The 51,645-nt window shown below is 65.4% G+C and overlaps 1 protein-coding gene and 1 long non-coding RNA gene across 2 annotated transcripts; one reads left to right on the forward strand and one right to left on the reverse strand.

Moving 5' to 3' along the window:
- Nucleotides 1-15,040: 15,040 nt before the first annotated feature.
- On the reverse strand, nt 15,041-16,038 carry LOC129146570 (uncharacterized). The gene is made up of 3 exons (XR_008553436.1): nt 15,977-16,038; nt 15,571-15,666; nt 15,041-15,410 (listed from the first exon to the last, which is right to left on the reverse strand). It is a non-coding gene; the product is annotated as an uncharacterized LOC129146570 (long non-coding RNA).
- A 6,921-nt stretch (nt 16,039-22,959) lies between these two features.
- On the forward strand, nt 22,960-45,477 carry UBE2F (ubiquitin conjugating enzyme E2 F (putative)). The gene is made up of 10 exons (XM_037524273.2): nt 22,960-23,007; nt 26,082-26,214; nt 30,304-30,333; nt 33,580-33,645; nt 36,243-36,310; nt 38,825-38,895; nt 39,357-39,414; nt 40,678-40,710; nt 41,532-41,594; nt 44,609-45,477. The coding sequence occupies exons 2-10, from the start codon at nt 26,097-26,099 to the stop codon at nt 44,657-44,659; spliced, it is 558 nt and encodes a 185-aa protein (XP_037380170.1). The 5' UTR covers nt 22,960-23,007; nt 26,082-26,096; the 3' UTR covers nt 44,660-45,477.
- Nucleotides 45,478-51,645: the final 6,168 nt, after the last annotated feature.

A 51,645-nucleotide genomic window follows, 5' to 3' on the forward strand; every position in this document is an offset into this window, starting at 1 on the left:
CGAGCCCCGACAGGGCGAGCCCCCACAGGGCGAGCCCCGACAGGGCGAGCCCGGACAGGGCGAGGAGCCCAGGGGCGCGGGCGGGAGCCTGGGGGGCGGCGCGGGCCGGGGCCGGGGCGGGGGAGGGGCGGGGCGAGCCGGGGGCGGGTCCAGGGCAGGAGCAGGGGCGGGCCGGGGGCGGGGCGGGGGACCCTGGGGGCGGGGCGGGGCGGGGGGCGGGTCCAGGGCACGAGCAGGGGCGGGCCGGGGGCGGGGCGGGGGACCCTAGGGGCGGGGCGGGGGCCGGGTCCAGGGCAGGAGCAGGGGCGGGCCGGGGCGGGGCAGGGGCGAGGCGGGGCGGGCCGGGGTGGGCGGGGGCGGGGCCGGGGGCGGGGCGGGGGAACCCGGGGAGGGCGCCCTCTGGCGGCCGTGCGCGGAGCCGGGCGCCGGCTGGAGCTGGGGCGACGCCTGGAGCCCCTAAGGGTGAACCGTCTTCAGAGCCGCTCGTTCGCCCCCAGTTTCCAGAAAACCTGTTCAACCGACAGCACCCCGCACCCCCGCGCCGCGCACCCCCGCACATCGCCTGACCTCGCAGCGGCTCCCGGCCGGCCCCACCTGGGTCTCGCCCACCTTCCCGCTGGCTGCAGCACCGGGGGCTCCCCCCCCCACGCCGGCAGGTGACGCAGCTGGAAGCCCCCCTTGCCCCTGGAGGCCCGTGCAGAGACACCCACCCAACCCGGAGCGGTTCCCCCGCGCCCCGAGGGCTTGGACGCACGGCCTGGTCCTCTTGCTCACGTCTGTGCACTCGAATGGCAGCTTTGTGGGCCCGGCCTCGGGGTCCGGGAGGAGGCGAGGGGATCCCCTCCCGGGCCGCCTGCGGAGCCCTGGCCTCTCCTGGCCCTCCCGCGGCCCTGTGCTCAGGCCCGCGCCCCTCACCGAGCGTCAGGAGACAAGGCCCAAGAGCAGGCGGCCCCCAGGGCACAGCCATAAGCAACCATGAACTGCGGCGCCATGGAGAGCCTTGACGGGGCCCTGGTGTTCGGGAACATTCTGCGCAGGGCTCACGCGGGGTCCAGAACAGGGACCCCCACTCAAGCAGGGTCCCTGGCCCGGAGGGTGCCCCTGAAGGTGTGGGCCCTGGTCCTGCTGCCCCTGGAGCGGGAGGAGGCGGCTGGGGGAGGCCTGCGCTCAGGCCCGCAGACACGCTCACGCCCGCCCGCCCGCCCGCTGCTCTGGGAGCTGTTGCTCGCCCCAGCGGCCATCTGTAAATAGGCAGGACCCAGTGGGCAGCGACCGCACGAGCTGTTTTTGGCGGGGGTGGACGGGGCTGGACGGAGAAGTCTGGGGAAGAGGCCTGAGCCCAGAATGGCGGCTAGTCGGCCCCAGGCTCAGCCTGTGCCCAGCGGGGTGGGAGCGGGGCTTCCTGGGCCCCGGGGCTCCTCCCCACCCAGGGCAGCCCGAGGTGGCGCCGCCCCGCCCAGGGGGACTCCCCAGCCCCACCCACAGCCGAGGACGGGCCAGCAGGAGGGTCCGCGTGTCCTGGGACAACCCCCGCGGCGCGGAGCCTGGGCACTGGCCGCACCGGACATGGCACTCACCTGGTGCCCAGCAGGCGCCAGCAGTTTGGGTCCCTTCCCGTGACTCCCGCCCGTGTGGTGCCCGCGGGTCTCCCCACCTGGGGGCGTCTGGGGGGCGTGACCCGCGCTCTCAGGGGCTGAAAGGGTCGCTGTCGTCTCTGCTTTGCAAGGAAGAGGGGAACAAGCTCCTGCTTCTTGCCGCGTGCCAGGCCCTCAGCGAGGCCCTGCCCGGGGGCAGCAGCCGGGAAAGGCAGTGAGGGCGTGGCTGCATGGCACCCCAGCCCCGTGTGGCGCCCCCCAACCCCACCAGGGGTCCGGCCCGGTCGCTCTGTCTGGTCACCCTTGTCGCCGCGCGCGTCCCTCCCTCGGGGCTGATGCATGACTGTCCCGGGCCCCCGGGACAGGAGGTGACCGCGCGGGGGCCGTGTCCCTTCAGCTCACATGGAGCCCTGTGCCTCGCGTGGGGCTCGCAGCGTGTGTGGTTTCGGCGCCCCCTGGGGCCCTGCGCTGCCCCCCATGAGCGAGGGAGGCGCGCCCTGTCGAAGGGTGACGGGTGCCCAGGGCCGCCGGTGGGGGGGGCGGAGCTCAAGGCCCGGCCCTTGGGTGGGGTGGGGAGGCTGGGGGACCTTCAGGCTGAGGGCACGGGTGGGGTGATGGGGCAGCAAGAGGCTGCGGATCGCCTGCCCCCGCTGTGCCGCCCCCGCTGCGCTCTGGCGCCTGCTGCCCCCTCCAGATCTGCCGGGCGGGGGGCACCCTGGGATCCCGGCGCAGGCTCAGCCCATGCCCGGCTCACCCTCCGGGCCCAGGGCACGTGCAGGACTCGGCACCCCCACGCGGGACCTTCATCTCCTGGACGCAGGGTGCCCGGGGGTGCTCGCCACTGTGGGGGCGGGAGACACCCCCCCCGGCCGCCCAGGCCCACGACCTGCCGTCTCCCGCAGGAGCTACGGGGAGCTCACGGCCTGCACCCGGCAGCTGGCGGACAAGCTGCACTGCAGCTGGCCCGGCGCCGCCCTGGACCGCTTCTTCCTGGCCGTGCACCGGCGCTACTTCAAGGCCTGCCCCGTGTCCGGCCGCGCCCTGCGGGACCCGCCCGGCAGCGTCCTCTGCCCCTTCATCGCGGTGCCCGTCCTGGTGACGCTGCTGGTGACGGGGCTGGTGGTCTGGAGGAGCAAGCGCGCCGAGGGCGTGGTGTAGCCCCGAAGCTCCCCGGTCCCCGGGTGGCGGGTGGACCCCGACTGAGGCGGACGCGCCCTGGGAGGGGGGCCGGGGTCCGCAGGGTGCACGGTGCAGCTGTCGCCTCTGGGGTGTCCAGCTCTGTCCCCGCGTTGTGAGCCTCTGCGCCCCTCCCCCGCTGGCCAGACCGCGGGGTCTGCTTGTGATTAAAAGGCCGTCCTGGGATTCGGGGCGCGTGCTGTTTCTGGGCGCGCTCGCGGGATGCAAGGGTGAGATGCTAGGGGGAGGGGGCAGTGGGGTGGGAGCCCCCAGGCGGCAGGTGCTCCCCGTGACCCCCCATAGATTCTAGAACCAGGGCTCAGAGGACTTGCGGCCACGAGTGAGGCAGGGCAGGTTGGCCCACGCTGGACTGGCCCCGCCCGAAGCAGCCGCGACAGGCCTGGCCCCCGCACACCTCCATTCTGCCCCCCAGCGTCGCTCTGGCTCTTTCTACTATGCCTCAGCTCACCCCCAACGCCTGCCCCCTCCCCATAACCAGGCTTCCAGAAGGTTCTGGGTCCCCTGCATTGACCCTCCAGGATGTCCCATGAGCTCAGATCTCTGAGGCCCCTGCAGCCCCAGCCTGCTCTGCCCTGACCCAAGCAAGGGACAGCTCTGGAACGCGGGGGGCAATTCCAGGACCTTCCAGACTGATCCGCCTCAGCACACCACAGCCACGGGCGCCCCCCCATGGCCCCGCTGGGCCACCAGACCCCACCTGCCCCCATGAGGGGGGCTCCCCCAGCTCTTCCCAAGGACCCCCTGTCCTTCAAGGGCACTGTCACCAGCAGGCCCTGTGACCAGCCCGAAGAGACCAGGATTCCCAAGGGGCTTCTGGGGCCACTCTGATGGCCGGTGGGTGCGCTGGCCACACAGTGGACTGCACTTTACAGGGGAGGAAGCCAGCAGGTGTGCTGGTCCCTCCAGGGCCACAGCACCCAAGCACCTGGCCTCAGGGACAACAGGGACCCTGGTGTCCACCCCTCAGGGGCCATGGGGACCCCAGTGTCCGCCCCACAGGGCCCATGAGACCCTGGTGTCCACCCCTCAGGCACCACGGGGGCCCGGTGACCACCCCTCGGGGCCCATGAGACCCTGGTATCCACCCCTCAGGGATCATGGGGGCCCCAGTGTCTGCCCCTTGGGGGCAGGAGTGGGGTGGCCTCATGGCCTCCCTAAGTGGGGCTCGCGCCCCCGGTCCTGCTGACCACAGATTACTGAGACTCCGCTTTGGACGAGGAAAGCCCCTTGCCCCGGACGCCAGCCTCCCCTGCGGGCCCGCGAGCCTCGGGGCTCCCCGTTCTGGCCGGGCGGGCCTCGGTGATGGGCAGCATCCGCCAGGACGAGGCAAGGCTCTGCCCCCCCCCCCCCGGGGCTTCCGACCAGCCGACCAGGGGCTTCATGAGGATGAACCGGCCCCAGCGGAGTCCGGCTCTGCGCGTGCGGCCGGACTGAGAGCACCGGACTGAAACCAGCCGCCTCAGGCCCCGCTCACCTCGCCGCCCGCCGGGCCGGAGCGCGGGGCGCCGGGGGGCCCTCCACCTGGGGCCCGCTGCCTTCCTGCCTGTGGCTGCACCCCCAAGGCCATCCCCCTCTCTCGGTGGTGCCCCCTCTTCTTGTGGGGACAGAGTCAGGGACTCGGGGCCCACCCTGACCCAGAGGGACTCATTTTAGCTCAGACGGTTACATCTGCAAAGGTCTAGGTCCAGGTAGGGTCACATCTAAGTTCCGGGTGGACATGGAATTGGGGGGCACCTTTCACCTCATACACTCAGCAAGCTCAAGACCGGGGGATGTCTCAGTGCCCCCTGCGTGGACCATGAGAGGGGACAGCTGTGAGCCGTGGACAAGCTGCCCTAAGCTGTTCCACAGCCGACGTGCATGTAACGGCGAGGCCGGCGTCCGGCTCCTGAGGAGACACCGGTTCCCAGGGACCTGGAGGCCGGGGCGCCCGGGTGCCCTCGGAGCTGGGAGAGCCGCCCGCCCAGAGCTTGGTCATGGAGATCCAGAGAAAATGTCACTTAGAAGTCAAAGAACAGGCCTCCCTGGTGGCGCAGCCTCTGCAGCGCGGGTTCGATCCTGGCCGGCCGGGGAGATTCCCACACGGCGTGACAGACCCCTCCTGCCGCCCGCGGCGCCCCTCAGCTGTGTTTTTGGCCCGTCTGCCTGCTCTGCTCCCCGCTCTGTCTCCGGTGAGTCCTCTCACCCTCCCGCGCCTCTGGCCTGCACCCCAGTGCTCGTATAAAAATAAATCTTAAAAAAAGAAGCCAAAGAATTTCGCCCCAAAGCCAAACAAACAAAAAGCAAGCGAGGGGGAGGACTCGGTCTGGGCTGTCCCCAGAGTCCTGAGAACCAGCCCCCAGGATGTATCCCTCGGGAGACGGGGCTTCCCGGACAGAGACACCCCGCGGGGGGGGCAGCCCGGGCCGGGGCCGGAGCCCGCTGGGCCTGCACGCGGCAGCCCCGCAGGAGGAAGTCCCGGTCCCTGAGATCGTCCCTCTTGCTCATCAAAACCACCGCGGCTGCCTCCCTGGAGGGCGGGTGAGGACACGCCCCGTCTGACGTGTGTCCCCGGGGCCCCCCTAGGGACGCAGCCCGGGACAGGCTGGTGCCCACAGGCCTTCCCAGGCCGCTGTGTGGGCCCTGGGCAGCGTTTAGAGGACTGTCCGGCTCGATGAAACCCGCATGGCGGGAAGAAGCTTCAGGAATAAGCGCAGGGGGCGTTTTCTCGCGGGACGAGCTCACTGGGAAAGGCGGCGTCAAAGCAGGAGGGAGCGTGAGCTGGGGTGGGGGGAGGGGGGAGGGCGTGTAGGGAGAATGTGCGTGTGGAGTGGGAGTGTGTGCGGGTGAGTGAGTGTGGGGTGTGATATAGGGTGGGGGTGTGCGTGGGAGGGTGTGCGTGTGTGTAAACGTTCCCTGGCATTCAGAGGGGGCGCTCGGACATGGCCCCCTGCAGCTTGGTGGGGCGCGTGTCCCACGGCAGGGAGGGCCCCGCCTGGGCTGTGTCCTGGGCTCTGACGCTGGAGACCCGCCGGCGGGGGCGCCGAGGCCCGAAGAGCCGGTACTGGAGGGGGAGCCTCTGCCTGGGGGCGGGTGGGGGGCTGCGGCGGGTGGGCTTTGGGAGGACGAGGACGGAGGTTTGAGGAGAAGTTCTCCCCGCATGGACGTAGCTGCCCTCCGGGTCTCCCGGAGCAGACCAGGGCACACCCACAGGGCACCGCGAGGTGCCGGCCTGAGTCGGACTTGGCTCTTCCTCGCAGGCCGCGCGAGGTGGCCCTGGGCACCCGTCCCTGGCGCGGCTCCATGGGTGAGGGCAGCCCGAGGAGGGCCCAGGCTACCCCCGCCGGCCCTGGGCCACACAGGGACCCCGCTCGGACCCCCAGCACCCCTCTTACTGTTAGGGGAAAGGAATGTCCTGAGCTAATTCCACACAGGCTTTGTGGACGCCACCCCCGCTCCATCAAGACTCTAGAACTACAAATCCCAGGATCCCCAGAGGGAGGCTGCGCGGACCTAAGGGCGGAGGGAAGCAGCCATTTTCTCGGCGTGTGGCTATAACCGGCCGTGTGAGTGGGTCTCCCTCTCGGCTCATGCTCTTGGCCAGGCAGGTTTGGTCCCAGCGGGTCGCTTGGGATTCCAGGTAGGACGCATGTAAGAATTCATCGCCCTCTTTTCTCCCTGAGTTGTTCGTTCCCTCCCTTCCCTTCCTTTGTAAATAAACCTTTGTTAACCTTTTGCGTGTGCCTGCAGCGTCAGTCCCCGGGGGTGAGGACCACAGGCAACCCGTGTCAGAGCTGGGTTGCCCTGTAACAGCTTTGCCCTGTAACATTACGAGAAGCCCCTCCCTGCATGGCAAGAAGCCAGCTGTGGGCAGAGGCCTGTGCTTGGGGCCCTGGGTTGCGGCCTACCCGTGCCCACCACAGGAGCGTCTGCGGGCACGGGTGGGTGGGCAGACACGGTGAGGATGGGCCGAGTGCGGCCGCAGTGAGCTGGACACGGTGAGCCGGGCGGGAATTCCAGAGACTGGAGGACCGCAGGGCTCTCTAGAGGTGAGCTGCAGGGCTCCACCCACTGAAGGCCAGCCATATAGTTGCAGGCTGGGGACACAGACCAGGCAGCAGCCCCAGGCCCCTCTTTGCGGGTTAAACAGGTAAAAAGGCAGGCTAGTCTCCACTCAGGTCCGCTTTATGCAAATGAGGCTTTCAGTCAGCATATTTCCCGTTAATCATGTGGTGATGGTTGAACTTCACTCCTGGCCAGGCTGACCTGTGTGGAGTCATCTCTGCTGAGCCACAGACATGTCTGTGCGGGCCCGGCGGCCCCAGCAGGCCCCAGCAGGCCCCAGCAGGCCTGGGCACTGCACCGCCTGGGACCCCACAGTCCACAGCCTCCCAGCGCTGTCTGTGCCAAAGTTGGGGTGGCGCCATGTTTGCGTTTCTGTCTGGTGCGTGTCACCCCAGAAGCAGGCGTGAGCCAGGGAAGCCAGTGCCCATCTCAGGAAGCCCAGGCAGGCCTCACCCACAGGAGGCCGCCTTCTCAGTTCTGGGAGCTGCAGTCCGAGCTCAGGGTCTACAGACTCAGGTGTCCCGAGTCCCCCCCCTTGGCTGGCCCTCTGCGCCGAGTCCTCTGTGTGTCCCCCAGCGCATGTCCGTCTCTCCATATAAGGCCCCCACGGGCGGAGAGGGCCTCCCGTCGCCCCAGCCAACCTCAAACACCTTCTCAAGACCCTGCTTCCATGTGCAGCCACGTGCTGAGAACGGGCTCTCGCTCCATGCCCCATGTGAGTGGGGAAGACGCAACCCCCACCCCAAGGGCAGGCCCCTGCGGGACACTCGCCCCCTGCTGGGAAATGTGGGGACAGCCCAGCAGCCCCTCAGAAGCAGTGCAGATCCCGACAGGGCCTGCCCCAGGATGCAGGTGCGGCTGGGCCGGGTGGGAGGCGCGGGGGTGGGGACTTGTGGGTTCAGCGGCCCCCAGGGCTCCCAGGGCCCATGTACCTGCCTCGCCGGGGCTTCCCTCCTGCCTGTCTCACCCCTGCCGCCAGCGTTCCCCACGAGATGACCTTCTTGTTTTGCTTTTACAGGTTTTTTGTTGTTGTTGTTGTTGTTCTCTCTCTTTTTGGCTCAGAAATGTGACAAAGAAATAAAGAGCTGAGGAAAAAGGAAGGAAAAGAGAAACACATTTTCCCAAGTTAACTGGGTCAACCATTGGGAGCACCTAAGAATGTTCCAGAATGTTGAAGAGGCCTGCAGAGTCGGCTTGTGAGCGCAGTGGGAGGGGAGAGAGGGCAGCCTGGGCTTCTTGCCTCCCAGGTGGGCGAGGGGCCGACCCGCAGGACCGGGCAGCAAGCACCCCATGCCCAGTGCGGGGGCCTGCAGGAGGGACGCTCACCCGCCTTCTGCTCTCCTGGCCCATCAGAGGTCATGGCCGCGGCGCAGAGCAGGAGCCTGGGCCGCAGGGAGGCGCGCACGAGCCCGTGTCCCCACAGGGTGCTGCAGCCGGACTCTGAGCGCCAGCGCCCGGTGTCCCCTGTGACTGGGCCTCTGCCCGGCACAGGAACATGGGGACAGTCAGGAAGGGGCCGGGAGGTGAGGGCAGGGCCAGGCTGCCCCTCCAGCTGAGCGTGCATCCAGGGGCTCCCGGCTGGGTCTGCAGTGCTGGGGCCTGCGTCCAGGTGGGCTGCTCTCTGCTCTCGGGAAGCCGCTGCGCCCGGTGCCCCAACACAGAGGCCTCGCCACCCATCCCTTTGGGAAACCACAGCAGGAGCCCAAGTCGGACCCACGGCCAGGCACCTGCACCCACTCGGAGGTCAGGGTCGAGGGCGGCTCCGCCTGGCCTGGCACAAGAGGCTCTTCCCTCCTGCACTCACCACTGATTGGAGGGACCTGGTGTTTGTCTCGCCCCGGCCTCCGCCTACCCCACCACCCCAAGGAGGGGCTCGGCCCCTTACCCAGAACCTGCTGTGCTTAATTTTTGGAACAAGAGATCACATGCAGGAAGGAGGGATTGTGAGACTCCCCAAAAGTAAGGCTTCGTCCCCTGCTCAGGGCTGGGGTGTGGGTCCCCCAATGCTGGCCCCAAGGTCCCTCACTGCCCCGGTTGTGGGCTCAGCCTCCACACCCTGACAGCCTGTCCCCCTCCTGACCCAAGGCCAGAGGGGGGGCACCCTCCCTTGCACGCCCTTCTTTCTTCCAACCCCCTAATTTCCGATCTGAAAGACGCCCCAAGCTGGCACCCATCCAGCAGTGGTTCCCCGCCGGGTTGGGGGGAGGGCTGTCTCACTTCGCAGTTTCCTTGCTTGTGGTTTTAAAAAGGTGAGCCTTCCTGGCTTTGCAGGCCCCTAGCTTTGCAGGCTGGGGGCTCCCCAGGCTGCGCGGGAGCTTGGCTCGAGGGAGCGCAGCGGAGAGAAAAGTGGGGTGCTGGCCGGTGGGGTGGGGTGGAGCTGCCCAGGGGCGGCCCTGGGTGAACCCCGGTGGTGCTCGGCCCTGCTGGGGGCGCACGCAAGAGACCCCAGGGCGAGCCTTCCCGTCCCCACCACCCCCCCAGCCCCGGTTCTTCCCCGCGTGGGCGATGCCCTCGTGAAGGCGGAGCCGCCGGGAGGCAGCTGAGAGTCCCGCGCCCCGCGTCACAGTGACTTCTGCTCTGGACGCCCCTGCGCGCGGCAGGAAGGACAGGCGAGCGGGCAGGAAGCCTCCGACCTTGCCGTTCAGACCCTCTCTTTTTTTTTTTTAATATTTCCCCAGACAATTGCAACCCCCTGATTTTGACCCCAATCCCTCCTTTCCCCGCCACCCCCCAAAGTGTGTCTCTGGTTCATAGTTGTTTGTTGATTTTGATTTTTTTCTTTCTTATAGTTATTCTTTTTCCTGGTCCCTTATTTAAGTTCTCTACATTCCTGCTATGAGTGAGACCATCCGGGATTTTTCTTTTTCTTTCTGGCTTATTTCGCTGAGCAGGATCCCTTCCAGCGCCATCCATGTTGCTGCAAATGGCATGAGTTTATCTTTTTTGAATGCTGAGTAATATTCCATGGTGGATATGGACCACATCTTCTTGATCCATCATCTATTTTTGGGCATTTGGGCTGTTTCCAAAGCTTAGCTATTGTAAACAGTGCTGCTACAAACATAGGGGTGCAGGTGCTCTTTGGAATGGATGTTTCTGTGTCCTTTGGGTAAATACCTAGGAGTGGAATTGCTGGATCCTATGGAAGCTCTATGTTTAGTAGGTCCAGAAATCTCCACACAGCTCTCCATAGTGGCTGGACCAGTGTGCACTCCCACCAGCAAGAGACGATACCCAAAACAAAGAGAAATCCCACCGACTGGGAGAACATTTTTGCACCCAACACTCATGATAAAGGACGGATCACAAAAATCTGCAAAGAGCTGATGAGACTCAACAACAACGAAGAAAATAATTCTGTGAAAAAATGGGCAGAAGAGCTAAAAAGAAACTTCTCTGAAGAGGAAATGCAAATGGCCAACAGGCATAGGAAAAAATGTTCAACTTCACTTGTCATCAAGGAAATGCAAATCAAAACTACCATGAGATACCATCTCACACCAGGGAGAATGGCACATATTAAAAAAACTGGCAACAGCAAATGTTGGCGAGGGTGTGGATAGAAAGGAACAGACCCTCTCTTAGCAGCCGTCCTGGCACAGAGCCTGGCGCAGCTCGCGTGCAGCCCTGCAGGGCCGGGGCCGCCCAAAAACCCGACTCACCCTCTCACAGAGGCCGGTTCAACGCCTGCACGATCTTTACAAGTTCGGGAAGGCCGGGGTTTGTCTGATTTCTTTACTGCGACTTATATTAATGCTCGGATGTGCCAATTCTTGTTTTCTTCCTTAAAACACAAGTTTAGAAGCAGAATTTCGCGGCAGGAGGTCCTGAAGGTGTCTAGAGATAGTTGCCCAGGCTGCACGGCCCCAGCCCGGTCCAGAACCCCGGCCCCAGCTGCCCTGGGCCCACACGCCCAGCCCCAGGCCAGCCCCCTCGCCCGACCTGGCCAGGCCGGCTGCCCATCGACAGAGACACCCCCCTCCACCCGCCCCACCGCCTGCCCGCGCCCTCCGTGTATCCACAGCCCCAGGAACTACTTCTACGCACTGAGGACTCTTGAGCAGCTCTGCGTGTCTGCGCAGCTGAGTCTGGGTTTTCTTTGGAGTCTCCTCTCCTCAGGCTTTCGTGAGCTGGGGGGTTTATGTGGCCTTTGTAAAATGAATTGGAAAATTTCCACCTCGCTCCAAGCCGTGGGACGCTTTGAAGCGCAGGACAAATACAGAGGAGGAAGGTAGAGACCTGTGAAGGGCGCGTGGCAGGCGGGCGGCCGGCGGCGGGCGGGCAGGGGTGCAAGGTCAACCCAGTGAGCCGCCACCTTCTATGCCGATGACGCTGGCAAGCTCTTCAGCGTGATAAAACCCCCAGGGATGATACTGACGCAGGCGCAAGCAATGACACCCTTTGGGAAAGCCGCACGATCAGCATCTATTAACCGTGCCACCGCCCACACGGTCAGAAATCCCGCTGTGCAGCCCGAGCGCCAGGCCTGCGGGCAGGTGCCTGCACACCCGGCGCCGACGTCCACAGCAGCTTCGCTCACGCCACCTGCGAGGGGGCATCCCCGGGCGCGTGGGGCGAGTGTCACCCATCCATGGGGCAGAGCGCCGTTTACCCATGACAAGGAATGACGTGTTGATCCTTTCTGCAACGTGGAGGGGTCTTGAAAACACGCTGCGTGCAAGGAGCCGGCCACGAAAGCACATAACCTGCGGCTCACTGGCGTGAAGGGCTCAGAACAGGCCCATCCGCAGAGAAAGGAAGGGGGTGGCTGGCTGCCGTCCCCACGGGGACAGGGCTGGGAGTGACGCACACGGGCCCGGGTTCCCTTTTGGGGTGAGAATGAAACCCTGAAAACAGGGTTGGCCCTGGGGATGGCTGCCCTTGGCTGCACATTGGCCCAAAGCAGTGGCATTGGCTGCTTGAAGCAGCGAGGGGTGCGGGGAGTGAGTGAGCTCTCCACTTTTTTTAACACCAAGAAAAAAAAAAAAGACAAGACAAGCAAGGGTCAAAATAAAAGTAACTTGGCAATGGGAAAACCCGGCACACCTGCTCGGGGGAGCACCGCAGGGAGCGCAGGGGCGAGCTGTTCGGCCGCCAGCTGAGGGACTCCTGCCTGCTCTGACGTGCTTGTGTTTTGACGCTGGGAATGCGGTTGCCGTGAACGAACAGAGGGAACATGTTGAGCCTCCCCAGGCCCAAATAGACCCTCCAGCCACAGAGAGAGGAAGGCGCTTCCAGAGAGCGGGAGCCCCGCGTTCTTCCTCCTAGGCTGGGTTAGGGCTGGTGCTCCTCCTCCGGGTCCTCCCTCAAGAAGAATAACCCCCTCTAATCGTCAAAAAAGTGGAAACATCCAAAGGGAGGAGCAGTCCACCAAGCCGATGGCCTGTCTCCCCAAGCTGCCCGGGTCCTCCAGGACAAGGGAAGGCTGAGAAACGGTGTCCGCCAAGCGTCCAGAAGCGCCTTGGAGCGACGGGGCCGCGGTGTCCTCTCACGTCCCGCGCGGGGGCCGTGGGCAGAGGAAGGACAACGGGGCGACGCGCGCTGCAGTCACTGGCCCCGGGGCCCCACGGTCGCGCTCAGCCCCCGCCGGTGTCCAGTGCCCGCGGGGCGGGCCGCGCGGCTGTTGTTCTCCGCGCTCCCTCGGGCCGCCTGCGAATCCGTCTCGGCCGGCAGGAGCACGCTTCTTCTTACGGGACGAAGGCCGCGCCTGGCGTCTCCCACCGTCCGCGGGGCCGGCGTCCTGCGCACTGGCAAGCGGACCCCCCCCTGCAACCCTGTGCAGGGGTGGCTGCGGGGGCGGCTCCACGGAGGGTGATTTCAGGGGCACGGGGCTGCGAGGGGCTCTGAGGAAGGCTCATGGCACGGTCTTGCCAGGCGGCCCCTCCTCCCCGGGAAAGGGCCGGCCACCAGGCAGAGCCCGGCTGCGTGGAGGGTAAGGAGAAGCGTCAGGCTTCCTGCCCTCCCGCCGTCAGGACGGATGATGGAGCCCTGCGGTCCTGACGCATGCCTGAGGGCAGCCCCTGCAGTGGGGTGAGGGGGCCCCTGCAGAAGCGCGTTCCTGCAGAGGTAGGTGGGGTTCACCTGGGCTGAGACGGGGCTTTTAAGGGCGGCGTCACAGGGTCGCCAGCAGAAGCAGAAGAAGCCGAAAGAGAAGCCGAGAAAGAAGTAGCAGAAGCCGAGAGAGCAGCAGAGAAGACCGGAGAGCCCAGATGGAGTGAAGACTTGCTGGGGGCTGGGAGGCCTGCCCGCCTCCCGGCCCCCCGGCCCCCCAGCACCCCTGCCTGCCGTGTACCCGGTAATCCCAATAAAAGCCTGCAAAAAAACCACTGAGGGCTCTGACTCCCCCCTCACCCGGGCTGCATGGGATCAGAAAACCCGCCCCGTGTCCATTCCTGCCCTTACACTGCAGAACCCCATCCGCAGCCCATGGACTTTTGTTCTCGGGGTGCACGGGGGGGGGGGGGGCCAGCTCCAGGGACGACGATGGCTCCTGGCCCCTGGAGCCCCACCCGGAGCCTGGGGCAGCCCGGCAGCCGGGATGGCTCGAGTCACACTGGGCGCTCCGGAGGAGGGAGGAGGAGGGACACCAGGGCCCCCCAAACCCACAACTGAAGGGTGGCTCCAGGCTCTGACTGTACAGCCGCGGCCTGAAGAACAAAGACACCGCCGTGCGCGCTGCAAGGTTCTTCTCCGCAGGGGCCAGGCGGGGGCGCCATGGCCACAGGTGCGCCTGCTCCTGCACCTGCCGGGCCCAGCAGGGAAGGGGCGGGGGGAGGGGTCAGGCAGGGGAGAGTAATCCACAGGTGGAAGCAGCAGGCAGATCTCTGGGGGGCAGCCTGTCTCCCGTGCTTGGGGACACCCACTAGCCTTTGGTCACAAGCCCTCAAAGCTGCTCCCACAATTCTTGGGGCGACCCGGGACATGACCCCGGCCGGCAGGGGCCTGACAGGCTGGTGTGCGGTGGGCTGGGCGCCGGCTGAGGCTCCTTGCTCTGCTTTCTCAGGTGAAGGTAGATGGCCTTGGACGTGCAGGAACTGAGTAACCTTGACCGTGAGCGGTGGCCATTTGCGTGTCTGGTGGGCAGGGCAGGGCCACATACGTGCGCTGACCACGAGCACCCACGCAGCAGGAGAGAGGCCCGGGTGCGTGAGCCCCACGACACTCCAGCAAGGCCCACTAGGGACTTCTAGGTCAGACCAAAAACATGATTTTTAAATTTAACTAACTGGGTCAAAAAGTCAAAATGATCACAACCGTCCTCTTCACACCAGGTTATTGTCCTAGAATGTTCCAAGCACTTACCCTCATTCACGAGCCAGGCTGCAGCCACCTCCTCCTCCAACCTCCGGGGCTCAGCTGCTGAGGCTGAGGGTGCCCTAGAGGGACTCTGTACCACGCTTTCCATCAGCACCCCCAAGACACCCCAAACAAACACGTAATTGTACGCAAACTAGCGTGATGACCACCTGGAGACAAACCCCTCTCCCCGTCCAGGTGCACCGTGTCCTGGGATGCGCGGGCCGGTTAGCAAACGAGCATCCTGCATTTACAACACGGATTCCCACCTGGTCAGAGTCCCACCTGGTCGGAAGTCGGGTCAGCCTCCCTGGGCCCCCTGACTCCAGGCGGGCGGCAGGGGCCAGCAGCTCGCCAGAGGCCAGCCAGGAAGGAACTGCGCCTCGCTCAGGTTGTTGTGAGGAGTCTCCTGGGGGGGTTGGGGGTCGGGGGAGGCCGAGGCCGCGTTGCAGGCTGTTGGGGGAGCCCCTCAGGCCCCTCACCCAGCAAACTCCCACAGGAGCTGTCTGCGTGCGCCGTGGAGCCAGAGCGCGCACACTCGCCTCACACGGACGCCCCAATGCCAGGCCGCCTGCCGTGGTCTCTGCTAGGAAAAGCCGCGGGTCTCACCACACCCAAAGGAGGGGGTCGTTACACAAGGCCCCGCGGGGAAGCTGTCGTACTCTCTGTGAAGAGATTTTGGAACTGCCTGTGGCAAGTCGCCGGGAAGGGTTACCCCACTGCCAGGATCCGAAGGGCACCAGGGTCGTGCCTGCAGGCCCTCAGGTCTGATGCCTGGTCCAGGTGCCCGAAACCACGACCAGGCAGGGCAGCGGGCAGCCAGGGCAGTAGGCGCGAGGCCAGCTGTCCCGGGCGCCTGGGTCACAGCTGCAGCCTATCGTCTCCTGAGGGCCGCTGCCTAGCCCGGCTCCAGCCCCCCAAGGGCCATGTGTCTGCGCAGCTGCCTTCACAGCACACGCCCCTCCCCACCTCCCCAGCCAGGCCACCCTTTTCTTGCCCTCGACACACCCAGAGCGCTTGAGATGTTTTCTCTGGAACTCGCGGCTGTCCCTGCTCCAGGCAGTGCAAAGTCACGGTGCAGGGTAAGGAAAAATGTCAGGCTTTCCTGCCCTCCCGCCATCAGGACAGATGATGGATCCCTGCGGTCCTGAACGCAGGCCTGATGGCGGCACCTGGAGTGGGGTGTGGGTAGAGGTAGGTGGGATTCACCTGGGTTGAGACTGGGCTTTTAAGGGCGGCGTCACGGGGACGCCAGCAGAAGCCGAGAAGCAGCAGAAGCTGAAAGAGAAGCAGAGAGGGCCGGGGAGCCCAGATAGAGTGAAGACTTGCTGGGAGGCCTGCCCGCCTCCCGGCCCCCCAGCACTCTTGCCTGCCGTGTACCGGGTAAACCCCAATAAAAGACCTGCAAAACCACTGAGGACTCTGACTCCTCCTTTACCTGGTCTGCTGGATCAGAAAACCTGCCCTGTGTCCAGTCCTGCCCTTACACACGGCTTCTGGGACAGTCGGTTGCTAGGAACAGCCTCGGCATTAGCTGGAGTTGCAAAGGGGAGTCCTGATGCCTCCGGGGCACGGCTGGCACAGACGTCACCCGCGAGCTGCCTCCCCAGCGCTCTCCACGGCTACTGCACGCTGTGTCCACCCCGCTGTGCGGTGCACCCCACATGTCGCTGGCCCAGCCCAAGTGTTTGCCCCCAGAGAACACGCCGGCCGCGGGGCTGCGCACAAACTTCACCTGTGACCTGTTTATCCTCAGCAGCGCGGGTCCGCCGAGCGCGAGCACCCTGCACCCCGCACCCCGCGTCCCCAGGGGCCTCCCAAGCGGGTGCGGGTGATCCCCAAACCTGCAGATGCGGCCTGAGAACAGCGGCAGGCAGCACTGGGCGGTGGCTGTGTGGGCGGTGCCCGTCCCGCCCCTCCCCCAGCATCTCTCCTGCGGGAGCCGCCAGGCCCGGGAGCCACCAGGCCGCGCTGTCATCCGGGGTGCACCCAGGCGGAGGCCTGCGGCCTCCACGCGCTGACGGTGCCGAATTAGCAGCGCGTGGAGCCGTAACCTCTTCCTCCTTTTCCTTCTGTCAGGGGGAGAGGATGTCCTGAGCTGATCCCACGCAGGCTTCGTGGACGCCACCCCCACCCCAGACCAAAGCCATCAGGACACTGGGAAAGACACATCCCATCACCACCCAAGGGAGGGTGGCCGGGACCTGAGGGTGGAGTTGGGCAGCCAGGCTGGGTATAAAAACCAGACACGTGGGCGTTGGGGTCGCTCGCTCCGTCGCTCGCCTCCTGGCTTCACGGCTCCTGGCTGGCGGCCAGCTCTCAGAGCGCCATTTTGGGATTCCTGATCGGCGGATCGGGTAGGACGCATTTAAAACTTTGTCTCCCGCTTTCCTCCCTGAGCTGTCCATTTCCTCATTTCCCCTGCCCTCGTGAATAAACCTTTTATGAACCTTTCGCGTGCGCCTGCAGTGGAGCATTGATAAGTCCTTTCAAGCGCGCGGGTGAGGACCCACAGTCAGGCACCCCGTTTTGTATCGGGGCTGCCCTATAACAGTTCCACACCTGTGGCGCCAAATGAAAGCCAGCAGAGCCGGCCCTCATTCCTCAGGCTCAGCGGAGCCCTGTCTGCCCCTGCTCCTGTGGGGGCACCACTGGGCCAGAGCAGAAGCGGGTACAGACAGCACCCCCGCCCCACGGTGCACCCCGCCCTACGTCATGCCCCCAGCTGCTCGGGCACTGCCCTCCCTGGCCTCCAGGCTCCCACCCTTGCTTCCTCCATCTAGTTCCTCTCCATGTTGAGTTAGCCTGGCAGATGCCCTCAGAGAGCCCAAAAGCACCAAGAACAAGACCCTCCACACTCGAGGAGGCACCAGCAGAGGCCGAGGGGGCTGCCGGGAGGCCTGGCCCTGGAGCCAGCATTCAGTTTCCAGAGGGTCAGGGGCAAGAGACCCAGTGTCCAGAATCCTCGCCTTGGAGACTAATCCTGTGTCAGATAGGGCCGCACCCGAAAGGCCCACACCCCCGAGGAGCACCTGTGGGTCCAGGTCCCGCCAGGGGACAGGTGCTCTGGAGTCCCCACTCCCACCCCTCCCCGTGCTCCTTCCCACCTGCTCCCCCCAGGGGGGACTGCTCCAGCCCTGCCCCCACCATGCCCCACAGCTCTGCTTTCAGCGGATGGTCTTGATCCCAAGTCACTCGGGGAACTTCCAGAAGGCCCCACGCCTGCCGCCCCCAACATGGCCACCTTCCCCGTGGCCCAGCTTCCAGCTCCTGCTCAAGCCCCGCCCTCTCCCCTCAGGTTCCCTAAGGGTGAGCCGGGGTGCTTCTCTGTGACAGGCGATTCCTGAGGCCCCACAAACAAACGACACCCTCACATCCAGCTGGTTACCCCGTTTCTCTGTTATCCTTGAGAGCAGAACTAGAGAGCATCTTCGACACGCCTGTCCAGCTCCCTCCCTGTCTGTTCCTGAAGCCACACCAGCCAGCCCCGCCCTCCGCTGAGTCAGCCCCGGACACCAGCCCGTGTCTTCCGGGCTGCCCCGCCCAGGCCCTGGCCACTGTCAGCTGGGAACACTTTCCTCCCGCGGCTCCACGGGGTCACAGCCTCCCACTCCCTCCCCTGGTTCGGGCCTCTCCACCCGGGCTCCACCCGGGCTCCCTCCCGCCACTGCCTCCCTATCCTAAACCCAGGTTTGGCTCCGAGGCCCCGCGGGGCTCTCATGGGGACCGAACACCGTCCTGACACCCCATGTCCTGAGACTCCCCGTGCTTTCTTCCGGCCTGGACCTTGTCCTTGAACTCCAAGACTGCGTGTGGAGCCCCCCCTTGTGTGTTTCCTGGGGGTCCTGGGCACCCCAGACCGCCTGGCCCAGGCATGTTGCAGGCCTGAGACCCGCTGCTGCCGCCCCACAGCAGCACACGCGAGACCCAGGACCCAGCCCTCAAGGGGGGGTGCCCCATAACACAGGACCTTCCCGTTGCCAGTCGCATAACAAAGGGGGGGACGCCCTTGCCGTGCCAGGGGGCAGGACCGCAGGCGGAGGTGGTTGCAGTCGGTGCTGTGCTGCCAGGATAGGAGAGCAGCAGGCGCCCGCGTGTCCCGGGCCTGCGGGCCGGGGCCTGTATCCCGCCTCTAAATAAACTCCGTCTCCGACTTCCACTTTTGCACCTCGTGCAGCGCGTTCGGAGAACAGAGCAAAGTCGCTCTAGAGCGGGCCCAGCCGTGGCGCCCACCGACCTGGATCTGCCCAGGGGGAGAACACCTGGTTTGCCCCCGAAATTCGTCTTCACCGCCGTGCCGGTGCCTGGGCCTCCGTGCGCGCCCGTGCGCGTCTCCGTGTGTCCTGGGCTCTGGCGGATTTCCCAGCCTATTTTCTGACTCTCTGCAGGAGCCCTGGCGCCCCCTCGAGAGACCGCGTCCTCACAGCCGCGCTGTAGGGGTGCTGTCTCGTCACTCCGTGCTGTTCATGGTACGGGAGGGCATCTCCCACGGGGGTGTCGTTCCTGGGGGGCCGCTGCGGGGACACCCCCTTCCCTCTTCAGCCTCCCGGGGTGGAACCTGGTGGCCTCAGGCTGCGGCTGCGGCTCCAACACAGGGACGTCGGGCGACAGTTTAACCTGCTCCCCCACCCCCACCTTCCGGGTTCTGAGCCGCTCAGAGGCGCCCGGGCCTGCCCTGCTCGGCCGCTGTGGCTTCTTGGCGGGCCCCTCCGGGCGACACGGCTGTGCGCAGTGTCTTGGCGACTGCCCGCGCGGGACACGCACAGCCGAGAGAGGAAATCCGCCGTGTCTGTACCGGCCCCGCGCGCCCTGCGCTTCTCTAACTCTCCCGCTTTCCCTCCCTGTTAGAAGAAGGGCCCCTTGCGCTCCTGAGAGCACTGCTGGGGGCAGGGGGTGCGCGCGCGTGTGCGTGCGTGTGCTTGTGTGTGCGTGTGTGATTCACTTTGTTCCTCTTGTAACAAGGTGGTCCCAGGAAAAGGGGAGGCTCCAGGTTCCCTGCCCCCCCACCCCCCCAACACTCTCCGAGTCCCAGACAGTTGTCAGCGCCTGCGGGACACGAGGCGCCCTTGTCTCGCTGCGGAACTTCCTCATCCTCGAACCGTGGCTGCTGCTCCTGGTGCGGCGTGGAGCCGCCAGAACGCAGGGTGCTGGGCCATGCCGGGGCGGCGGCTGCTCTGAGCCCTTCACCCGGCTGGACGCGGCCTCTCCGCCCTGTCTTAGCCCTGACCCGCCTGCGCCCGCTCCGCTCTGAGTCCATTGCCATAACCACACGCACATGTCCGGGCTGGGCCTTTTCTGCTGGCGGGCTGCTTCCTAGGGCCGCTGCGGCCCAGCGTGGAGGGTACTAGGTCCAAAGATGGGGGGCTTTCAGGACTCCTGTTCCCGCCACAGGGTTGTGCCAGCCGCTCACTGTCAGCCGAGCCGTGGCGACCAGGTCCGCTCCAAAGGGGAGCCGCCAGGGGAGGACTTCGGCGGCGAGGCTGGGAGACCGCAGGCTGGCTCGTCCACAAAGCCTGTATGGGATTAGCTCAGGACATCATTTCCCCCTAACAGTTCCACCTGGCCCGGGCCAGAGTGGCTGCAGGGCGAGGGGCGCTGCAGGAGCCTGCCCCCTCGGCCAGCTTGGCGCTGGACGTGCCTCTGCTGGGCAGTTACAAGGGCTCAGCCCCGGGGCTGGCCCCACTGCTGCGCTGCTGCCTGCTCGCAAGGGCGTGCACAGAAACCCGGGCGCTGTGCACCCAGCACGCGCTTTTTTCTGAAACGGTGTTTTGCGACATTTTGCCTCCAGTTCTCGTGGAAGCGGTCGATGCCGGACACTGGAGTGACGAGGCCTAGAGGTGCATCACACACTAGAAACCACGGCGGCGGGACCCCGGCGTCCTGAGTCTCCACAGTCGCGGTGAGCGGCCTTGAGGGGCCTGCCTGTCCTCCAGCTGGACGGGCTTCGGTGCCCTGTGGCCCCGCAGTGAGTCCCGATGTGCCCTTCGCCTTCCAGACTACGATGGCCACAGTGGCCTCAAACACAAACGTTCATCTCTTGCAGTTTGGAAGATTCGCATCCAAAATCAAGGGTCCGCGGGTCATATTCCTTCCGGAACTCCTGACGCAGCTGCTCCCTGGCTTTCCAGTTTCCAGAGGCCTCCTGCTCTCCTGGGCTTGCACCCAGGTCCCCCGAGCCTCTGCTCCCCTCGTCGCCCCCGCTGCTCCTGATTCTGACCCGTCTCCCGACATAAGGAGCCCCGAGGACCACAGCCACCAGGGAGGCACCCCGTTCTCATCCATTCGGGGGGCTAGACACGATACCTGAGCGGCTTGTAAGCAATAGAAACTGATTTCTCACTGTCCTGAGGCTGAAAGTCCAAGCTCAAGGTGCCGGCAGAGTCCACGCCTGGTGAGGGCACTCTGAGTCCTGGCCTCTGTGCAGAGCCCGGGGGTTCCCCGGCTTCTTGGTAAGGCACCAATTTCATCTCATTCATAGCGCTCTGCCCTCATGGCGTAGCCCCTCCGCCCTCAATACCATCACCTTGTGGGCTGGGATGTCAACAGATGAATGAGGGGTACACAAACATTCAGTGCCTAACTCAAAATTCTTTTTTTTAATTAATTTATTTATGCATACAAGAACTGGGGTACAGGCCAGAGGTGCGGGGGGTGAGAGGAGCCACCAGACACAGCGTGGGGAGCAGAACAGGCAGACTGACTGAAATCCACTGCTGAGGGGAGCAGTGGGAAGACAGGAGAGGTCTGCTGCGCCGTGTGGGTTGCTCCCTGGCCGGGGGTTGAACTTGTGTTGCAGAGGCTGTGGATCGCTTCATAGGTTGTGTCTTAACCCCTTGCACCATCAGGGAGGCCCCTAACTCAAAATTCTTAACTTCACAGCAGCAGAGCCCATTTTCCCTCGTAAAGTGACACAGTCACAGTCTCCAGAATTGAGGACAAGGACGTCTGTGGAGGCGTCTCCAGCCACCATATGTGGTGACACACACACACATTTAAGACCCAAACTGTGGCAGGAGTCCCTGTCATCAGCACCTGAAGATGGGCGTCGCCCTCAGTTTGTGATGACACAGAGGGAAATGCGAAACACGTGCCCGGATGATTTTTAATACGTTTCTGAAGAAAGGACAGATCAAGCCTGTGGAGCACAGAGGCTCAGCTCAGCCCGGGCTCTGGGAGAACTCAGGCCGCAACTCACAGAGGCATCCGGGAAGATGAGGCGGCGCTGAGAGCTGGGCCCGCAGGCCACAAGTGCCAGCGGCGTCCCGGGTTCCCTAAATCGACCTCCTCGGGCTCTTGGGCACGCCCGGCCTTCTGGGTGGTCTGTGCTTACGCTGGAGCTGCGTTTCCAAAGGTCCTGGTGGAGACAAGTTGCTTCTCCAGGAAGCCTGGGGCACACGGGCCCCCCCAGGCTGCTGCCACCAACTCCCTGGTGGGCGTGGCGCCCAGGTGGAGGGCAGATCCCCGCTCTGCCATCTTGGGCAGGCCACTTAACCCCTTTGCCTCAGCTTCCTCATCTATAAAATGGAGATAAAATATCCATTTCATGCGGCTGTGAGGATCACGCGAGTGAACCACCTCGTAAGCCTGGCTGAAGGCAGGCGGCAGTGTCGGGGAACGGAGCAGCCAGAAGTGGCTTCCCTGAGCCTCAGCCCAGAGAGCTGGGCCACGGAGACCCACGGCCGCCGCAGCCGGCTCCAGGACGGTGCCTTCGGCAGCTGGACACCCACCCACGCCCTTTCAGGGCACCTGCCCCACTGCTGACCTCACGGCTCGCCTGCCCTCACCAGCCCTCACCAGCCCTGCCGAGCATCCACCCTGCAGGAGCGTTGACTCCTACTACAGCCAGGACCGCGCTGCGGGCTGTGCAGCCAGGACGGATGGGCCCGCGGCGGGGCTGGGGCGCTGAGCTCAGGGGCAGCGTCTGCAGCGCCAGGGGTGGAAGCTCGGGCCTCCTGCACCATCTGGGGCTGCGCCGCAGGCTCTGGGGCCTGCCAAGCCGGCGGCCCCTGGGCTCGGGGAAACCTGGAACTAGCGGGGTGAAGAAAAAGAAACTGACCCCACACGGAAGGACGACGGCCGGCCGCGTCCTCTCTGTCCTTGGACGCTGGTCTCCGCCCGGCCCCTCCCGCCCGCCCGGCGCGGGGAGCGCCCCCGACAGTCGCCCTCCGCTCGGGGCTCCCAGCGGCACCTGCGAGCGCACGTCTCGCCCCCCGCCCTTGCTCCCGGCCCCGGCGCGGGGCTCCCCTGCCAGGGCGCCCGTCCCCGGCCCCCGCGCCCGGCCCGCGGCCAGCACGCAGGGGGCGAGGGCGGCGACGGGCTCGGGGCCCAGCCTGGAAGCGGGGTCCCCGCGCGCCCCGGCCCGGGCGCGGAGGCCAGCGCGGAGGCCGGGCCGCGCCCCGGCAATGTGCGGGCGGCGCGCTCCAGCCGCGGCTCCTGCCGGCCCGGCCGGGCGGGATCCCGGGGCGCCGGCCCGGCCCGGCCCCGCGCGGGACCAATGAATGGGGACGGGGGCGAGCACGGCGGCCCCGGCGCCCGCGCGCAGGCTCGGGCACGAGCTCGGCGCCCCGCCCCCGGCCGCCGCCCGCCAATCAGCGAGGGCCGCGAGGCCGCGCCCCGCCCCGGCCGCGCCCGCCGCCCATCCGCGAGCCCGAGGCCCGCCCCCGGGCGCGCGCCGCTGTCCGCGAGCCGGGCCCAAATAAAGTTCTCCGGGACTTTGAATCTTTTTTTTAAAGCGCCCGCGCCGCGGCGGCCCCGCGGGAGGCCCCGCCCCGCCCCGCCACTTCCGGTCCGCGCCGCGCGGGCGGCTGTGGGGCCGCGTCGCCGCCGGGCATGGTGTTGGGCGCCGCGCCCGCGTCGCCGGAGTCGGGGTGCCCAGGTGAGGCGGGCGCCGCCGCGGGGCGCCCGGAAGGGCGGCGGCGGCCCGGGCCCCTCGGCTCTCGGGCTCGGCGCGGGCCCCGCGCGGCCGGGCGGCCAAGGTCAAGCCGGGGCGGCGGGGGCCGGGGAGGCGGGGGGGCCGGGGGGGCCGGGGCGGGGGAGGCCGGGGAGGCCGGGGCGGGGGGGGCCGGGGGGCCGGGGCGGGGGGAGGCCGGGGGGCCGGGAAGGCTGGGGCGGGGGGAGGTCGGGGGGCCGTGGAGGCCGGAGCAGGGGGGTCCAGGGCGGGGGGAGGCCGGGGGGCCGGGAAGGCTGGGGCGGGGGGAGGCCGGGGGGCGGGGGGGGCCGGGGAGGACGGGCCGGGGGGGCCGGGGCAGGGGGGAGGCCGGGGCCGGGGGAGGCCGGGGGGGCCGGGGAGGGGGGAGGCCGGGGGGCGGGCCGGGGCGTGAGGGGCCGGGCTGGGGGGGGGGGGCCCACCGGGCCGGCGGCGGGGGGCGCGGGGTGGGGCGGCGGGGCCCGGCTCAGGGCCCGGAGCAGCTGCGGGAGCCGGGACGGGGCGTCTCGTCCCGAGGAAGGCGCGGGCCGGGGCGGCGCGGGGCGGGAGGGCGGCTGGATGGGACACAGCAGAAGCTTCCAGAAAGGATCAGCGTGCGGCGGGGGAGCTGGGAGGGGCCCTCGGCCGGGAGGGGCGGCCGCCGGAGAGGCCCACCGGGAGAGGGCCTGAGGGGTGACCCCCAGCGTGAGGCCCAGGGTCCTTGCGGCCTCCCCCTGGGGTGGGGAGCGGGCCAGCTCCTGCTGGCAGCAACGGCGGCTCCAAAGGTCATCAGCGGCCGGGATGACCGGTGCCGGCGGGACCCTGGCCAGCCCTGCTGAGAGAGGAGGGGGCTGCCCGCCTCTGCGCCCCAGTCTGGGCCTCTTTGGCAGAAAAAGCTGGTTGTCGGCGGGGGCCGGCGGCTCCGCTCTCCTTCCTGGGCCGGTCGCCTCCACCGCGGAGGGCCGCGGCCAGGAGTTCCCGCGAGACGGCCGGCCCTGGGTGTCCCTGCCCAGGGGACACGGCCTGATCGCGCCCCTGCAGGCCTGCCTGCCCAGGAGAGCCGGGGAGTGGCCCGTAATCTCGGACAGTGCAGGGCAGGTCCCACCCCGAGGAGGAACTTAACTGGGCCAATGACAACCCGAGGAGCCCAGGCCCGGCGCCGCTCCCGAGGGCTGCTGTTCCTGTTCCCCGGCAGCGCCCGCGCCCGCGCCTGGCAGGAAAGGGGAAGCTGAGTTCTGCCCGGGCCTTGGCGGGTTCGTGAAGCCCAGTGCAGGAGAAAAAATTCTGCACCCCCTGCCTGACAGCTTGAGGAGTGATTGTTGCTCACGTCCCTTTGTGTAGACTTCATTTTCCGGCTTCGGAAACCCCCAGATGAGGCCTGTGGTTTATCCCAAAAGTGGCTCCGGTGGCGGGGCAGCTGCGGGAGAGGCGGCGGGTCTGGTTAGACCGCGGCGTGCTGGGGAAGTGAGTTTCGCCTCTGGCTTCTATGGAAACAAAACACTTGTCCTCTGCATTTCGCAGTGGCGCCAAGGGCCAGCGGAGCTGCCGGGGAGCTGTGTGCCGGCCGGGCGGGGCTCCGGCGTTGAAGGGCGCCCCCGGCGGCGGGCCTGGAGCGTGGGGCTTCGTTGCAGGTCCTGGGTGCTGAGCGGGCCGGCGCGGCTGGGCCCTGGCTCGTGCTCTCGGCGCTGCGGCGAGCCTCGGCTGGAGCACTGCAGGGAGCGGGCCCTGCGGCCGGCGCGCCCCTTGGCCCACGCGGGCGTCCTGACCGCGCGGCAGGAGTGATAAGCTCGCGGACGGGGTGGGGGGGACGGGGTGCGCCTTGTGCGGGGTGTTCCTGGCGAGAGGGTCCCCTGTTCCTGGTGAGGGCCGAGCCTGGCTCCGTCGGCTGCTGTGTCGGCCGCCCTGGGTGTCCCCACTCTCCGCCGCCCTCCCCCTTGGGAGGCCCCTGGGTAGACTGACCTGATGGTCCCGGGTGGGCGGAGCAGGTGTGACCTCCGAGGGGCCCGCGTGTCGGTCCCGGGCAGGGGCTGTGGTGCCCGGGAACAGAGCCCGTGTGGGTGTGGAGACGCGCGCAGCGGCCCGGCTGTGAGGGGTGCAGCTGGGTGGGTCTCCGCGGGGGTCGTCCCTCAGGCCGTCAGCACCCTCAAGTGAGCCTGTCCATCTTCTCCTGTCCTCTGGTGCGCTGAGGCCTGGGGGCTGCCGGGGGGGGCTCAGGGCGGCCCAGAAGCTCGTCAGCCTGCGGCGTGTGCGGCGGGATGGCGTCTGCGAAGAACACGCGGGGGACGGTGCGCAGGTTCCCAGGCGCCGCGTTAAAAACACCAGTGGGGGGGGGGAATAGCGCGTTTTGGCTTTCGGGGTCTTATTCTCCAAAGCGTCTGTTTAGGTCAAGGTTTTCCTCTGGGGATTTTGATGTTTTCTTCTGAGAAAGCCGGGCGGCGGTGAGGGGGTGCTGGGGAAGCCGGAGGGAACTCTCGCACCTGGTGGCCAATTTTTGCCAAAAGAGCCCTCCCCACGAGGCCGGGCCGGCCGGGGCTGGGCACGCCTGTTCGCGGGCGTTGGCTCCGCGGCCCCTTCTCCCGGGCCGCCCGTCAGGTCGCCGTGCCTTCCTCCTCGGGGCACGGGGGCTGGGAAGCAGCCGGCGGAGAGAATCTTCTGGGGCTTCATTCTGACTTATTCTTGATGCTGCTCTGCCTGGAAATAGAAGGCACCGCGTCAGGGGGTGCGGGCGCTTATTTCCACCTGGCTCTCCGCGTTGATGATGGCGGGCAGCCCCCGGGGCTCACGCCGGGGTGTGGTCCAGGTGGAACGTGGTCCCCGGAGGCGCCCCCACTTGGAGCTCCACCGGCGCTGGGTCCGGGGTGTGATGCGCCCGACTCTTGCTCTGTCATGTTTCGGTTCGGGCTTGGAAAACCAGGCTGGCCGAGCGCGGCGTGGACAGCTCCGGGCTCATCCTCACCGCGCCAGCTCGCGCGGGCTGGGCTGCAGGGACGCGGGGCCCAGCCGGAGCCCAGAGGCGCGCCCTGAGCCTGTTTCCGGTCTTTCAGGTGAAGGCCGCAGCGATGCTGACGCTGGCGAGCAAGCTGAAGAGGGATGACGGCCTCCGCGGGTCCCGGGCGGCAGCCGCGGCCTCCGACTCCACCCGGAGGGTGTCGGTAAGAGACAGGCTGCTGGTGAAAGGTAAGGCCGGCGGGCGCGGGCCCTGGGGCTGAGGTCTCCCGGGTGTGGCCCCCCACGGGCAGCTGCTGCAGGCTCCGAGCGCCCGCCTGAAACTCCTGAAATAGAGCTGCCCTCGCTGGCGGCGGGGCCTGCGCCGTGGTGGCGCGGACGGCAGGCTCGACACGAGCAGCCCGCGTCTCACATGGGCTTCTGTGGGCCGTGGAGGCCCCGCAGGGGGTGAGGAGCGAGGCCCGAGACCCTGGCCTGGGGCTGCCACGCGCAGCTGGCGTGTGTCGGGGACACCGTAGTTTGCCGGTCCGGGAGGGGTGGGGCGCCTCCTCTGCTCGAGGCCGGGCTCCACGGAGGGGCTTCCTAGTGCACGTGTTGGGCGCTTGTGCTCGGTGGCACCCCAGTTTTGTTAGCAGCCTGCCGGCAGGCCAGGCACAAACATTTGCTGGGGTACCCGGGTGGCTCGGGGAGAACTATCCCTGCTCTGAGGACTTGGGATCTGCAGGCCTTTGCTTTCGGATGAGTTTGTGTTTCTTAAGTGTCGGGGAGCAGAGAGGGGCGAGTGGGGGATTGGGCTGCCTGCCCGTGAGGTGGTCGGCGCCGTGGGGGCCCTGGTGAGGGCGGGCCCCTGGGCAGGTCCCTGCAGGAGAGCGGGTGTGCATGGGGTGCCGTGTCCACTGTGCAGCTGGGGCGTCCTCCGGGCCGCCTGCCTGTTTTCCCCCGGCCCTGCATCTTGGCTTCACTCGGCTTGGCTGGCCCCCAGGGCGCCCGGCGAGCAGGAAGTGTGTCTTGACACCTTGGCATGGCCTGCTCTGCAGCCCAGGCCAGACCCAGACCCAGACGCCTGGCTGCAGGGCAGGCATGTCGTCCTCCGCCCCGGCCCCCACCCCACCCCCCCCCTCCCCCCCCCCGGGGCTGCAGCTGCTCCTGGGTCGTCTGTAGAGGGAGCCAGACCCGAGGACACCAGGGGAGGAGCTTGGTGCGTTTGGAGCGGAGGCTATTTTAGTGCCTGGGAGTCTCCGCGAGGGAGGAGCGTGAGCTGACGGGGCGCACGTGGGAAGTAGACTGTGCCCTCCCCTGCGCGGCCTCGTCGCGGTTGACAGTGGCCAGGCCCGGTGTCGGCCGTCGCCGGGCAGTTCCCGTCGGCCTTGGCACAGGTGGGCCAGGTGGGTGGTCATTGCACACCCAGGGACTCTGCTTTATGGTAGCAGGACGGCCTGGCCTTGTACTGGCACTGGCTTGGGGGGGCGCAGACCCACAAACAGACCATGTGAGCAGAGCAAAAGTGCAAGTCCACGGAGAGAGACCCGAGGGGAGCTCAGAGGCCCCTGCACCCGCGCGCTGCCTGGGACTCACCGGGAGCTCTTGAGTGAGTGCTCCTGCGGCCCACTGAGGAGCTTGAGGCCGGAGCCCCCAGCTCCTGGAGTGGGAGGCCCCGGGAGCTCGCAAGAGCCACCCAGGAGCCACGCTGCGCCACCCCAGGCCGCCGGGCTCTGCCTTCCACACGTTGCTGCGGAGACCGAGTTCCTGGGACCAGTCCTTGCTGAAGGTGGGGCTTGGAATTGAGGCCCATTCAGGAGCAGGCCTGGCGTTCGGGGAGCTGGCGGGATGAGTCTGTCGGGGCCTTGTCCACGTCAGCCCAGTGGCCCGTGTCTCAAGTCAGTGCTGGGCTCTGGGCTGGGGCTGAGCTGTTGGCTCTTTGCGCTGCCGCCGCCTCTGTGGGTGCCATGCAGGGCTCCCTTGGGTGGTACGGCACGTGGTCCCAGCGCCGGCTCGCGTGGTGGAGGCGGCGGGCCCACTCCCTGCCGCGCGTAGAGGAGGGGCAGGAAGAGTGTTGGTGCCCGTTCCCCCCCTGGCAGGCCCTGGGGGCTCCGGGTCAAGCTGACCGTGGCGGCAGGTATCCAGCGCGTCCAGCAGCGCCGGAGCCGGGGCCCCACGCGCGCACCCAGCCTTCAGACACTAGAGCAGTGACCCGGAGGGGAGACCTGCTCCCATGGGCCTGGGGCGGCTGCCAGCGGGGCCGGGTGGAGGGTCAAGTGCCAGTGAAGCTGCCCGGAAAGTGCTCCCCTGATGTGCAGCGGGAGCGGGCTCTGCCAGCCCCCACTGCTCATGCTGACGGTGGGTGGTGTGAGGCCTTCTGACTCCTCCCCTCTCTCTTCCGGCTGCCGGGGCTGCGCTGGCTTTCAGGGTTACAGCCCTGCTTCCCAAATGTGGCAGGAGCTGCGAGTGTGCAGGACCTGCATTCTGGGGCTCTGCGGGGGCCCTGGGCCTGGCTGGAGCAGTGCTGCCCCCGTGGAGGGGCTGATGGTCTTGGTTCCAGTCTCTCAGGTGAGGCCGCCAGGCCCAGGGCGGGGTTGGGGAGAGGGCTCGGCTGCCCTGCCCGGAGTTGCCCGAGGGGCGCAGGCTGGCTCCTGCCGAGAGAGAGCCACCTGCGCCCACGGTCAGCCTCCGTCTCGGTCACTCCGGCCACATGACCTGCCGAAGGTGAGCGGCCGCCGTGGCAGGCCAGCGTCCCGGGTGTGGGGCTGGGGCTCAGGACCACGACTCGCGGGGCCCTTCCTGCCACGGCACCTCTTCCTGGCTGGGCGCACCGGCCTCTTGCCTGAACCCTGGCCCTGCAGCAGGCCTCACCCTCATGACCTCATCCAACCGCCTCACCCGCTAAGGACCTCGCCTCCCAACAGCCACGGAGCGCTTTGGGGCTCTCCCTGCCGTCCCTTGGGAGGGTCTCGGGTCCCAGGACCTCACGCGGGGTCTGCCTCACCCCCGGCGGCACGTGCGCTCGTTTGCCAGCATGTGTGCCCAACGCGGAGCCGGGCTCAGGTCTGGACCCCCTCAGGCCGGTGCCCCCTACGAGCGGCCAGTGCCAGCCGTGCTGAGAGCCTCCTGCGGCCCCGGGCTCTGGGCCGGGCCGTGCCACTGTGCTCAGCGGGGGCATCGCGATCTGGTGCTTCGGTACGGCCGGGCTCCAGGGGGTCTGTGGCAAGGGAGTGTGGTTTCTCGGCAGGAAGTTGTGCAGCGCCTCTGTGCACGCTCCCAGGTGCCGCCCAGCAGGCCTGGCGGGGGCGCGAGCGTTAGGCCTTGAGCAGGTTGAGAAACCTGCGTCTCGTTCCGTCCCGGTAGGCCAGGGTCCGCCGGGCTGGCCACGTTGCTGCTTTGCCAGGAGGCCCCCCGGCAGGTCAGGCGGCTCGCGTGGCTCCCGGGCTCTAGTCCTCTGGGGTCGGTGAGGAAGGCACTGGCTCCCCGAGCCGTGAGCCACCTGCCAGCACGAAGTGTCGCCGGTCCCCGCGAGGACCCAGGCGCGCGCGCAGCTTCTGTTTTCTGCACGGGGCCCAACGGATTTGCGCGCGTCTTTACGGAAACCAGCCGTTTCCCAGCCCCGGGCTCCTGCTGCTCCGGCTCTTGGCGGGGGAGGCTGTGGCTCGCCTGTGTCAGAGGGCGCGGCGCGCCTTCCCCGGCCCCCGGCCTCAAGTGCGTGGCACTGGCGGCGGGGTGCAGGTGGCGGCACGCCTCCTCGCGCTGGAAGTCTAGACTACCCTGTGGCGTCCCCAGGCCAGCCTTGCCGGGTGCGGGCGAGACTACTTGGCGGGGCCCAGCAGCCTGGCAGCTCCCTGCACGCGGGGCCGTCAAGCCAGCCCCGAGGCCCCCCAGAGCAGCGGCAGCAGAGGCCTGGGGAGGGCGGGGTGGCAGATCCTACACGGAGCTGACGGAGTCGCCGAGTCCTGGCGTGTTGGAGGGTGCGGTCGCGGCGCCAGAGCAAATAGCAGGGAAAGTCGCGTCCCGCTCTCCGAGCGCCCGGCCAGCCCCGCGGTGTCCAGGTTCCTGCGGCAGGTACCCCGTGCTGGGGGAGGGGTGACGAGGAGCAGCTGGACCCCCACACCCTACTCCCCACCCCCGGGCACCGTGAGACTAACAGCAGCGGGTCCTGCAAGTCTCTGTGTGTGTGAACTCCCTGTAAATCTGAGCCCCAGCCCGAGGGAAGGTTTCATCAGTTCAGTTTCGGATTTTGCTCCATGTTCTGGAGGAAATTGCCCATTTAGAGCTGGTGCTTGTGTGTGGCGCCCTCGACGGACATTAACCACACTCTCTTTGTTTCCACAGAGGTTGCGGAACTTGAAGCTAATTTACCGTGTAAGTATCGCGTCCCCAGACGTAAGTGCCGGGAGATCGTTGTGTGGACGGAGCTTCTTTGGAGTCTCAGTAGCTTGGCCTTGTGAAAGCCTGGTCCCGCGTGTGGGGGTCCTCCCCTCGCGCGGGTGGGTAGCGGAACCCTTTGCAGGCCCTGAGAAGGGCGCTGTGGCCCGTCTCCTACGTGTCGTGCCGCGGCGCCCCCAGTGTCAGCCTCGCGCGCCTAAGTCTGCGTGCTCCACGGGGTCTTGCCCGGGCCTCTTGGAGTGAAGGTACATAAACCAGTGGCGGGCAATCGTGCTTTTGTACGTGAGGACACCGGCCTTGGGGTCCAGCAGGCGCGGGTTCGCGATGCGCGCCCCCCCAAAGACTCGGTGGGCAGCCGCGGCCTCTCTCTGACATTGATCCCTTTCCTCTCTGTTTCCTTAAGACGTCACATCTGATGGGCCATGTAGTAGTTGTTGAATTAGACCTTTTTAGCTGCAAGGCTGAGGATCTGTGTCGATGTGGGGGACTCTCTTACTACCGGGCCTCCAGGCTGGAGAGGATGCCCCAGAGAGCTTGCTGGGAGGCTCCGGCCAGGGGGAGAGAGGCCCCCCCAGCCTCCACCTAAAGTCGGAGCGTGTTGTGGGTGTCGTCACCCACAGCGCGTTGGGGAAGTGCACGTTGTTTCTTGAAAGATTACTTTAATATGTAGTTTTTATAAATATAACAGGTCGGGAAAGAAAACGTTTCGTACTGTAGGTCTCGGCGAAGAATGTCTTAAAAGTCGCTGGAGTGCTTGACCTCGCATTTTCCTCTAGTCACAGCGCAAAGAAAATATCTAGGGATTCAATTAAAAGGTTATCTTTTGAAACGAAAGATTCTCTTTCTGCCTGTTGAGAGATGAGCAGCACTCGCGTGTGGTCATGTGGATGAAGCAGGACCGGCAGCATCTGGAAACCGGGTAGTGGCTTCGCTGTACAGGTGTCTTATTATGAACGCCAGGACCTTTTCCTAGTAAGGTGAAATAAGTGACGCGTCTGTTTTCTCTCCCATCACATCTTCCCGTTGGCTGTCACTTGAGCTGTGGAAATTCAATCCACAACCACGAAAAGCCCCACAGAGATGATTAGGGTTCACCCCGTGGAGTGTAGCTTTAGCGTCATCTGAGGAAAAGGTCTAGAAACAGTACAACGTCACCATTGGCTTCCACACAGGATCTGGACGAAAGCCCCAGGTTTGGGAAAGTCCTGCCCCTCCGTGGACTGGCCGCAGGCAGTCAGGGGACGGCCGGGCCCTCCCCCCGGGCCGAGGGGGCACCGCAGTCGGGTTGCGCAGGCGCGGGGCTGCCCAGCAGCGCGCGGGTCATCACGCTCAGGAGGAGGCGAGGAGTGACCTGCTTGTTGGTCCGTCTAAGCCGTCTGTCAAGGCAGAGGCCCTTGCCCTGGGGCCGCAGCCCGCGGGACCACGAAGCCGCCCGCCCGTCAGAGACGCGGGGTCCGAGAGGCTGGCCTCGCCCACTGGGAGAGCGTGCTTCCCCCCTCCCCCACTCCCGCTAGACCCCCTGCGCTCTCCGCGGCAGACCCTGTCGGCCTTCGTGCTTGGAACGTCGGACCTGTTTGCGCTTGAGAATTGAGGTTATTTTCAGCAGTTCCATTGTTCTTGCTTCACCTCCATGACGTCTTGGTTCTTGGCGCGCCGGCCTGTTTTAGAGGGACCGGTTCCATCTGTCCCTTTTCTGAAGCGAAGGGGAGCGCTGGGTTAGGGCCAGAGCAGTGAAACGAGCAACAGCGTGAGCGCCAACCGCCCCCCGGGCATCCGTGCCTCGTCCTGCTTGCCGGTGCCCGCGGGGAGATGGCTTTGTTGTCCTAGGCGGGCCTGGGGGGGGAAGCCCATTTGACTTACTCTGTGCACAGTGTGAGCGAGTGACTGGGGCAAGTCTGGGGACCTGCCGGCCCGCATTTTCTTTACTTCTCAGCACGGAACGTGACTGTCATTTCTTTTTTTCAAAGATTTATCTATTTATACAAGAGCTGGAGCACAGACCAAAGGCGTGGGAGGGTGAGAGGACTCACCAGAGACAGAGCGGGGAGCAGAACAGGCAGACGACCGAAAGCGCTGCTGAGGGGAGCAGCGGGTGTGGGTGTCTCCGTGGCCAGCCAGGAATCGAACCCGCGCTGCGAGGCTGCAGACAGCTTCACAGCGCGGCGCTCAACCCGCTGCGCCACCGGGGAGGCCCAACGTGGCTGTCATTTCTAAGCCCCCTCGCTCTTCTGGCCGGGACTACCTTTCCCTCGGCAGTGATTTTCTCAGGGATTAGTGAGGCAGAAAAAGGCAGTTGTGTGTGTGTGTGCGCGTGGTATCTGACAGGCCGTGATTCCGTGGGCTGAGCCTGGCAGAGGAGCAGGTCGCGAGTCAGCCTTGACCCGGCGCGGGTGCCGCGGTGGTGAGTGTGCTGGGCGAGTCTGAGTCCGGGCCGTCCTGTGCTGATGGACGTTCCTGTCATGGCGCAGCTTGGCAGATACTCTCAGGCCTGTGAGGAACAACCTCCAGGAAGCTAGCCATGCCTGCGTCGGCTCCTTCCGGGTTCCTCGGGCATTTGTTCCAGGAATACTTGCCTTTCCCAGGGCCACTGCCTGTGGGAGGTCAGTGCGGGTGCAGCCAGCTCCCCGCTGGGAAGGCCCGGCCTGGTCAGACCCCTGTGACTTGTGCCACGTGGGCGGGGTCGCTGTCGAGTCGCAGGACATCGTGTCACCCACAAAGCTGTTTCCACTCGGGCTGTAAGGACATTTGAGGAAAAGTGCCGTGGGCACCCCGGGTGGGGGCCGACCCAGCGGGCGTGCTTCTTTGCACCTGCACCTGCCAGGAGGGCCCGAGAGGCTGTGGTGGCCAGCAGCTGGGAAGCCCATGTTCAGGTCTCCTCAGCCTCGAGCCTCCCTGAGGTGCGCTTTCTCCTTCTCGTGGTGAGGTTGCGTCATTCTTGAAATAAGCAGCAGGAGCTCTAGCCTCGTGAACGTTTATAAGTTGAAAGAGAAACGTGCCAACTCAGAATCCGTGACCGACCCCAGGGAGGGCAGCACGGCAGTTACCCGGTTCATGGTTATCGGGGGTCAGCAGGATCCCCTCCCATGGGGCGCAAGGGCCTCTGCTGCTTTAGTGCTCCCCTTCCCTCCCCCCCCCCCCCCCGCCACTGCCCTGGGTGTGTCCGGGATGCCTGCCCCACGGGCGCCCGCAGTGCTCACCCCCTGACCGCTGTTTCTTTTGCAGGTACATGCAAAGTGCATTTTCCTGACCCAAACAAGCTTCACTGCTTCCAGCTCACGGTGACCCCAGGTAACTCTCACATTCTGTGCTGACGCCATGGCCAGGGCTCAGGTCGCCAGGTCTGTCACCTTTGGCGTGCTTTGTCCTGAGATCTGAGACTCCTGACGGGGAGGGCGTTCACAGGAAGACAGGCGTGTGCGCTGCGGTCAGGCAGTCGGCCCAGTGCTCGACTCCCGGTGCATCGGAGTAAAGTCCACGACCTTGACGACCGATGGCGCCTGAGTGACCACAGAGCTGGCTGGTGCAGAGGGTGTGGACTCGGGCCCTCCTGCCACTTCTGCTGCAGTGTGGCCAGGATTTAATTGCTCAGGACTCTCAGCTGCGCCCCCACCCCCGGCGGGGCCATCTCGCAGGACGGGGAGGGCATGAAAGAGCTGCTGTGCGGGGAGCCCCTCGGCCCAGGGCCTGGCGCTGGAGCCGCAGCACACTGCGGCTGTGCTGTGAGAATGGAGAAGCGTCTGGGCTCTAGGGGCTGCAGAGGGTGACGCCCCTGGGTCCAGCGGGCCATCCGAGGGAGGCCTGTGCCCTCAATACCGCTGGGTTCCCGGAGTGGAAGCTGCCAGCTCTCTGTGGCCACTGGAGTTTGCCTGGTGCCAGGGCTAGTGGGTGCTGGCGGGGGGGGGGGAGGGGAGGAGCCAGAGGGCACGCGCACAGGGCCGGGGGCTTCATTTGGGAAGTGGAAGAGGAGTGAGACGCTGGGACCGCGTGTGTGGCTGACCGAGCCTGGAGGAGGGCGGGAGAGTGGCCGTAGGTGAGGTGCGGAGGCGCCCTGTGTGCCGGGCTGGGGTTGTGGGGGCGTCGCTTGCTAATTACAGGAGAAATTCCATTTCCCACGCATGCTGCGGACGTGTACAAGGCGTCGTGCCCATGTGGCAGCTCCCGAGCGACTCTGGGGCACAAGTTCAGTCTGGTGGCACCTCTGCTGGGTGGAGGCTGTGCCTGTGAGGTGACCGCCCCCGGGCAAGGCCCTGAAGGAAAGGGTAAGGCGCTGCATCGGGAAGCGCATCGCGGCCCCTGCTGTCCTGGCGAGGGTGTCGCGGCTCTTGGTGACTGGGGCACCCCATGAGCACCCCGTTAGGGCCGCTCCCTAGGCAGTGCTGGCTGCGTCTGGAGTGGTGGTAGCAGCCGGGTTGGCTCTGGCTGAGTCATCTCGCGCGCGTGTTGGGAGTGAAGGTATTTCCTTCCCTCTGGCTTCGGAGGGCTCTGCAGTGGCTGTGGGGTGACTCGGCCCCCCACCCTCTCCAGGCCCGGCTTGGTGTCCCCCTCGCCTCTGCCTGTGCCGCCTCCCCCGAGTGACGGGTGCTCGGGCTCGCGCGTGCTAAGCGGAGTCGCGTGGATGTTGTGCTGATTAGAACTTGTCAGGGGCGCCATCTCGGATGATCCTGCTGCTCTGACAGCGGCGCGCCAGTGATTGCCCCACTGCACATCGGGGCGGGTCCGGCTGCACCCTGGGCGTGCGGGGGAGTCGGCGTGCGGCTGTGCCTCCTGCCCGCTGCCATGGGAGAAGCGCAACGGGCCCGCAGCCCCCGCTCCTGCTAACAGCATGTTTTTTTTAAAAATTGGAGTCGTGCTCTCCTCAGGATTGCAAAAAATGAACGCGGCGCTCCTGGTGCTGATGTCTAAGCAGCGCTGGGGCAGCTTGACCCTCGGCCTGCCCCCGGAGCTGTGGCCTTGAGGCAGAGGGGACCGTGAGCTTGAACAGCAAGTGGGTTTTTTAGTTTCGGGTTCGTGAATACGTTTGTTTTGTGGCGATGTGACACCACCGCCTGCCTGGTGCTGGCCTTGGAGCGCGGCGCCCTGGAGCGAGTGCTGTTGCTGGTTCGGTCATGATGATAGCTGCTGCCTTGAAGCCGTGCTCATCGTGGGCGGCTAACCCGGAGCTTTAACTCCTGGGACTGCCCCAGGGCCTTGCCGGGGCGCCCTCCACTGGCGGCAGCGCCAGCAGGTCCACAGGCGGAGCCTGAGGGCAGATCCAGAGTCTGGGGCTGGGAGCTGCACGTGGAGCCTGTAGACGCGGGGTGGTGACGCCCTCCCAGCCCCGACTCCAGGGGGCCCGCTCGGGTGGAAGGCAGCCCCAGCACTCAGCTGCCAGCCCCCGGTGCCCACAGCAGGGGCTCAGCCCTGGGTTTGGGCTTGGGTCCCCAGGCCTGGGGCGGGGCCTGGTCTGCAGGCGCCGGCACTGGGGCACAGCGGCTGCTGCTAGGCAGCCTCCCCCAGAACTGGCCTTGTCTTGGGGAGGCCAGCGGCAGTAGAGGACCCGGCAGCTTAAGCAGGCAGCTGCTTCCTGAGATACGTTGCAGGGGACACATGGGTGCTGTGCTCAGAGAAGGTTGGGGCTTTGGTGAGAGCAGGGCTGCTTAGGCCCATGTCAGGGCGGGGGGGGGGGGGCGCATCTGTCTTCTGGAAGGACACATGACCTGAGACTGGCCGGGAGGGGTGGGTGGCACTGGCCGGGCAGGCCCATGTGGACGGGGAGGGGCTGCGGGCCCGTTTCTGAGCTGAGCCTGCGTGTTGGCCATGTCGTGACTTAGCGTTGGCTTTGTTGTTGTTGTTGTTGTTATTAATTTAAAGGATATTTTTGTCTTGCTTTGTGTTTTTTTTGATAGATGAGGGTTACTACCAGGGTGGAAAATTTCAGTTTGAAACTGAAGTTCCTGACGCGTACAACATGGTGGTGAGTACCCTGCGTCTCGGCCTGTCCCCCTGTGTGCTGTGGCCATCCCCGCGTGGCCCCCGGGCCTGGGCTGCACACGAGGCTGTCTCCACTATGTGCTCAGAGTTTGGGGGTACACACTTGAGTCTGGGGGCCCACCCGGGTCTGGGCAGGCGCGGGGGTAGTTCCAAGCTGGAACCCTGATTTGCTCAGTCTGGCACTGAGGATGAAAGCGTTGCATTTAGAACCATAGCTTTGTTTACAGAATTGCACCAACGGTGAGAAGTCTATAAAGCACGTGTTTGTACATTTGGGGGTAAAAGAATGACGTGTAGTTCTGGACTGTTAAGTAAATTTACACCCAGAGCCACATGTCGCTCCCTCAGAGGCCCACCTGGGGAAGATTTACACAAGTACTGCTGCGTTTTGTTTTGGCTTTGGTGGGATCGGGCCCGTTAGCAAGGCTGCAGAGAGTGACTGCATGGACACGAGGCAGCAGCGGGCATGTGAGGCCTGGCATGATGGGCACGCCTGGGAAGGGCCCTCCGGGCAGGCACGATGGGCTGGGGTGACAGCTGGGCCTCCTGTCACCGAGCTGTGATCTCGTGAGCGAGTGAGCGCTCGACATGACCCATGTCCTACCGGGAAGCCGCGGCCACCGCTCGAGCAGCCTCTTGCTAGCATGAGGCAGACTTTCCCTGCAGGGCCGGGGGGCTGTCCTGGGTGTTGTGCCCCACGCATTGTCTCCATCGCGCGTTCTTCTTTTAAAAATAAGCTTTGAAAGACGAAGAACCTGTGAAACCGCAGACCGTGTGTGTCGCCCCCCCGGGGCAGCTGGCCTCGCACGGACAGGGCTGCGGGCAGGGCCGGCTGACCACACCGCACCTGCTGCTGGGGTGCGCTTCCAGGAACCAGGTGGCAGGCGTGGGGTAAACGGCGCTCATTTCTGCTGATTTCAGGGCTCCCCCCGACCCCTAAATCCCCCTCTGGAGTCTGTGCTGACTGGCGTGCTCAGCGTCAGTGCCTGGAAACTTCCTTTTCAGAACCTCGCCCCAAGGTGGGGCAGCTTCTCGATTCTTTTTGTCATTTTGGGAGGAAATAAGTAGCACCCAGTGGTCACTTGAATCGGGGGCAGTCGCCCCGTCTCAGCTCTTCGTGTTTCTGTGAGCTGCTGCTGCGAGCGCGGCCGCTGTGGGTCGGACTGTTTGTCGCCAGGAGCTGTGAAAGCTTTGTGAGACCGCCCAGTGTTTCCTGGGCTGTGGATACTCTCCCGTTCTGCGTTCGCCTTTTCTGTCCTCGTTCTGTAGGAGTTAGCCGTTTCGTTTCACCGCTGCCGTCAAATCGCCCTTTTTGTGAGGTTTTCGGGTCAGGAAATGCTGAAACTGGTCCCTGGGAGAGGGGAGAGGGGTGCCTCACGCGCACCTCCTCCTGCAGCGCCCCTGTGGCTCCAAGTCCTTTGCCTTCAGCGGCCCTGGAATCAGCTCCCAAGTGGGCTCCCGACCGTGTCCCCTGCTCACCCCCGTGGCTGGCAGCGCGATCCCCTGCCTGGCCCGCTTCTCCTTGTCGACACGCACGGTCTGGCTTCCGGGGCGGGCGGGTGGGCGTCCACACAGATCTCAGCTGGAAAGGTGGGGGTCTGGGCACGCAGCGCTGATGCGCAGGGCCCCTGACCTGAGGCTGCAGCGCGGGCATGAGGGGCGGTGGGCACCGCTGCTGGGCCGCAGGCATGTTGGGTCCACAGGGGGAGGGCGATGGCTTCGGGCCCTTTGGGTGCCGAGCCACGGCGGCATCTGGCCCTGGACACTACTGTCCCGTGACCTGGGCAGGTGCTGCTGGCTTCCCTCGCCTGGAGCGGGCCTGCTGGATGCACCTTCCTTGCTAGCGCCCCGTGAGCATGCAGGAAGCGAGATGAGTGTGCTGAGGGGGGTGGGCGCTCGGAGCCTCGGGGGCCTCTCTGGGGTGCAGGACAGTGAGCTTTAGTTTCATGTGGTGGGAGGGGTGCGGGACCAGGCGGAGCAGAGGCTCAGGGGAGCATGCCAGTGGCAAAGTGCTGCCTGGGTGCCGTAGCAAAGACGAGACTCGATGGCAACGATCTAGAAACCCTCAGCCTCAGAATTCGCCACAAATGGAGATGCCAAGTGATGCACGGGAGGGGCTGCCCTCCTTTCGGAGCCGGCGCCTCAGCCCTGGGACGAGGTGGCCCCTGTGAGGGCCCCTCCCCGCCCAGCCTCCTAGAGGGAGGGCACTCTGCCCGAGTGGAAGCCGGGACCCGCCCTCAGCCCCAGGGACGAGCAGGAGGTGCAGACGCCCTAAGCCGACCTGTAGTGTGTGGCCCTCCCGCACATGCAAGCTCCGCCGGGCCCGGCCTTGGTCAGGCCCTAGCAGGCCTGGCCCACACCCCAGGGTACGGCCAGTGGTCAGCTGGGGTATGGCTGGCTTCCCCAGTGAGGCTGGCACCCCTGGGTGAGGGTGCCGGGCCGGGGCCACCTCACGCTGTGGGCGTGCTTGCAGAGCCGGGATCTCCTTGTGTTGCAGCCTCCCAAAGTGAAATGCCTGACCAGGATCTGGCACCCCAACATCACGGAGACAGGCGAGATATGTCTGAGGTGAGTCCCTCCTGTGCTCTGTGTGTGTGCAAGGGACGTGCGTGCCGGGTATCTAAGCTCTTGGCGCCTCTGAGGCGCTTTTCCAGCTGGGCCGAGATCAGGGAGGTCTGGGAACCACCAACCACTCCCCTCTCCAAGCCCCCCCACCCCCACCCCGAGGGCTCAGCCTCCAAACCGTGTCCTCCGGTGCCTGCGGCCCTGCTGGCCAGCCCGGCAGCTACCTGGGCTCTGCCACCCCTCCCCTTGGGAAAGAGCCGGGCCCCCCTGGTCTCCGCTTGATTCCCCATGACCCTTCCCAGCAACACTCCTGCGCCCTAGCTAAAGACATCTTCAGGGCGGGGGAGGACTGGCACCTGCAGCAGGGCGGGAGCCCGGGGCACAGGAAGGGCTGCCTTGGAGGCAGAGCCCACAGGCGCTTGCCCAGGCGCCACGGCCCCTCTGACCCGGTCTGTCTGTTCCAGCTTGCTGAGGGAGCACTCAATTGACGGCACTGGCTGGGCCCCCACGAGGACGCTGAAGGTAGGCTGAGCGCCCCGACCCAGGCCGCGGGCCCTCCCCTGGTCACCAGCCCCCCTTAAGGACCGCCCCATCCTCGCAGCTGTGTCCACGTGGGGGCCAGGCACACACGCTCCCCCCCACCACCTCCCCCTGCCTGCGGCTGCTGGGCAACTCGGCCCATCCCTCCCTCTGTCCTCATTTCACTTTGGGGTTGGGGTAGGACCGTGGCCGCCATGGGCAGGAAGGAGGGTGGGCGGGGACAGTGTGTAGAGGGAGGCTGCGGCCAGGGCCACTGCACAGGCTGTTGTGGCCCCGCGGCCGCTGTCCGGGAGGAGCAGCCAGAGACGGGCGTGGGTCCCCTGGGCCAGGAGTGATGGCTCTGGGCCTAGGCAGGGCAGGTTCTTAGGGGACTGCCCTCCCGGGAGATGGCAATAGGAGCGCGGCCACTCATGGCCGGAGAGGACGGTCAGACGCCGGCCGTCAGCCAGTGGGCGCTTAGGGGGAGAGCACAGGACTCCTTCTGAGGTTGGGGCATGGCAGGCACAGGGTCCAGGCTGCTCTGAAGTGTGGTCCCCACCACTGAGGCGGGCTGCCCTGTCCCTCCCCGCGTCTCCTGCCCGCTTCGGGTTTAGCCACCTGAGGTGGTCCTGGCCTGGGAGGGGCTCCTGCCTCCCTCTGCCCATCAGCTACCCGCAGCTCTGTGACGTCACCCTTCCCCAGTGGGCTCTGCCCTCACGCCCATCCGTCTGACCCCGGCCCCACCGGGAGGGCGGGGACAGGTGGCCAGAGGAAGCGAAGGCCCACGAAAGCCGCGGGGGCAGCGCTCTGAAGGAGAAGGGGCCTTGATGGGCTGGCGGGAGTGCGGGCGGTCCCACGCTGGGGTCACAGGTCACAAGTCAGCCGCAGGCCACCTTGGCTTGCGAGCTCTCTCTGGTGACAGTTTCTGACCTTGGAGTGCTGGGAAGCTCAGTCTTGCTTGTGGAGCATCGAGAGCGAAATGAGGAGACTTGTGTGCAGCGACGGTCCCTTCCCTGCGCCCCGGGAGGCAGCAGGCGTCCCTGTCTGGTGGCCCACGAGCCAGCTCTGCTGGGCGGGGCAGGCGTGGGACCCGCCCCAGGAGGGGGTGCTCTCCTCCACCCACGGAGTCGGTTGATTTTCTTCTGTGGAGAGCCGTGGCGCCAGGGACGGGGCTCGCTGTGGCCTGCGCGGCTCAGCTTCTGGCTGCGGGTTCCAAGACGGACCGCGCCGGCGTCTGACACCTGCTTTTCTGCTCTCTTCTTTCAGGATGTTGTCTGGGGATTAAACTCTTTGTTTACTGTAAGTATATTGACCCAAACCCCACGTTTTCCTTGACTCCCCTGGCTGCTGCCTTTAGCCTCTCTGGAGGGGTAGACACCCCGGCAGCCGCGGGCCTGCTCTTGCGCTCTCTGGGGTCAGAAGACACAGCAGGTCTGGAGTGACCCCCAGGGGCAGAGGGTCCCACTTCTGCCCTGCTGGGAGGCCGCCCCTGCCCCTTGGGGGGCATGAGCCACGCCCATTGCTTTGGTCTCCTTGGCGGGGCGCCTGGCCAGCCCCACTGTCTGCTCTCACCACCAGCCGCTCTGCTCCTCGGCGTCCAGCTGGGGTGTGTGGGCCCGACCCCCGGGTTTTGCATGCCCAGACCCGAAATGCCCTTCTCGGGGATGAGCTGCCAGGTTTCCTGTCCTGGGGAATACTCCACCGCGGGGCTCACGGGCAGGAGCTGTTAAGAGCTGAAAGGGCTGTTGTTTGCATTTTTATGTAGCGTTTATTTCTTATGAATTTTAGTTTTTTGATCATAAAAAAAGTTTAAAAGGAATCAGCTCAGGCCCCGTCTCCAGTCATCCAGGGTCGCTTTAAAGCCGGAGACGGCGCATTGCCCGCGCCCCTCCCTTTGGACAGTCACGGGTGAGCACGTGCCAGCTTCTCTTGGCCAACCGCTCCTCGCCTTTTTGAAAAATAGCCACATGTTGAGAGAATTTCCGTTCCTGCTGGGCTTTGTCAGCAATCAGGTGCTGCCATTTGCCCGTCAGATCCCTGTTGCCTAGTTCATAGAATGAGGGGGGCCTTGTAAGGGCGGAGCAGCCCCCGGGGCTCACGCTGCCTTTCCCTCTCCCCAGGACCTCCTGAATTTCGACGACCCCCTGAACATTGAGGCCGCAGAGCACCACTTGCGGGACAAGGTGAGCCAGCCTGGGCCGTCCCCGCTGAGGGTGGGGAAGCCAGGCCGCGCGCTCCAGGGCTGGGCTAAGTGTGGCCTCTGTGGGGTGTGCCCGGGGAGGCTGCTCAGCATCGCAGGCAGTGTTGGCACTACCAGGTGGTAGCCCCCGCCCGCAGGCCGCCCTCGGTCCCTGTGATCCTGGCCATGCCTGCGTGTTTGGCTTTGGTCTGAAGTAATGGGCCATGTTCGGTTCCTTATTTATTTGTTTTTAAATGTTTCCTTGCAGGTCAGTGCATAAACTCACCGCTCAGCTCAGGAGCTGTGTAGTCTTCTGTTAGGAGCTCTGTCGTGCTTTTTAAAAATCCATTCTCTCGTTAGAGGGCAGTCTGTCTTTCCCATCGACGAGTAGTAGTGCAGAAAACAGCCCTTGCACACGCTTCCTCACGGAGCGCAGCTGGGGCATGCGGCCTGGGCGGGAAATGGGCCGAGGGGCTGGTCCCCTCCAGTGTGCCGGCACGCTGGGCCGAGCGAGCGCGCTTCACTTCTGGCCCGGCTTCCCTGTAGAATACTCACCACCCGGTGGGTGGCCCCCAGCACGCCGCCTTGGCTCCTGCGGCTCTGACCATGCTCTGAAGTTCTGGAAGCCTCGGGAGGTTCTGTGCGCCGAGCTTGGTGTTGGCATCTGTTTGTGGAGACGCGTGGGCTCTCCAAGCATGCCAGGCTGGCGTCCACCCCGACCCTGAACCCAGGGCCCGGGGACTGCCTCGGCAGGGCCTGCAGCGAGGGCCGACGCCCGGCCAGGTGCTGGTGAGGCCTGCAGAGCCTGTGAGGGCCGCCGCAGGGACCGTGGGGGTGTGCCCAGGGGAGGCGAGCAGGCCGCCCGTCAGCCGGGGTCTTGCTGAGGGGGTCCCGGGAGGCGTGCTGCTCTGCCTGTCTTCACAGCCTGCCTGCCTTCGGGGTACTGCTCCACGCCCTGGCCCCACCTCAAAAGGCTGCGTTCCTGTGAAGACCCCACCAGTTGGAGCCGTGGTGAGGCCGCTCTTCGTGGCTGCCGCACAGGCCTCCCTGGGGCTGTTGGGGAGACCTGCCACCAGGCCTATCTTTATTTTTCTTGGGGCACTGCTTCCTGCTCTTGGTATGAAATCAGGGGGTGACTTGCAGTTTCTAAGCTTCCAGCTTCCAGTGGGTGAGCCAAGTCCTGCAGACCCTGGGCCGGCCCGCGGGAGCCCTTGCCATGTCCTGGCCGGAGCGGCCAACCGCTTGTGACTGACTTTAGTGGTCATTCATTGTCCCGACCTCATGATGGCCACTGAGCGGCCACGCACCCAGGACAGACCTGTGAAGGACTGTCCCCACCCCGTCCCCGTGGTGCGCACAGAGCACGGATAAGCAGGCCGGGGGTGGGTGTTGCTGTTTCATGTAGGGTGCCCAGGGCAGGCCTTTTTGCTCAGTGTGACTAGAGGTTTGCCGTGAACCAAGAGGGTATCTAGGGGCGTCCCTAGCCTGTGCAGAGACCCCTGGGGCAGCACCGTGCTGGGGTGTGCGGGGAAGAGTGTCAAGGTCAGCGTGACAGGGAGCGGGACAGGGTGGTGATGGCGGCAGTGCCTCGAGTGGGGCCGCTGGCTGGGTGCAGGCTGTTCCTACTCCTCCAGGGTGCGGATGCTCGCATGAGAGCTCGGGGGTGCTCTTGTTGCCCCTGACTTGCTGTGAGGAAGCCGAAGCATGAAAGAGGTAAAAGACTCGCCGGGAAGGGGCGGAGCGTGAGGTCTGAACCACGCCCTCTGGCTCCGGGCCCATGGTCCTCATGCAGGTCCTGCTCTGTGACCCTCAGGCCTAAGGCGGGAGGCAGGGGGCGGCAGAAGCCTCATGTGGAGGGCCTGGACTGGACTGCGGCCTTCGTCCTGGGTGAGATGATAGTGCAGAAGGGGTTAAGACGAGGCAGAGGAACCGGTGGCCACAGGTGGGGTGGGGTCGGGTGGCCATGCGCCTTGGCTGAGGCTCTCAGGACCTGGTGGTATCTCTGGCTCCTGGACTTTGCGGCAATGGCCTTGTGAGAGATTTTGCCAGAGGTATGCGGGCTTCTGTGCTGCCCACCTTTGCCATGGGCAGGCTGCCTCGTGGACAGGAGCAGACATCTTTCTCCACTTGGTCACCGCGACCTTGGGCACGTCCCCACGCCATCCAGCACATTAGGGCCCAGAGCTGAGCTGGCCGTGTGGGGGCCGCAGTGGGTGACGCGTGGCTGGAGCACAGCCCCCCCAGGTCCTCCGCCTCTGTGGCAGTGAGGGGACCAACTGGCCACTCAGCCATGGCTGGTCCTCCAGAGCCCGGCCTTGACGCCCAGCCAGACCTCACTGTGCGCTTTCATGTTGGGGCTCACCTGTCACCTGACAGGACAAAGCAGCGGGCCCCACGGGACCTCAGTGGCCTGGCGGTTGTGTTGCAGGTGTGGCTGTGTCCGGAGCCCCATCTGAGAGCCCCTGAGGTACAGGGAGACCTCGGATGGGCAAGCTTCTGTCACTCAGGGCCCTTGCTTACTCCTGCAAGACAGGCATTTGGCTTCCAGCCCTACAGCAAAGCTGGGCACACACCTGACTGGGGGACTCCAAGTCTGTGCCACCCTGCTTTGCCTGAGGGTCAGTCTAGACTGCCGGTGGCCTCTGGTTGAGGCCCAGGAGGACTGTGTGGCTCTGGGGCAGGGTAGCACCTGGCAGTGAGATCCCAGAAAGTCATTCTGGGGAGAGGGCTCAACGCAGAGTCTTCCCTGGGGCAGCCGCCCTCACCCACACCTACCTGAGCCTGGCCTGGCCCGTGCGGACCTCGGCCCCACTCTGGGCCTCACTGCCCCATCCACACAACGAGGGGGCTGGTGGCCCCTTCTGTCAGCTTGGTGTCCTCGTCCCGCCCAGGCGGCCCCCAGGAGAGGGCTGGTGCGCAGCTCCGACGCCACCGTGGCCCTGCACTGGGCGGCTGAGGACGGGCGCCGAGCGGGTCCCGCCTGCCCCTCACTAACTCACCCCGTCCTCCCCCCCGCAGGAGGACTTCCGGAACAAGGTGGAGGACTACATGCGGCGCTACGCTAGATGATCGGCGGGGCGGCAGCGGGCTGTGTCCCAGCCTGTCTCCAGCGGCAGCCTGGAGGGACCCTCCCCGGTCCTCGCGCTGGGCCGTCCCGCCCCGCGGCCGTGTGGTCTGAGGAAGACCCTCCCGGACGGCCCTTGTAGACGGCGACGCCGCATAAATACAGCAGCACGTGTGCTTGGGGTCTAACGCGTTGTCTGCTTCCCTAACATGTTCGCTCTCTGAACCTGCTGTCGGGCCGCCGCGGGGCCTGAGGAGGGGGATGAACTCGAGCCACGGCCGGAGCCCGCTTCTTCCCTCCCCGGCAGAACCAGCCCCCGCGCCCGCGGCACCGACGCCTGCCCGGCGCAGCTGCGTTTGCACGGGCCGCGGCCCCGGGGCCGGACGCGGGGTCTGGCCGCTCCGGGAGCTCAGTCACTCACTGTAGGTCTCTTACTGAAATGCGTATTTTATTTAATGTAAGTATATTTTGGAACAGATTTGTAATTTGTACAATTTAATGCTTTAATTATTTTTTTCTATTCTCATTTAGTTTGTACTTTCATTGTTATAGAGCAGACAGACAGATGCTGGGTCCCGCAGCTCTTGCAGAGAAATACAAAGGAAACACGAACGGCACAGCAGCCATTCTGTCCCCGCGCAGCGCGGGGCGGGCCCCGAGAACCAGCTCTCGCGTTCGGGTCCGGACGGGGCAGGAAGTTCCGGGGCCCTTTGACAGTGGAGCTGGAGGATTTACAGAAAGGAAAATAGAGAAAGCTGGGGGGTCTGGGTGCCCACCTGGAGCTCAGCGTGGAGTCCCAGGGAGCCCCCGCTGCCGGGAAGCTGGCCAGGCCCAGGGGCGCACTGTGGCAGAGCCCGCGGGCCTTCTCCGCTGCCACGGCACCCGGCCGCCCAGGGGTGAACTCGCAGTCGGTGGCCGGCAGCCGGACGCGGTCGTGTCGGTGCGCAGGAGCGAGGACGCAGCAGCGGCGGCTTCCTCTGGTGTCTGGGCGACCGGACCAGTGAGCAAGTACTGGGCGAATGTGGGCTCGGTCCCGCGCTGCTGCCGGGCGCTCCCGGGCACTGGCAGCTCTGGGCCCTGTGCGGCCCTCCCCCACCCACCTGCCCTGCCTGATGTGTGGTCAGCAGCGAAGGGTGGGGCCCTGTTTCTGGCCCGTGCTGAGGAATCGTGTCCAGCAGACTGAGGGCGGCTGCCTCGTGGGCCACACCTCTGCTTAGAGCGGGGGGCAGGGGGCTGGGTCAAGGGCCCGTCCCGGGGCACAGCACTACCCCCTCCTGAGGTCTGAGGGAAGACACCCACTGGGCACAGGTCCATGTGGTGTCGGGAGGCCACAGCTGGTCTGCCCAGGCCCAAGACACAGCAGCCACCACTCACAGCCGCCCATGGCGGCCCCAGGTGCGGGACGCAAGCCGGAGCCCATGACGCGGGCAAGCATCCGTTGGGTCCAGCCAGTCTCCACAGACGGCGTTAGCACGTGCTGCTTGGCTCACCCCTTCCCGCCACCCAGCCCTGGAGAGCGAGACTGCCACTGTGGACAGGCCACATGGCCCTGTCAGTCTCTGGGGACCCCAGCTCCTGGGCCCTTTGCTTCTTGGGGCTCCTCCCCGCCGCCAGGCCGAGGGAGCATTCCCGGCTCTGGTGTGTGCCCACCAGCCAGATGAGCGCGGGTGGGACCCGGTCCCCAGCAGGCAGGGCTGCCAGGGAGACGTTGGGGGCAGGCCCGGGGGCACAGTGCTGCCAGATGTCGGCACGTCCCCATGTGCCACTGATTGGGGATTGTTAAGGCAGCTATGTGTGGTGGTCCAGCGTGGGGTCCCCTCATCTCTCCTCAAGCATTGCACCTGCAAGACCCCTCCCCTTCAGTGTCCCGGGGTCAGAGCACTGCCCTGAGGCGGAGCCCCACCTGCCTCTGCTTTTGTACCCTCCTGGCTCTGGGGGGCCGCCCTGCCGCTGCTGTGGGGCAGGCTAGCGCGTGGGAACTCCTGGGAGTGGCTTACCTGGTCTCCCCCAGCGGCCAATGAAGTCGGCCATGCACCTTCCAGAGAGGCCACTGCCTTAAAGACACTTCTGTGCAGCCCGCGTGTTGCTGGGCCTGCTGTCTGCAGCAGCTCCCACGTTTCAGGTGGAGTCTGGGAAGGACCCTGCCTGCTGCCTGCCGGTGACGGGTGTCACGGTGCCCGGCACGCTTCCCGCCTTCAAGTCCTTCCCTGGGGATTTGCACACCTGTCTGGAAAGACGTTGGGGTGCAGGAGGCAGCAGCCTCCTCGCCTGTGACCTTCCTAGGACTGGCAAGTGGAAAGACTTCCTGGCAGGGCCGGGGAGGGCCAGGGAGCTCACCTGGAGCAGGAGGCAGCACGGGAGAGGGGCACAGCTGTGGCACTGGGGGTGGGGGGGGCGGGAGCAGGCCCGATAGCAGCACTCCTGGCCCCGAAAGGAAGAACGTGAAGAAAGGGAGCTGGGAAGGACCCAAGTTTGGCAGGAGAATCGTTTCTGAGAGAGCCCTGAAGCTGCGTGAACGCCAAACGAAAAGTCCACGCCAAAGCCAAGTTTATATAAACCCGAAAGCCCTCAGAGGAGGGGCCCGTTACCCGTCGGGGCACCCTGCGAGCCACTTGTTTCCTGCAAAGCCGCGAAGGCTGAGAGGAAGTGACATGCCGCTGCTCAGGCGCAGAAAAACGTCAGTCACGGGTTCTGTATCCCTCAAACTTCAAAAATGAAAGTGAAATCAAGATACTGGCAGGGAAATTCTTTAAGAATGTGTCGCTGGCAGAGCTGCCCGTCAAGATGACCGGAGAGAAGTCTTCAGCCAGGAAGGAGACGATGGAGGCAGAAGTCTTTGTAAGTCTTTGTAGGGGGCGGTTAAATAAGAAATTCATCTGATGAGACTAGAGAAGGTAGGGAAGTAAGTGCGGGGGAGGCTGCCTCACCTCCATGAACGTGATAAACGTGCAGAGACCGGAAGCCGCGCGCGGTCTCCCCGGAACGGCCTCGGAGCCTGGGGAGCAGTGACGGGGCCAGCAGGTGCGACCGCGGGCAGCTTGGCAAAGAACGTCTCAAACTTCTCCCTCATGAAAGCAACAAAAGGCAAAAATTCTGTCAGCTCCTTTAGAACCTGGGAGATGAACAGAGTCACCCACGGAGCAGCTGTTCAGTCTCAGAACTGAGGCAGGATACCCCCGGGCCACCCGGCGATGCCCAGCCCCGCGGCAGGAACAGGCCAGCAGGCGGGGGGCGCCCCCTCGCAGCCTCCCTCCAGGGCTGTCAGGAGCAAACCAGTGGCCGTGGGAACCACCTCCTGGGCCTCGCCCGCTGGACAGGTGCTGCCAGGCTCGAGGGGCAGCCCAGTGGCCCCAAACCGGTTGTTTCCCTACAGGAACTGAGCGGCCCCAGAACGAGGTTAACGACTCCAGTTACAATAGAGTAAAACCCCCCAAAGATGTTTAAGACCTAGCGGGGAGGGAGGGGGTGGGGGAGGGCGGCCTCCCCAGCGTCAGCGCGGCCCGGCCAAGCTGATGCTGACGGTAGCAGGCTGGGCTCCGACGCCCGCACGGTCCGGGGGCGCGAAGTCTGACGCCTTCCCGCGCGGGTGGCCGCGCCCTGTGCTGGCTCGGGGAGACCCCGGGGTCCCCGGGAGGAAGCCCGCGCCTCCGCCGAGGCCGCTACGGCAAACGTTGCCGAGACGGCCACGTGGGAGGGGCGCACGTGGGCGCGTCCACGCCGCAGACGCCAAGTCAGGTGCGTGGAGACCAGGGGAACTCGAAACAGCGGCGCTGCCGTGGGGCGCCAGGTCTTCAGCCAGAGCTAAACACACGCCCTGGCCCCGCGGGCGCACGCGCCCCTTGAGGGGCCGCCCGGACAGCGGCCAGAGCGGCACGGGGCCTGGGCCTTGGCCTCCAAGGGCATCAGGAGGCGAAGAGCAGCCTCGGGAGATGCCGCCCTGCAGACCTGGGCAGCACCCGGCACCGGAACACTCGAGGCCCAACAGCTGAAGCATTAGCCGCGGGCACGTCACGGCGGTGGCCGGTGCGTTCCAGGAAGAGGCTTTTGCCGGCGACCGGAACACGCGGCCTGCCCAGGGGCTCTCGGCGCTCAGCCTCCCCTGGCCGGGTCAGCGCCAGGGCCTGCGGCCTGCGGGCTCAGCAGGGCCGCCCCCACCGCAGAAGCCAGGGACAGCGCGAGGTCTAAGTCGGGCTGCACCCCAGGTCAGTCATTTGCTAGAACGGCTCCCAGGACCCAGAAAGACAAGTTCCTTTCGCCATGACTGCTTCGGGAAAGGCCTCGCTGCCAACAGAACAGGGGAGCTTGCCTGTGAGGCGGGGGTGGGGGGCCCTGCGCGCCCTCCCGGCACCCTGCCTGCTCACCAGCAGGGTCTTTGCTAGCCCCTCAGCCGGGGCTGCTGAGGAGAGCTCGCTGCGGGCCGCTGGCGGCTGGTTAGTGGGGAGAGGGGTGCCGGGAGTGCCCACCTGTAACCACGTGGTCGGCTCCCCCGCAGCCAGCGCCCCAAAGTCATGGCGGCTTCCAGCGCAGGTGAAAGGCTCCTGTCACCTCTATCACCCACGTCGCTGAGGGGGCCTAGGGGTGGTGGGAGCTCTGAGTTAGGAACACGCAGGGCTCGAGGATTACGATCACAGCTGGGAAGAAGATGCAGAGCCAGCTCACCCCCAAGGGGCCCGAAAGGGCAAAGAACAAGTGTCACAGGTGATGTTGGGGGTAGAGCCTTCGTGTGCCCCCAGGCAGAAGGCAAATGGCGTGGCCACTTGGGAACATTCTGGGAGCTGCTCGGCACAATGAGATGAGTGGGTCACCCCGCACACCCTGCTCCGGGCACGCCGGCAGGAGAAAGGGCGCGATGCCTGCTAGCGGGGCCTGAACGTCCAGCGCCATTGTCCCCAGTAGTTGGGCACCGGGATGGCCGCGGGCCCGTCGGGGGTCAACAGGCCACTGCTACATGTTTCGACCTGCTTGCAGGTTCCCACCCGAAGGGGCCAGGCCTGTGAGGTCGCGCCCTGCGGGATCCCACTTACAGGAGTGCCCAGGGGCGAAGGGGGGGGGCCGGGTGCTACTGGGCGTGTTTCTTTGGGGATGATAAAAATACTCTGAAAGGGGTGGTGACTACTAAAATCCACTACGTAACACTTTCAAAGGTGGGTTTTATGGCATGTGAATTACAATTCACATACACTTATAGAATTATAATTCATATAATCCTGTGAATTTCAATGATATGTGAAGTATAATTTTTAAAACTATTGAGAAATCATGACAGAATTTTTTAAATAGCCCACAAGAAGGGAAGTTCAGAGAAGCAGGTGGTTGGCAAGAGGATCAGTAAGGCGGGAGATTTACGTTAACATCAATGATTACAGGGCCTCCCCCGGTGCCGCAGCGGATGAGCGCTGGGCTGCGAAGCTGCCCACAGCTTCTGCAGCGCCGGTTCGATCCCCGGCTGCCGGCGAGGATCCCCCATGGCGCGCAGACCTCTCCTGCCGCCCGCTGCTCCCCTCAGCAGTGTCCTTCGGTCCTTCTGCCTGCTCTGCTCCCCGCTCTGGCTCTGGTGAATTCTCTCACCCTCCCGCGCTTCTGACTGTACCTGGTGCTGGAGGGGGGGAGGGGAGAGGGGGAGGGAGGGAGGGAACATCACCAACACTTAAAAAAAAAAAATCAGCGATTACAAAGCGGTCTCATTGCCCCAAAAGGCAGGTTGGCCGCGGGTTGCTCTAGTCTTGGGAGGTTTCACCATCGTAAACATGACAACCGGGCAAAGGGCCCCACAGCATTTATCTCCGCCGCCTGCAGATCCGCAGTGATTGGGACAAAATCTTCCATGACAATATAACGACGCGCCCACGGCGTTCAATAAAGTCACAAGCACCCCCCACCCCAGGTTGGTTTGTTGTTTTTTGCTTTTTTATTGTGTCATGTGAGAGAGTGGATGCCAAGCAGACGTGGGATCAAGATGCCAGTCGCGCCGTACACCTTAGTTACAGTGATGCGTGTCATCGTGTCTCGGGACAGGGCGGGAATGACAGGGTGTGCAGAGGAAACGGGACCAGGGCCATGGGAAATCAGACCGTCGGAACAGCCCCGGGAACGACAGGGATCAAGCGTAGACAAGAGCAAGAGGAAAGAGCATGCGTGTTAACTCGGGCGGGGAAGGGGCAAAAGTCCAAATTCAACTTCCAGAAGAAAGACACCTGGAGGAGGACAGTGGTTGGCTTAACGGCAGGTCGGATATTGCAGAAAAGATGCCTGAGCTTGGCGATGGCAGTAACCGCCCACAACGAGGGGGCGTTGTGGGGAAGCGCAGAACCTCAGAGCGGGGCGTCCCGGCACACAGCTCACACCCGCGCGGGCCTGGAGCGGCCGGGAGAGAAGCAGGAGACGGAACCCCCCAACCTGACGAAATAGACCCACAGGTCCGCGGTCAGCGAACCCGAAGCAACAGGTGACATTCTAAGTGGCTTTAAACCAGAGCAGAAACGTTACAAGCAGGCGGGAAGTGAAGACAATACATGGCGGATCACAGCCAGTGGCGATAGAGGTCTCCTCGGAAACCAGCAAGTTCGAAAACAGCGAAGAAACATCTTTAAAACACAGGGCGGGGGCCTCCCCGGTGGCGCAGCGGTTGAGCGCTGGGTTGCGAGGCTGCCCGCAGCCTCTGCGGCGCCGGTTCGATCCCCGGCTGCCGGCGAGGGTCCCGCATGGCGCGCAGACCTCTCCTGCCGCCCGCTGCTCCCCTCAGCAGTGTCCTTCGGTCCTTCTGCCTGCTCTGCTCCCCGCTCTGGCTCTGGTGAATTCTCTCACCCTCCCGCGCTTCTACTGTACCCAGTGCCTGTATAAATAAATAAATATTTTTTTAAAAAATAAATAAATAAATAAAACACAGGGCGGAGGGGTGGCCACTTAGAATGTTTGCTTTCAGAAGGTGAAGGCCAAAATACTGTCTTCATCTGTATGAACGCTGAGGTTTTTTTTTTTTTTTTTAAGATTT

The sequence above is a fragment of the Talpa occidentalis genome, unplaced genomic scaffold (genome assembly GCF_014898055.3).
Source record: "Talpa occidentalis isolate TD23 unplaced genomic scaffold, MPIMG_talOcc4v2.1 talOcc4.3, whole genome shotgun sequence".
NCBI classification, from domain to species: Eukaryota; Metazoa; Chordata; class Mammalia; order Eulipotyphla; family Talpidae; genus Talpa; species Talpa occidentalis.

Excerpts from the sequence above, each read along its gene's own strand:
- UBE2F (XM_037524273.2), top strand. The coding sequence starts at position 26,097 with ATGCTGACGCTGGCGAGCAAGCTGAAGAGGGATGACGGCCTCCGCGGG. Across the intron at positions 33,646-36,242 it reads CCAGCTCACGGTGACCCCAG|ATGAGGGTTACTACCAGGGT; the intron begins GTAACTCTCACA and ends TTTTTTTGATAG. Across the intron at positions 39,415-40,677 it reads CCCCCACGAGGACGCTGAAG|GATGTTGTCTGGGGATTAAA; the intron begins GTAGGCTGAGCG and ends CTCTTCTTTCAG.